The sequence below is a fragment of the Strigops habroptila genome, chromosome 11, assembly GCF_004027225.2.
Source record: "Strigops habroptila isolate Jane chromosome 11, bStrHab1.2.pri, whole genome shotgun sequence".
In the NCBI taxonomy this organism is placed as follows: Eukaryota; Metazoa; Chordata; class Aves; order Psittaciformes; family Psittacidae; genus Strigops; species Strigops habroptila.
This window is the reverse complement of record NC_046360.1, coordinates 30,088,831-30,160,919: the sequence shown is the minus strand read 5'-3', so window position 1 is coordinate 30,160,919 and position 72,089 is coordinate 30,088,831. Positions and strand designations below refer to the sequence as shown.

Here is a 72,089-nt window from a genome sequence, read left to right as displayed (position 1 = left end):
AGTAAATCCCTGCAGAGGATGGTCTAAGCAGAGCTCTCACATGGAATCATTCAGTTTGGAAAAGACCTTTAAGACCATCGAGTCCAATCATAAACCTAATGCTGCCACGTCCACCACTAAACCATGTCCCTAAGCGCCACATCTATTTGCTATGGGCTATTAATGCTCATGCAATCAATTAGAGAGAGCAGGAGAGAAGTGATAACTTCTTTGCTCCTCTAAATCACTCCCAAGCATCTGGCCACCTCCTTGGTCTTCAATGAAAAGTCTAGAGGCTGGCACAGGGCAGCTAACCTGCTCTACATCCACACAGGTAGTAGAGCTTCTGTCAGAAGAACTGGACACTTCATCCCACCTCATGCAGGCAACGTGACATCCCTTGTTTCTGCTTAGATTCAACAAGTAACTACTGCAAGCTAGTTATATCTTTATAAATCCCCCCCAAAAGCATATACTTTTGCCAGTGAAGCCAAATTACGAAAGACCACATGGCATGACCTACAAGACAGCATGAGAGCTTGCTGATTTCTTTCTTTGGGTTCAAAATAAATTAGCTGTTTGCATTGTATTGTTTTAAACTGCAGGTCAAAGACTTGTTTTGCTCTAGAAAGTGTGAGTGACTGCCTGGCCAGCCTAAAACTGGTGACAAGATTAGTCAATGGAGGTGACAAGTGGCTTAACATCCTCAGATACTTGGCAAGGAATGTCCCTGCACCAGATTTTAATCTTTCACTAAGTCAGGTGTGTCAAATGCTGTAGCAGAGTATCTGATATGCCAGTATGAGAGCAGATACACTTCATCTCAGGGTGACACCAGCTCCCATCAGAAACTGTGGAGGGTGGCTGCAAGGGACATTGACCAAGAAGCCCATCAGAGACCTTCCATGGCCCCCATCCCTCACCCATGTGAGTTGCAGGGATTACCTACTGGGATCAACCTGTTGATACAGGAAGTTGAAGATTGCTGGTGGTGAACAAGATTTTCATCATTCAGCGAGATAACGAGAGGCAGAGACAAATACTTCTGTAGGCTGCAAGGCTGGTAGGAGTGGTCTTCCCTCATGGTTCATTAACTTTACAGAAAGCTTCATCTGCTGTCATTAAGTGCTACACTAATGGGACTGGGTGGTTTTCCAGTGACGACTCCAGGAGACATAGCAAAACTTGTATCAAGCACTTCTGTAAGACACAGCCTTAGTGATGACTAAAATAAGAAAAACTGTGAAAAGGAAGAAATGCAGGTCAATAAAAGCCATAAGGGTGGTTCTGTCATCAATTTGCTGCACCACAAAGGACAGACAGCAGTAGGAAGGAAGACAACCTGGTGCAGAAGAGGCAGAGTTGAAAGCTCTGCCTCTAGCATGGGAAAACACATAGCACTGTGTGCACCAGAGAATTAGGATGGAAGACTTGATCATTTTCTGAGCAACACCAGTGTGAACCAGAAGTGCTTATGGAGTTACTACGGTAAAGCCTAAAGTAGCAACTAAGCAACAGAGATACATATCCCAGCAAGTCAGATTGCACTGAACTCATCCCACGTGTGAGGACATCAGCCCCAGGTCCCCTCCCAGGGTGCAGAGAGGACACATTTGCCTCTGCTGGGGGCTTGGGCAGAGCAGGCTGGACTCAGGGGGAGCCTGCTCACGGTGTACCCACACCCATGCAACTGAGCCAGCCATAAATCTCACCCACTTACCTTCACACCCCCAGTACTGCTCCCAGTGCCTTCCAGCGGACCGATCATGTGTAGAGACTGGAGGATCCAGACATCCAACACTCACGTGGGAACTTGCATGCTGTCCCCGAGGAGGACCATGGGCACCAGGCACAGCCTCAGCTCCCCTCGCCCCACAGACTCAGCTGTAGGAACCCAGGGCTGGTGGGGTCCCATCACATTCATCATGGCCTGCACAAGCTGCTGCCACTTTTATGCATGCCTTTCCTTCACATTTAGCAAACACAGTGAGAAGGGTTAAAACCTAAAGCCATTAATAATAATTATTCTGAAGGTTGTCTACCGATAATGTAGAAAATAACACTGGATTTGGAAAAAAAATCTCTTTTAGCTTTAATAAAAGCATTTCAAAGCACTAGAGGGTTATTTATAGGGTGTGTAAATGTAACTGGAGGGGAGGCAGAGTAAAAGGAGTTCAAAGGGTGTCTGTGGAGAGAAAAAACCCACTGTGTTATAGACACCACTTCCTGCTTTCTCACATTCAACAACCTTCTTTAAACAAACTGGAGGAAACAACAACAACAACAAAACAAAAAAAGCTACAGAGAGCTATTTGAGATTAAATAATACTTTTCGACATCTGGTAGGAAAAGGACTGGTCCTGCATTCACGCTTACAATAGGAAGCTGCTCCATACCCTTACTTGCATTGCAGAAGCATTTGAAAGCCCAGAGGGAGCTGCAGGATGGGGACGACAGGGACAGGGATGGTGCCTGTGGGAATTGCTGAGCCCTGACCTGCACATCAACAGGCTGAGGCGACAGTGAGGAACTCCCATGAGGTTCTCCCTTGCACTGCAATCCTCCAGCATCACCTACGGCTCATGCCTGGGGTATTTTTGTAGGACAAGTGGTTCTCATTCCCTTGGATTCCTCCAGTCTCCATCTTGCGAGGACCCCAACTGTTTAGGGATGGAGCTCTGGCATCCCCACCACAGGCACTGGACTTTGGTGGGAGACAGCACTAGCTGCTGGGGGCTGCCCACACAGCCTCTGATCAGGATGTGTGGGAGAAGCTTTCCTGGCAGACACACAGTTTTAGGCAAAAATAAAACGATGTAGTGCCTTCATTTCCTCAGGGCTTCAAGGCATCTGTGGGCCGAACAAGGCAAAGAGGGAGGCTGAGGTCTGCCCTGCAGCTCCCAGCTTCTCCAAGGAGCAACATCATCTTAGAGCTCATGATCCTTGGCCATACCTGGCCCCTCTGCACCTACTGAAAACCCTCAGATTTTCCCTTCATCAGGCTCACCCACAAAATCCATCCATAGCGGTCCCCTTGCGGGTTCTTTCCACACCCAGCACCTCATCCCTTCCTTCTGGCCTGTCTGGGGAATAACCATGTTCTCCTGCACTAGCCCATGAAGATAGTCTTCCCCAATCTTGGGTTTCCCATTCAATCCTCCTTAGCATCCCCACCCCACTGCCGCCTGCACGTATTGGTACCCTGGTCAGATATGCAGTGACACACATGTTCTGACCTACTCATTTCCCCATAAAAGAACAAATTAATCCCTTGAGAACAATAAGAAGCACAGAATTAAAAGCTGCTAAACCAGGTCACACATGGCACCTAACAGAAGATGAACTGCCTGTCCTCCCCTCTCCCCAAAAGGCAATGAAGCAGAAGTTAAGGACGTGCAATTTTGCCATATTAACTCTGAGATTTTGTGCATTACAGAAGCCATCAGCAAGCGAGGAGGAGAGACACCAGCTGGCTGGGCATCTCCTGCAGGAGAAACTACAGCTTCTGCAAGTCTTTGTGCATGCAGAGAAGCTGCTCTGCAGATAGTGCCACAGAATGGGATATGGCACGTCTGCATCAGGACCTCTCCTGTAACTGCAGCTCATTAGCTGTGCTCTCAGTGGTCTTGAGCAGTTCAAGAATGTGATGGAAAAGGAAAAGAAAATCCCTGGCAGGTGGCTTGAAAACTCTTTGAGAGAACATGCACTGAGAAAAGTCTGAAAATGCATGAGCATATTAGAGGTGTGTATTCAGCTGGCAAGAAGCCTGTGTGGGGTTGTAAGAAATGTTCTCCATCCTTGCAGTGAGGAAAAAAAAGTGATGGAGGAGGAAGAGACAGTTAAATTCCTTGCAAGAACCAGGGCAGGGAGAGGGGCACACTAGGATAAGGACACAGAATTACATCCCTCCTGTTCATCCAGCTCCAAGAGGGAAACAGAGGCAGGGGCCCTGCTGTATCCCAAGGTCCCACCTGGAAACCTGCAGCAGCCCTCCAGAGGTGACTTTCCTGCTTCAAACAATTTGCACTGAGTGTTAATGAAGACAAGAGGATTACAGGACATGAAAGCTTCACAAATATATACCCTTTAAAATGTCTTCTGGTCTTCATCTTTTGCTATTCCTTTAAAAAGAAAATCAAAACACATTACACATTAGATTACTAAATGAACAGAAAGCCTGGGGGCCTGGGAGCCCATATTCCAAATGAGGAAATGGCAGCCGCTGAGGCCAGCCAGGACCAGTCCGTCAGCCCCCGGCTTTCCTAATGAGCACTAACAACACAGCCAGGGCATACAACAGCAGCTCAGTTTTGGGGGCTGGATCTCAGCCCCCCATCTTGCGTGGTTTGGGGAAGAGGCACCTTTGAGCAGTGGGGGAGGAGAGTTTGCAATGCACTTCACTGAGCTCGGCGATGAGCGATGCTGGGTGAAAACAACAGCTACAAAGGCACTTTCCTGTTTTAAAAAATCAGCATGCTGCAGGAAAGCCATCGGTTCAGCTGGCTGCTTCCCTTCTGTTCCAGGAGAGCCAGCCAGTGTATCGGATATTCATTCATTTTGGGTTAACTATCTTTTCCATTTCTGAACAGCTTCAATTTTCTTGATGTCTCGGGGAATGGTTTATGAGGAAATAGAGCCTTGAGGGTGGACAGATGGAGAAAAATCTCCCTTCTCACCAAATTGATCACTATAATCTTTCATCTGCTCAGCGCAGATCCAGGCTGTTGGCATTTGGAGGTGCCACAGCTCTACCTGCAGAGCAGCCTGTCTGGTGCCGCTTGCTCCCTGCCCGGACTGAGACCTGGGGGGAGGATGGAGGGCACAAACCCAAACCATTTCACAGGACAGAAGGAAGATGAAAGGAGATGGGCGGTTTCAGATCTGGGGTCCTGCTCCGGCGCTAAGCAGCCTCAGGACTTGCCCACAGACAAGGCTTGCACTGATTTAATTGCTGTCCTTGCCCCCCTCCCTCTGCTAGTGCTATTCTGTGGCATAAAGGAGCTTCACAACACTGCTGCTTAATAACGAGAGGAAGAGAAACCCACCATCCTTGTTATGAAGCACTTGTGTAACAATATATCCATGCCACAGGCTGTAACTGAAACTGTAATGGAGCTGGCAGTGAGACATTGTGGGATCTCCAGTGCTGGCAGAGCTCAAGGATGGGTTAAATAAACAGCTGCTGGGAATGATTTCGACACAGATCAACCTGCCTGAGGGCCGGAAAACGGACCTTGAAAGGTCTGTTCCCTTCCCATTTTCCCTGATTCAATGACTTTATGGGTACAGTTTTCCCACCCCGGTCCTGGTAAGTTCTGGGGATGCTGAATATGAGACCAGCTCAAGCTGGCCACAGATGCACTGGTGGTGGGAACCATCTTCCCTTGAAGGGCAACCTTGGTTGGCCAGCATTGAGCAAAATAAGTACGTAGAAAGGAACATGCAAAGAATAATCGTAAGGCACAAAATTCAACCAGGTCTGTAGAGGAGACACCCCAGCCTACACAGATGTAATTCAAGTGCCTGCACTGGGTACTCAGGGTGGAGCCGTGGTGACTCATTTGACCATCACCTTTCTGGTCCTGAGGCAGTTTTGCAATCTTCCTCCTCCCCTGGGGCTCACTTTTCAGGCTGTCCGAGCCGTTTGGGAAGCAGCCCCAGTACAACCAGCAACCTGCACCCACTCAGCAGCCAGCACCCAGCCTGGCCATGGGAAGGTTTCTGGCCAGGGTGTCCATCAGCAGAAGGTAATACAGACCTGGGGTGAATGCATTCATAGGAGACCTGTCGATAAAGCACACCATGCGGGTGACACAAGCCTCTGAGAAAACACCCATCAGAGCCACCCCACAGCTCACCCCCACCATGCCCTTCTCTCCTTCGGCTCCAGTCACTCCCGTGACTCTCAATTAACATTTAAGATCCCACTGAATAGCTGCTGATTTATTTTATTTCTTGGGCCAGTAATTTATGGAAATATATTCTTAGAAATCAAACAAAATGCACTTTACTAATAAATGGGCCATTCTCTGACATTTCGCAGCGTAAACGAGCATTTGTGCCCAGTGGCATGTTGTACCATGACTGAACCCCTATAAAGGGCTTCAGAAATATCTATTAGCCAAGCTCATTAGTTGAAATATCATTAAAATAAATTATATTTCTCTACACATAGGCCCCAAAGTGAATACCACTCTCAGCGATTACAGGTCAAACACTCATTTACTCTAAGGACTCTTTGCACTGAAAATAGAAAGGGTGTTAAAATTACTTTACACAACTGCAGTGGTACAGAAGAGTCCTACTACAGGAATGGATCTGCCCATGCCTCGTTGCTCAGTTTAAAATCATTAACATTGAAGATGCAGAATTTATGACAGATTTTCTTTCCATAAGAACCAACAGTTTCCTGCTGGTTCTGCAAACATTAAAAAGATCTTTACCTTAATTGTACTGCTGTTTAGATTTATTCATGTATTCATTTAACCTGTTTGGAGACCCACTTTAGGGGAACACTGTAAGTTGGGTTTATATTGGTGTAGCTCAATTTCTCATGTCTCAGATTTCATGTGTGTGTGGGGGGGTGGTTTGATTGTTTTCTCACTATTCAGGCCAAAAAAACCACTAAACAAAAGTAGCACTGTCTCCATACAAACTGCACAAACTCAATTAGGTTGATTTAAACCACTCCCCATTGCCAGGGCTGATTTACTGCCCTCTGCTAAGCCCTTGTGCCACTTCTGCACAGTAACTCCTCGCACGTCCCGCTGTGCTCTGACACTCCTCTGTCTCCAGCATCAGCTTTCACTATGGTCTTGCTGCTTGCCCCAGCCCTTGCCCCAAGCCGGGATGTGGCAATGGGCTCACTGGTGGCCCACAAAGTGCCCTCTTCGCACAGCAAAGGGCAGAAACAAGGCACATGTGTACGGCGGTACCTGGAGATGATACAGCAGCAGGCGATGTGCTTTCAAACCAGAGCCTGCATAACTACACCTCGTATCTGAATGCTTACCCCACAAACCAACTGTTTTTGAACAGCAGAGATACAGCCACTGATTGATGTTTTCATTGTTGGCTTTGCTGAGCCTAGGCTGCCAAAAGGGAGCTTTTCCTCCTATTTCTTGTCATACCTCACCACCAACAAAGTCGTTTCCAGAACTCCAAGTAATTGCATTTGTTTAGAACATAGAAGTTAATAGGATGCAGTGGCATCACTAACAACATAGCTAGGGTGCATGTGGTTGCAGAGAGGTCACACAACCCTTGCTGTGCTCCACTCGACCCCTCTGCTATGGGTGGTAGAAGAGAGAACTCGTCTAGGGTGGCTCCAACGTTCCTGACAGAATTTGCAGAACTAATAGTTACTGATGAATAATATCGTCAAGGCAGAGTGAACACGGCCACCCACAAAGTGATTTTCACAGCCCTGCCACAGCAGACTCCTAACAGTCTGAAGCAATGAGAACCTTTGGCCGGGTGCTTCTATGTCTCGAAAGAAAACCCTCCCAAAACACCACAACAACTGAAGCTATACCTTCTGGTGTATATACCTGGTATATACACCAGACCTGCAGCTGCTGTAACTGCAAACACAAATTAGACAGCAGGCAGCTCCGGAGTCTGGATCTCAGTCATCTCTGGAGTGAAAAGTACATGTTATTACCAAAGTAAGTTGTATGTTGCTATTCTCAAAGCATCACATGAGTTGTATTTTCCTTGTTAGCAGCACCTCGAGAACATTACTGCCAATGTAACAGAAATCCAGCATTAAGGTCCCCCTGTTAGGGCTATGACAGATTGCATGGAGAAACAATGTGGTGATTGAGGACCTGGACTAATCACGCCAATTGATATAAATTACCATGTCAGCTATATCGTTGCCACAGCCTGCAGGTTTACACCTCATTAAGCTTCCAAGTGCCAAATGAATCAACAGGGTTCAGCAGAACCATTCTTAATTAATTGTTGTAGCAACAGGGAAAAAGTAACGGAAAAAGAGAATCAGAACTCGCAGCGAACACGGGCGGGTTTGCACAAACTGAAACTGCTGCTCTGATTTAGCATTTGAGATTAAAGACACCCACGTACTAATCTCAGCCAACAAATAACTGCCAGGGGCTGCTTTTGGACTAGGGTGGAGTGAAAATACAGGCTGGCAACTTGGAGAAGTTTTTCATCGGGTTCTTCAGTTTGTTTTGCATAGCTCAAAAGGCCTCAGCGTTTTGTTGCCTGTGAAGTCTCCAGGTTTGGATTTCCCACCCCACCCGCTGCTGGGCACCTCGGCATCTCCCAGAGCAGATGGAATTTACAATTCAGCAGCTTATTTTTAAGTTTGAGCCGAATGTGTCCATTTTTTCCTGACTACATTCCGCAAAGCAAGATGCAAACTTACCAGTGAGGGAAGAGGCCAGGAAAGCTGTGGTCTCACCTCTGGCAGAGCTCCCAGCCTCTTGCTCTATTGAATCTGCTATGCCAGGCTGCTCTAAGGACACGAGGTTGAGCTCAGGGGACAAAACAGCAGCAGCCACAACCGAGTTGGAAAAACAAAGGGCTCTCCTGTCCCCCACCTGAGCATGATGCCCTTGTCCTCACAGGAGGCTCTCCTCGAGCACACGGCAGTGCCAAAAGTCGCATCAAAGCCTGGCAGACCTGTAGCTCAGGGCTTGTCACAGAAAACACGAGCACAGGCCATGGAACTGCAACATCTCCTGTGGCTGAGCATAGAGCCAGCCCCCACAGACACTGCGCTTTAACACCTTGTTGCATCTTCAGGGTGGATTAAACACAGCCCCCATGCTCCATCCCAGGCTGCAAACCTGCACCGTGCCCGCCTGCAGAGCCCCAGGGCTCAGAGCAGGAGCAATGTCTCTAGACTGGCAGCCCAGGCAGGCACCAGGCAGTGGGCAGCATCCAGCTCACCAGAGCAGAATTACACTATCACACCAGCATGGTCATGGATCAAATCCAGCCAGGACTCCAGTGTGTGCGGCTCATACTCTCCAGGGGAGTTTTGTGTATCTTCTTCTGCCTGACCTCACACATGCATTACACCAGCTTAAAACCTCCCCGGAGTTCACATCTGCTTACCACACAGCTTGTAATTGCTTGTGTAATGCAATGGTCAGTTTAGCACTCAAACCACACTTCCAGCATTGAAAGCCTACAGGTACTTACATTTTCCCCATCGCTGTCAGTCATGCAGCCCACTTTCCCTAATCTATAAGTCCATCTAATATTTGTATCACAGTGGGGCTTTGACAGCTACAGCTTGTAGCTGTCAGTTTTTCTCCAGCTTTCAGGCCCAGTTACACTAGGTCATCCAGTTACGCTGTACCATCGATTAACCTGTAATTTCAGTAAGTAAAATGTAAGTTTAAGACAAAAATAGAATCTGAACACAGATTTCACCTCTTTCATGCCTTTAACTGGGAGCACCATGGCACAGCAAGGAAGTGTTGCTATGTCCATTTTAAGGCAAGTGGGTGCCAGGAGCGTTAGGGAGATGCCTGTGGCCACTCAAGAGAATGGCAGCAGAGTAATGAGCCCAAATTACCTGTCTCCTATCCTGTATCCTCTCCTCCTCAACTCCTTTTTCCTTCTTTTGTACCTGGGCTTGGATCCAGTGGAAATACCTGGCCAATTTCAGGGAACTCAGGGCTGTATTAAAATAACATTAACAGCCAGGAAAACCTGATACTGCAACTCCAGACCTTTTTGCAGGACCTGGTTAGGGAGAGGCCCCTTGTGAAGGCTGATGTCAATCCTTGAACCAAGGCAGCAGGCGATACGCTCGCAGCTTGGGGCTCCCAGCACAATGCCTCCTGCATTTCCATGCACACAAACACATGCAGCAGGGTCTGTATCACATTATCAGTGCAAATATCTTCCCATGACTTGCCAAAATCCAACTGATTCTTTTAAAGGACTGGTCTGGGACTTCACCTGCTTCCTCAGATTAATTTGAATCTTACCTCCTACCAACCTAATACATCATCATTTTCTTGAGTTTCTCTTTTTCCTCATATAAATCTATTCTAAATTAATAAAGCTAATGACTTGTTAAGCAAGAAATTGTCTTAAACCTTATTTCTAAGCCTCATAATTCCTGTTCTAGTAACTATTGGTATTAAAAAAACCAATAATTGCAGTTTGGCTTTGATGAAGTTGGGGCCAAAAATAATTTATAAGTATTTCGTTCTCTTGCATTTGTTACTGCAATTGGTGTGATAACATTTCCATGTTTGTTTTATTTTAAAGGATTTAAGATGCCCATCGGAGAATTCACAATCCAAACAGAATAGCAGTAATAGGAACAGGCTCCCAAGACCATTTATAAACGGCTAATTGCCAAAGAGCCTCCGCTAATGGCATTCTGCAGCGACACAAGCGAGGAGCCCAGCACTGGAAGGCAGGTTCTTATGCAGAAAGTCACTTCACACCTCAATTACAGCTTCTGCCAACCACTCCAGATCTGAAGTAGGATGCTTTCTCTGGTGAGAGGATACCATTAGCGTAAGGAGCAGTTAGCACCAAGGCTGCAAACTGAGCAGCACCCGGGGAAATCACCTCGCAGGGGAACCCCTCAGACTTTTGTTTTTAGCCACTTCGAAAAGCAAATTGATTAACACATGTGCACACACACACACACACACACACACACACACACACGCTTCCTTTGCTGCCTGTGCTACACATTCATTGACACCCGATCAGCTGTGCAGTTAATAAGAATAGCACAATTTAGGACTTTTCATTAGGGTCACTAAGAGCATGGATTAAGGCTGCACAAGCTTACCATTTCTGCAATACAGAATAGATTCAGGAAAGATATATAACTGCGATTATTCATAACTCAAATCTCTGAGGATTTGAAAGCATAATCATGTTAGCATCAGTACCTTCTTGGAATAAAGATTCTTCCCAACTTTTAGAACCGTTCCACTTACTCTCAGAGGCTGTACGTATCCTTTACTACCGTGACCGATGAAGTCTGCTGTTAGACATCTGAAGACAAAAGGGAACTTTCCACCGGCGCCCCACGCCAAATCCTTGCCCAATATTTCAGACCAGGGATGAATGACTGGAGCGGTGCCAGGCACCTCGGTTTAGTTTCACAGCTCTCCTAGATGATCCTCACACAACTCCGACTTTCAGTACAGCCTGGTGTGTCACTGTGGATGGAGCCGTGATCCTTCCCACACGGTGCCACAGCAATCCTTCCAGGCACGCCAATGTTTCTGCTCCTGTGCCTTTGCCTCTGCTGTTTCCCAAAGCAGCTCAGGCATTGCTTTGCAGTCCTGAACAGGGCACACGTATTGCAGAGTTAGGAAGAAAAGCAAAGTGTTATAACTTACACCAGGTCTTGGGGAGAGGCAATTTCAGCTGACTCCTTCATCCCAGCTATAGGGACTAGGCACGAACAGAGCAGTCACGACAAGTATAAATCAGCGTGGGAAAGCGATTGGAAGGATGGACCAAAAAATCTCAACTTTCTATTGTTCTTAGTTACGTGATCATTTCAGACAAATTAATGGCACGGCTAGCAACTCCTAATGTGTGTGTAGTGTGGGTAATGAGCCAGGTACAGCAAAGTTAGGATATATCACACAGCCACAAAACCTGAACAGATGCACACTGCATGTAACTCCTTGCAGCATTGTTCCAAGGTGCAGAAGCACACAAAAAAGTGCTAAGGCAATTTAAAACACAAAAGGATGCACACCACAACTTTAACTTTGATAGTTTTATACCTTCCAAGTGCATTATTTCCAGGATGTCACAGTCCCTGTGCATTAGTTGTTACGATGGCACACAACACATCCTGGCCATTTTTATTCCTCGGGTATTTTCCAGTTGGACTAACAAACAAACTGATCTGATGAGTTACCTGCTCCCAGCCTAGCAGAAATCAGCAGGAGAATGAGCAACACGTTACCCTATTGCCATCATTGATCCATCAGCAATCCTCAGAGTGTGAAAAGGAAGAGCAGCTGTGGAGGCATTAAGCTGCTTGTCCAGGACAGCAAACACTGAACTGCAGTGACAGCTTGTCCCCATGCTCTGCCTGGTATTCCCAGCTCTGGCTCTGATAGTCCTGAGCAACTTCATCCTAAATCCACAGAACAAAGTATTGCACTTTCTTTTTAGCATATCATCACTGAAACCCCGATCCGCAGGCTCAGGTGCTTTGACCTTGTCTGCTTTTACACTTCTACATTCAGACTTTTAAATTAATCACCTTATTCCAGATAACTGCTTTTAAATTCAGCCGAATGGGGCATGAATCTTGCTGAATGAGAAATGCAGGTCTCTATAGTGAAATAGATTAAGCGCTGCTACACTCCCCATTTTGTTTCAAGACTCCAGTTGCAATTGCCTGTTCTAATTCGAGATGGGAAGTCTCGCTACAGGGTAATTAAGCACTCGAGGAGCTCAGGAGAGCTGCCTGCCAGCACCTGGCAGTGGGATTCCCCTTCCAGAGGCACCTGCACTAAATGGTAATTCCTCCCCTCCATTTCCCACTTCACTCTCCGACGCTTCTCCCAGCAGCTCGGAGGAACAGATGGAGCAATCACCCTCCTCCTCTCCACAGTACGGACCCCTGCTGCTACCCAGCGCCTTATGCAGTTGTAATACACATAATTAGGCAAATCAATGGACAATGCAGCATATTAGAGGAGGAGGAGTTACATCAAGGCAAAACACGAATCCCAATTTATTTACTACAGGAAATGGGATATTTTTGCACAGTTGCCAAAAATTGCGGACACAAGATGAAAAGTAATCGCAGCACAGGCAGGTAGGATCCTGCAATCAGGTCACTACCTGGACTACGTGGAGCGCAGCTGAGGGGAGTTTATTCTCATCCTGACATGCAGTTGATTTATGCCTTAAACATCTCATTACCATTTATGAGTTGTACTCCCAAATCTCTCACACGTCCATAATTAGAGAGAACGATGTTTACTGCTGCTCACCCTACCGCTGACTCCAGACCGAAAAGCACAACTGAAGGTTGCAAAACCCTTGTTGCACGCAGCATCCCTCCGTGCCCTTCACGGAGAGCTAAAGCTCGCGTGGCAGAGGCCGAGCACACACAGCTGCTGTCTCCTGACAAACCAGCTGCTGAACTTTCTCCTCCTGTTGCTCCCCAGGCACTGATTTGTTTAAGGTCAATGCTGGCTCCATGCTCCCTGCACAGCAGCTTCTCTTCTCTGCTCCTTCACCCCCTGCAGCTCCCACCCCATGAAAGGCAGGAGATGGTGCAGACTCACCACGTCTGAGTGGTAGAATAGAGGTGTGAGAAGTAAAATAGACTGACATGAAGAGCAGGCATGCTGCAGACACGTGCCCTGTGAACAGGTGAAGCAACAAGGGGAGTGACGTACAGAGATGGGACCTCCAAGAGCAGCTTAAGCACATGAGAAGTGGAGTTCTGCGCTCAAAGTGGGGTTGTGCACAGAGAAAGCAAATCAGTGATGAGAATGAGAGACGCTATAAAATTTCTGTGCTCTTCAAAGAAGGTGCTCTGCCTGCCAGAAGGAAACCCCAGGGATCTGTTTCCAGTGCTGGAAGCAGTCTCATGCACACACACAGTGGGTTTTATCCTCGTTTGTTGACTCGAAGCAAGGCTATGCCTGGGGATCACCCAAGAACAGGGCCTATCCAAAAGACAACCACTGAAGCATCGTTCTGAGGCCTCACAGACCCCTGTCGACAGAGGGCTAAGAGGTCTGTTTTACAGAGGTATCGATACACAGTGGAACAGGGAGCCAAGCCTTCACACACACCCTTTTGTTGTATTTTGTAAGAGGTTTCTGGCTTCTAATTTTAGCTAAGTTTGTCTAATTTTCAGGGATTTAGAGGAGCAGTGACTCCAGCTGATGTGGCTGAGAACCACAGCTCCCAGAGCACTGATGGCCTTCAGTCGCTCTTGTTCTGATACACAGAAAGGTATTCAAGAATACATCAGAAATTGTAGATTTTAGCCTCTTGCCCTTGCTCAGCCCAAGTCAGTAGCAGTCTCCACTACCAGATGTGAGCTTACTCCTTTTTACTGTGCTTCAGTCTTTCCTTTCCAAAGTCTGGACTTTCCTAAACTAGGCCAAATACCTTTGTGAAACCAGGGAAAACGATTTGGAAGTCACTCAGAGCATGAACAGTAGAGAGAGGGACTGGCCACTGAGCTCCTGGGGTCACTGGTTAGTAAGGTTACCACCTCGCTGACCCGAAACGTTCTGTCCTTTTCCATGCAAATCACTAACCAGCACTACCCAAGTAAAAGAAGCTTCTCCCACAGAAATGTTGGACCAGAGCTGTCCTCCCCCATGGAGCTCTGCCAACATCTTAGTCCTCACCTAAAGGACACAGCTTTTGTTCTTGTCCTCAAGCATCCTCGAAATGCCGCCAACTGCGCTCAATTGTACTGCGGCTTTTGAATAGGAGAGAACATTTAATGAAATGCAAACCAACGTTACCAAATGCATTTCAAACATGATCTAAGTCAGATCTCCAACTGCAGTATTTGTGGAAGTGGTACTGTCACTTCTCCAAAACCTAAGAATATAAAAATAGCATGATTTATGGGTACCACAATACTACAAACACAAATTTATTGTGTCAGTGCAAAATCATGCCTCACACATGCCCACATAACCACAGGCTGCAGCCCACTTACCACTAAAAAAAGAGAGAAACAGATCCATGACAGGCTCAGAAAATACTTTAAAATTAGTGACTTGCTAAGACAACTGACACCAATACCATTTGTTTGTATGCTATAAAGGTGTAAATATCAGCCACTGCCAAAGTCTTTAAGAAAAGCCTGCAAGTTCCCATTAGCCATTTCCCTGGGTGCTTCACCCTGCTCACTGCAGAGACACCCGGGGCGCGAAACCAGATTTGCTCCATGTAAACGCCCAAGTCCAACCACAGCAATTCCACATTCATTTTGCTCTCCCAGCTTATCTTCTCACAGTTTTGGAGTGCATTCTTGCTTATCTCAGAGACAAATGGCCTCCAAGGAGAGCTCTAAACAGCAGAGCTATTTATCTGTTTGACATGTGCTTCCCTGTTTGTTTTCTCCAGCCTTGAGACAGGAGGCTCAGGCTTTGACAATATTCAGCTGCGTCAATGGCAGAGGGTTGCCTGGCTCCTTCGCTCCAGTGCTGTGAATCAATTTCTTTGCCATATTTATCATTTACTGTAGTAAATCAAGTCTAATCAATGCTTTCTTCTTTTGATATAGAGCAAAGCCTTTGCAGGCTTTTTGGAAAGCTGTTTGGAATTAGGAGAAGCTGGGGTGTGTGTGTGAATATTTAATCAATTCAGCACTGTTTTTTTCTTTGTGGAACATCCTGTGGGTCACACTGTCCCTGTTGAAAAAAAACAAAAACCAGTTGTGTTTAGCTACTCCTGATTGTTTCCAGTTCTTAAAGCACTATATGAACAAGTGTCTCCCGAACACAAGTGCATCCACACTTTCTGAGCCAACTCCTGGGTGCAAGGGCCTCCCTCCCTCTGCACATGCATCATGTATTATTCCCCTCTGTCCTGCCAAGCAGCAGAGCCAAGGCTTGAGAGCATCGGAATCGCCCTTGTTCTCCTTCACCAGGGCTCTGGACAGCAGGGCTGCCACCGAGAGCACAAACACATCCTGCAGATCCCTCTCTGCCATCCTTGGCAGGAGCAGCACTCCAGGCAGCAGAGAGGATGGAGGACAGACTCCCCTGGGACCTCGGGCACAAATCCAGGCTGCTGCCACTCACTTACCCAGGCAGAGCAGCTCTCTGAAAGGACAGCTCACAAACATCTCTGCAAAGATGTTGGGCTGGGAACAAGACTTGTCTTTTTTGGGGTCTGGGTAAGAATGGAGGCTGGTGCTGTACCGGTGGCAGTCTACTGCAGGGGAGAAGCATCAGGACATTAACTGGAGCCATCTTCCCACAGCCACCTTAGTTGGCTTCAGGGGAGCTCTGCTACAATGTGAGGTTGGGACAAAATGTTCTATTTAGCCTAAATCTCTAATATAAAGGTAACTGATTAATAACAAGACATTCAACAAACTGCATTTCCAACTGTTTTTAATCTCTCCCCTAGAGCACTCCGTCCACCTCAGACAACCCACTTTCCCCTCTCCTCCAGCAAAATGCCACAGCATTTCCCCTCTCAGGCTTAGCTCACATTCCAACTTATTTTCAGTAGGAATTTTGTCCAGACACTGCAGTTCTGTTCCCTTCAGACTGTTTACGATGACAAGCAACAAATGCCTTAAAACAAAGTATTGGCTGTGCTACGAATAAGCTTGGGTGGATAAGGTGGGCAGGGGCACTAGAAACAGGGAGAATTGTAAAACCAACAGAACAGACTACACATGTATCAAGTTCCTCTGTATAAACCAATTTCCAGCCTGGAAAAGCTGCATAAGAACAATTCCTATAGATTCATCCAAATAGCTCCTCTACATAAATTTGACTACGTCTTTCAGAACCCACAGCAGCTTAAAGGGTTGAGGGGTCAGGGGTGGTGAGGCTTGAGGTTCCCCCCCCCCCAAGTGGTTCATGGATTCAGCAAGCCTTGGTTTTAGCTAAACAAGGTTATAGAGCTCCACTTTTCTTTAAGAAGTGTCTCTGTGTGTTCTTTGTGGAGAAGCAAAGCTTCTCTTTCATACAGACACTGCTCATCCTGAGCACTCTGGGTGTGCAGGATAATGCAGCCACACATGAAATTCTTATCACCCAACATGGAAGAACTTCCCACCCCACCACTACAACGGTCACATAAAATTGCTGTCGATCAATATATAACTGTCAACATTCATTATCAGCTCCACAACCAGTAAGCGTGGAGGTCTGCGAAAAGGCAATGCTGAACACCAACACTGGACGACAAGAGGAGGAAAGCTGGGAATGGGCCGCAGGGTACAACACACCACAGCACATTTCCCCAAGTGCAGATGTGCAGAGGAATAGCAGGGCAGCAGCAAAAGGAAAGACAGGACAATGCAGACCTGTGGGAAGCGAGCGGGCATCAGGATGTTTTTGGAGGCAGAAAGGGAGATCAATTATGCAGGGTCTCAAAGGTGAGGACATCAATAACATCAAAGTTAACATCTGTGTGCATGTTCTCATGTGGCATTTATTGTGGCATCACATAGTATGGACACAGAAGGTATTTACACCCAAATGAGATTCACACAGACAGATAGAAAAGGGTCACGAACGGCATACAGAAAGCATGTTTTTAGGCATACAAAGAACAAAAATATTAACTAAAGATGCTCTCCTCACTCCAGAAGAGGCAGCCAGACCTTGCCAAGTAAGGTCTGCTGGAAAGAGTTCTCCTCAACAGTCTGCCACAAAATGGGAGACTGAGGAAGGGAAAGAAGAAATAAAAAGTGCTCCAGACATGGCCTATTACAAATACCTACCAATTTTCACAACATGTATTTCCTAACTCGTACTATATAGTTTCTCCAGCCCATGTTCAGCTGAAGGAAGTTTCAGAGTTCATACCTGTAATCTGGGGACAGTGGGAGGAGGGTTACTTTTTCTTAAGCACATTTCTCCCCCTCTCTCAGGCTTATGCTGCATAATTGCAGCTACAGTGTAGGTTTTATTGCTAGCATTTAGAAGAGTAAGTGCTCACTGACACGCAAGATGGGAAAGGTTCCTCCCCTGGGGAACAGAACAGAGAGACTGATTAAGCGACCGGTGGGTATTTAAGAACATAAAAAATATTGGCAGATCAGGGCTGCAGCTCTCACTGAACAGGAGCCGGTGCAGGAACAGAGCGCGCCTGCTGCTTTCCAGCAGGGTGTACCATTGGTGAAGAATAAGTCTTTAAGCTTAGGATTTTTATACACTTTTTAATAGCAAGAAGGTTGAAAAGTAATTACATTTGCTGCTCCAGAGGCACGAATCAGGGGCTCTTGTTCTGTCAGACCGGTGAAGCAAACCTGGTGGTCCATATTCCATCCTGCCTCCCTCCCAAATCCTTTTGTAGAAACTGGCTAGCAGCATAGAATTTGCAGTAGCCACCTGATTTTAAGAACCCATTTACAGTTAACAGAAATTACCATAAAATATATTGACTGATTGGACTATTTTAACATTTTAAAGACAAAACCGAGCAAATTAGTCAGCCAAGCCTACATGAAACACTAGTAGCAAAGCGAGGTCTAGACAGCACAGGTTTGCTTTCAGTCCTATACTCCAGACCACTGTACCATGTTGTTTCTTCATTTTGGTTAATATTACTGTGGTGATATTAAGAGTATATGCAGAAAGAAATAAACAATTAGGATTTCTGGTTTTTAAAGAGCAATAGTAGTGCCCACACATGGAAACCTTTGAAAACGTTTCAAAACAGCACAAAAGAATAAATACATGACAAAACTATTGAAATAATTTACAAACTACAGAAATATAAGCTATAACCCTTCCTGCACTGATGACAAATTCCTTAATTTGGTACAAAAAAATAGAAAATATATACTTAAAAATATTTTTCAACATATTTAGACTTCTGAAGTTATACCTATTTTTTTTTTTAAGAGCTATGCAGCAAAATGTCATAAACAAGTTCATACTAACATAATGAGGATATTTTTCAAGTAAATGCCAACAGCTAAAGATAACTAAAATGATGCTACAAATCATTTCAGTTGTATTTGATTAGGACATCATTCTACTACCAAATAAGATAATGGAAACTGTTTCTAGAAGTTTACTGAAATTACACATTCCCACATGTAGAGATCAAATCTAAGACTGAAAAATCTAACTGTGAGGGTATCTATCACATAGCCGTATCAATTCTTTTCAAAGTAGTCTTGTCCTCCAAACTGTCAACACAACAAAGAAGAAAAATATCAGTTTCTTTCTGCAGCTCAAGATAGCCTTGGGAACACCTCATTATAGCAATAAGCGGCATTGCTAGTGGGTCACACTGTGTTCTAACACAGTCCTTCAGTCTTCATCTTCATTTGTGCCGCAAAGAAAAAGCAATGGATTTGTCTTTGAAGACACCTCTAAGTAATTTCCCTTCCCACCAGTATCTTCTGAAAGTCTGTCAGGTTCAGATACATGGTTTTCTTCTTGTTCCTGTAAAATGCAGCCTGGAGTAGCCAATCCTTCAGGCTGTTCTGAAAGTCTAATTGCAGTGTGCATTTGCTTTTCTAATTCCTCTATCAATTTTCCAGGAGGAGACGTAGATTGCAAAGAAACCTTTGATTTTTCATCACTAACCTCAAACGTCGAAGTGTTTGTGCCCTGCCTTAATCCATTACAGTCAATAAGTGGAGCTGTCCTCTCCTCTTGAAGCGTGTCTTGTACAGAATTTATTTCCCCATCTTCACTGGTTGAGGACTCTGGCTCATCTGAATCAGAGCCTTCTGTCTCAGATGAAGTACTGCTTGATTCTTCAGACTCACTTGTCTCCAACTCAGAGGAAGGCAGCTGTTGCCTGGAAACTCTGCCAGCAGCTTTTAACATGCTCTCTTCCTCTTGTACCAGCACTGCTGCCACTTCCAGCTCTTCTAGTTCAAATCCTATGTGGGACTTAGTGAGTGTGGTTTTCTGCAAGGATTCAGAGAGTGCAGCCAACTTTTTTGACCTTTAACAAAGAACAAGATACAGAACTTACAAACAGAACTTTCCCATCTGATAACGAGAACACAAATCTTAAACATTCCTACTATTTGTTTGGTTTGCAGACAACTTTCTCCTTCAATTATGATTGTAAAAGTAGATGCTACAGAGGGAGAGGGGAGAGATCAAAAGTATTCATAATTACTATTATTTTGGGTAACCTTTGCCCACAAGGCTAGACAATACCCCACTGAAAGTCTATGGTGACACTTTCAGAAAAGATAGTGCTTCTTTGATGTTTCAGCACTGCACAGTAAGGGAAAACAGACCTTTTCAGGATTACTGCTAGCAGCAAATTCTGCAGTACTTGGCTTGCTGGATTAAGTTTATATGCAGCAAAATCATTTTGATTTACTACCCTTCCAGATACGTCTGTTAAATGCAGATGAACTGATAGAACGTAGCTGATCAGGTCCATCATGGTGATATATCCTCCTCCTTTCAAAGCTAGCTTGGTGTACCCATGATAGCAGGAGATGTTCAGTGCTGTCTGTAGATCTGCTTTACCTTTCACTTATAACTCAGCTGAAATATAATTCAATAGAAATATCAAGAGCATTTAGATAAACACGTCTGATACAAGAGGCACACTACGTCAGCTTCCAACCTTTGGTACAGCCATAACCATTTCCTCAAGTGTTTTGAAGTCAGCACATGCTTTACCAGAAATGTGCATCATGGATTTATAAATAGAGAGAACAAGAAGTAAGAGAGTGCCTTGAAATGGGGGGGAGGGAAGGGTAAAGGGGGAGGGTAAAGGGAAAAAGGGGTATAAAATAACAAACATACATCCTGTTTCTTGTTGTAGAGTTTTGCCTCAGACTATCAATCAACTTTTCACCACTTCCTGCAACAGCAGGTCTACTATAAATCCTGCAGCAACTGACTGGGTTTCATTTCCTCTGCCAAACCTGCTAACCTGCAAGGCATGACACACTGACAGTGGAGCAAGTAGCTGATAATGTAATACATGACTCCTGCGAGGCAAAAGTTAAAGTGCTTGTTCTCTCAGTTGAATGATTTTAAAGATCTTTATATTCTATTTCCCAGGGGGCATAATTACTCAGTATAACATAGACACGTCATTTTTTTTTTCTCCTAAAGGAATTGTATTTAAAAGTGGGGGAAGGGAAAGTCAATGCAGATTTTTTTTTTTTTTTTTTTTTTTTTTTTTACACAGCATAACATACAAAAGCTAAACTTGGAATAAAACATACTAAGCTTCCTTAGTTCAACCCACAGACTTAGAAAACCAAGAAATAAGTGTTTACCAGGAGTAACTGAAGCAACAAAGAAAAACTTCTATTTCTAGGATTTTGAAATCTGAAGCTAAAAATTAAATCACAACATTATATCCCAGCAGCTTCCAATACAAACATGGGTACCAAATCTTAAAAAGCTGCTTACTTAACACTGTTCTAGTTTGTTCTGTTTGATGAGACATTTCCATTTTATTTTTGTCAAGAACTTGAAATTTTTCTTCAAAAGTTACAGAGAATTTGAGAAACTGCCAACCTAATTGGGAACACAGAAAGCATTCTCCCTGTTCCATACGTGAAAAGAAAAAGAAGCCAAGTGATAAACAGAAAGGTTCATGAAGCCCTGCAGTAGGTGGTAACGGAGTAAGAGGCTTGCAGGGAAATTTGCTTCTTGAACGCACTGGTGAGAAGCTGGTTTATACCCTGCGTCACACATGTATATCCCTTTCAGAAAGCATTTTGCTTTGCTTTTAAAACAGTCTCTTTCCTTCCTTCTAATTATACCTATGCATGTTCTCTGGAGGGAAGGGATGCCATCCAGAGGGACGTGGACAGGCTGGAGGGGTGGGCCAGTGTGAACTTCATGAAGTTCAACAAGGCCAAGTTCAAGATCCTGCATGTGGGTCATGGCAATCCCAAGCACAAATACAGGATGGGGGAGAATGGATTGGGAGCAGCCCTGAGGAGAAGGACTTGAGGGTGTTAGTTTAGCTCAACATGAGTAGGCAGTGTGCGCTTGCAGCCCAGAAACCAACCATGTCCTGGGCTGCATCAAAAGGAGCGTGAGCAGCAGGTTGAGGAAGGGGATTCTCCTCCTCCACGCTGCTCTCCTGAGACCCCACCTACAGTCCTGCCTCCATCTCTGGGGCCCCAACACAGGCAAGACATGGACCTGCTGAAGCAAGTTCAGAGAAGGCCATGAAGATAAGGGGGCTGGAGCACCTCTGCTCTGGAGACAGGCTGAGAGAGCCGGGCTTGTTCAGCCTGGAGAAGAGAAGGTTCCTGGGAGAACTTAAAGCAGCTCCCAGTGCCTAAAGGGGCCAACAAGAAAGGTGGAGAGGGACTTTTTACAAGGGCCTGTAGGGACAGGACAAAGGGGAATGACTTTAAACTAGAAGAGGGCAGATTTAGATGAGATCTTAGGCAGTAGTTCTTCCCTGTGAGGGTGGTGAGACACTAGCACAGGCTGCCCAGAGAAGCTGTGGCTGCCCCATCCCTGGCAGTGTTCAAGGCCAGGTTGGACGGCGCTTGGAGCAACCTGGTCTAGTGGAAGGTGTCCCTGCCCATGACAGGGGAGTTGGAACCAGATGATTTCTAAAGTCCCTTGTAACCCAAACCATTCTGTCATTCTACATGTGTGCATGCATCTCCTTCCCCTGTGAGAGTTGTTAATAATAGTAAAGTACAACCCTTTTTACTGTCCTATTGCCTGACTGTTCACAAGTACACAATGAGCTTTAAAAGCTAAATGTGCCTTGTGACAGAGAACACTGGTTTGTACCCATTTTTATATGTAGTTCATTGAGCAACTGTAGGCACAACAATTTCCTCTAGTGATACATCTTTGGCTTCAGCTGAACCTCAGTCTCACCTACCTATTTTACTAATGCCATCATAGGTAGCAAATAAACTTTGAAAGTGCTGTTTGTCCTCTCACCTCTTCTGTCACGTCTGTCACTTTGATTCCAAATCCTCTATGTATTTTTTGAATTTTCCCTATTTCTGCTGTTCTGACTTTTCATTAATACTTTTTCCTGCTAGATATTCTCAGTCCTTGAAATCACACCCTTAAAATCCTCTCCTCCTCTTTTACTGTTCTCTTATAATGCAGTTAACATGTTAGATATAGAAACATGTCACATAACCGAATCAAATATTAAGGAGATGTATAGCATCATGTACTTTCTGGCATTAATAAATACTTCACTGTGCTCCATTTTACTTAATGCCTAGTGTTAAGGAAGAAAACACACAGTGATAGACTGATTTGACTCAACACACATTATGTTACTAAATTAGATGTAGTCCTACTGACAGATAAAAGAATGGCCTCTCTAAAGCAGCAAGTGTTTGATCACTCTATACACAAATGGGTTTTTATCAATGAGTTCAAAGACAAGAAGTGAAAAGGCTGGTGCCTAACAGATACAGACAGACACCAGTCCTACTGGGTAACTGTAAAACTGCAGAAGGAATTCTTAGCCTGAAAACCTTGGGTTAATTCCTTTGGAGTGATCAAAATACACATCAAAACAATGATAATAATAGATTTCATAAACTGTGGCTTCAAGTTTCACGTTTAGTCCTTTTTCCCAAAGGTTTTGATAGAACTACTGAGACAGGACATGCTTTTTATCTTTACAAAGGATTACAGGAAAAAAAAGCCATTGATTAAACAGTCTGCTCTTCCCTTCTAACAATCACAGCACAAATAGATACTCTGCTTGGATAAGTAAATGCCTGCAAAGGCCAACAATTCCATCTGTCCTCTTAACCCGCACAACTGCCTTACTTCAGCTTTCTCATGTAGTGGTCTCATGGAGCAATGTGGCTGCCAAAACCATGCACAAGGATACAGTCCATGAACTACCAGGCAGCATGTTTCAGGACAGGGGAAGGGGGGCAGACCTTCTTTCTCTCTACGCTATCAATGCCCCAAGATCATGTTAGGCCAACCACAATAGGAATCTTCTAATAGGCAATTTCAAAAATAGAATATTTGACTAATTTTCTTAGCTCTTAGCCACATCAGGTATTTGATTTAAATAGCATGAACAAGTCTCCTTTTCAGTTACTTAGATTTCATAGTAGGCTACATGTTTCTTCCCAACTTTCACTCTGGCCATTAAGTCTCTTCCAGAGCTTTCATTGCAATACAAGAAACAAAACTGTCACGCTCTTGATAAATTTATACATAAAAGCAGAAAATCCCGCTCCCCAACTTTCAAATCTTCTATTAAAAGGGGGAAAAAAAGAAAAATAGTACTTGAAGAACAGCTTGCTTCCCCTCCCCTGCTTTCCCCTAACTAACAGAATTAGAATTAGCTATCTGTCCTTCTTGTTTAAGGCAATTACCTAATATCAAGGAAAACTGAGTTTCAGGAATGCATTTCATTTCATTTCAGCCTTAAGAAAAGGTGGCGGCACTTTCTGGACAAAAAACAAGGCAAACAACATAAAAATCAGAACATGGAAATGCTTTCAACACGAGACTGTGGGTCTCTGAGCTAATGATTTCCATAGACAAAAGATAAGCAACAATTGAGAAAACAAAAAATGAGACACCCGAAATGAGATAACATGTATTAAATACTTGCAGTAAACAGGTCCTGCTGTTTCCAAAATCTTTTGAGGAGTGTTTTAGAGATTAGACAGCAAATACTTCAATTTTTCAAGTATGATTAATGGAATCGCATGATTACTTTCAGACATGCTCATTCAGTACGCACGTGTGGTAATGATATTGCATTATTATGGTGCTAGTGTTCTTACATAAACATGCATAATAAGCTTTAAAGGTGCTACATATGATAATTATTAGTCATCACGATATCAGTTGCTTAAGGAAAATGTTTAATTACAGGTTAAACTGAGCAGATGCATGTTTTGTTTAATGTTTAACTTTGAGGAACAGATAACAGCAGCATCTCAGGGCTTGTCCAGGTAGTCTGGAATTTAAATTTCAAAACAGAACTATTGTAGGCCTTGTCTAGGCACAGGAAAGAGTCTCTCCATGTGCTAGAAGAAAAAAATCTTGTTCCACAGATCTCAGATTATAAAAGAGTAAAACTGGGGTGAAAAGAACAAATAATCACATGAGATTTAGCAAATAAAGGGAGATGGATAAAACAAGGGAAAAAATAGGATTATGGCAACAGGAAAGGGAAATCATTAGTTTTACAGCAAAGCCCACCTGTGGCAGCATGAAGGGAAGTGATGGTGGTAGGGACTGACTGCAATGCTGAGACATAAGGAGCAGCCAGTGTGGGAGGAGAGCAGGACACAACTTCAGTTCAAGATTAATGCTCCTAAAAGCTTTGGTTCTACCTTCTGTTCCAAGGAGCACAGAGGGCACTAGGATCTGATGAATCAAGACAGCTCCTATCTCCATAACACAGAGCTGTGAGAAAAAGGTCTCACAGAAGACATACATTAGGGATTTGACTGCTTCCAAGGAATATTTAACATAAACTGGAAGGGAAGGCAAGAAAGTCAACCTAGCCACAGAAAGTAAAAAATAAATGCAGGACTTGGGGGATGCATCCAGCCACAAAATCCACTAATTCTTCCCAAATGTTAAAATAAGTAATTATGCTTCTGTATATGCTATGTCCATCAGTCAGCAATAGCACTACAAAAGGAAAAGGTTTTAAGAAGAAGTGTTAATGGACCAGGCCTTTCCATCTGCCTGGTATTTGCCGTACATCCAATTCTCTTGCTTTAGCAGTTTAGTTATATTGAAAGAAGTAAACAAACAAAACTCAAAGAGGACTTGAAAATACGGAAATATTCTGTATGATGGGTGGCACTGCATACTCCATCATGGCATGGGAGTTACATATCTGAAACACTGCGTAGAGTATTTGCAAACATGGCAGTAGGCAGTCAAATTGGCAGCACAGCCTTTCAAAGCAGGAGTCAGTAATATTTCACCATGGAATGAAAAATGACTTTTCTTGCACAGGCACAAGCTCTAGCTTGCTTTTGTTTTGTAAACAATAAAAGGATTATTTCTACTGCCTCATAAGTTTTCTGAAGTACACAGTGTACACTAGGTGTAAGGCACAGCAAAATACAACAGAACGTTCTTATTATCTCTGCCGGCTCAATCACAATCAAGTCAGTGTACAGCACACAAGTGCTGTCATGGCAGATTGAGCTGTTCTTGCCCAAGCACAACACAAAAGCAAGCATGGGAACCTGTACATCAAAATCACTTCTAACAGCTTTGGTTACCAGTCCGGTGTTTGAATGTGACCTAACTGGTCCTGGAACCAAGCTGAAGCCTAACTAATCTTGGAATCAACTGAAGTCTTGTTATATTATGTTGTTTGAATATGGTTAGGGCTATTCACTATATTATAATGGGAATCAGTCCTCCATGCTAACAGTGCTCTAACCTGGCTCTACAGGGCTGACAAGCCCTGTTTTAAGTGTAAACCACTTTAATTATCTTTACACCTTACAATGAAGATAAACAAGTCTCATAGAAACAGTAGATGCTTCAAGTGCAGACATGCCTTTGCAGTGTCATAGGTTCCACCAAATACGAAAATAGATCCGTCTCATTGTCAAGCAGCCACATCCTGGTAGGCCTACAACTCCTTGAGATACATTCAAATACCAACTAGCAGGATGCTGTGCCAGTCAGCAGGGCTGATAAATACAAGAAGGGCAGCTATTGAACTTAGCTGCATTCAGCAGGAGCTCTGGACACATAGAATCCATCTAATAGTGAAGTTGTTGCATTAAGCAAAAGGCTTTCTGTCCGCAGGATCACAAGGTATTCCCAACTGCCTTGATTTTATGTATTTACTGTATGAGAAGCTACCAAATTTAAGGAGAAAGCACCAGTCTATAATTAAACTACCTTTCCTCAACAAGGCCTGACAAAACTCAGACTTATATGAGAGAACGTTTCATAGACACCCTCTTTCTTAGATAAATCAGATAAGATAACAAGCAATACAACCAGTCAAGAGTATAACCACGTTAAACGTGTTCCAAATGACATACCTGGCAGCATTGCTCACAATTTCCCACGATTATTCTTTTAGCCAGAGGCATCATAAGTATTAAGACAATTCCAGAGTTAATATTATCTCAGACATCACCAGATATTATCCCAAAGTAGAGCCTCAGAAGTTCAGATTCAGAGAACATGTAAATTTAGTATCTGCAAGACACTGAAATGACAGTTAAACTATAAGGGATAATGAAATTTTCTGCCTTGCCACAAGCCTGGTTGAGGACAAGCTGCAATTGGACACAGCTGACATTTCTGCATGGACTGCCACTGGTGAGCAAAAGGGCACCTGCAAAAGGGGAAGACTATCCAGTGCCTTCAGATCATCTTATTTTGCCACTGCCCAGAGTGGTTCCAGCTGGATTCTATCCATCACTGTCTGCCCAGGCACAAGGGGTATGAAGAGACATTGTTCAGTGTTCATTCCCTTGATAATGCCAACATTAACTTCTTACAGGAACTCTGTCATGATCTTGATGAAAATCAATAATCCTATGGCAGTAAGTCTACTACTTCTGCTCTCTCAAAGCCAACCATGATACCAAAAGATAAGGAAGTAAGCTCATACAAGCTCATACACAGCTGACAAAGCATCCAACTATTCTTATATATACTTGAGAGGAAAATAAATTGCTCTTCCATCTACAATCCAGGTGTTCTCTCTAGTCCTGCACAGCTGCTTGAGCAACCAAACTGACGATCTTTGGGGGAAGCCTCCTGAAGTGAGAATTGATGCCTGTTAGGCAACACTGTAAGTCACTGGAACAGCATATTCTGACACTGAGAGGTGGAGATAACGTGAGGGAAGACATGGATACTCTTGAACTGCTGTAACATAATTTAAATGTCTGGGCTTTAGACCAACAGTAGTGTGCTTCCTTCGGAAGGGCACCTAACAAAGCCAAATATCCCTCCACACTTGACATATGGTTTTAAACAGCTAGAAAGAAGAAAATAATGCAATGATTGAATTCTTATGACATAGAATTGAAAGGCAATTTGATTTTAATAACATTTTCAAGACTTGAAAGAGTCTAGGTTTGATCAACCCCAACTCGTAAAACATAGAAGCAATAATGGTGATGGCATTGAATGCAAAAGCAGACTTTATTAATGTAGAAACATCTAAAGTCAACATGAACAAAAAAAAGCATAAATGGTTGAATAATGAAATTGGGTCAGAAAGAATCTTTACAAATGGACATTCAGCTGCAATAATAAGAAACTCGTCACACTAAACACACCATCCGTTTGCCAAAACTACTCTTTAGAAATCATGGGTTACAAAAGAACATGAGCCTCAGAATCTGCCTGGAGATAAGAGCCTAAGACTCAATTATACCTTTTAGCATGTGTTTTATATGAGATGCTATATTTCACCATTTTTATTTCACTTTCAAGGTTACTCCTAAGGAGTGCTTCAAGTTATACGCTAGTCCATGACCTCCAACCATAGTGAAGTAGTTTTGAAAAAGCAAGCTCAGAATCAGTGAACAAAAATACTCCAAAATAAGTTCTGAAAGGAATGCATAGCAGAAAGCCTGTAGTCTTGGTAAATGTTAATGGTGACAATCACTTTGCCTATCTGCACACACTGTGCATTACAGACTATGACAAGGAATGTAACTTCACACTCATTTTGGGTGAAGTACCTCATACATGCCTTTACCCCAATTCCCCACAAGCTTGGGGAAACTTTTATTTCATCCAGCCTCTGGGAACGCAGTTATTCTCTACAGTGAAACATAGCTAAAACTTAACAAAGCGTAACGATACTACCATGAAGTTTAAGGCATGAGGTGGAAAAGAAAATATACATGGCACCTGAACCACAGGGCAACCCTCTCATGGAAAGAAAAGAGCCCTCGTTTCAAAGAGCGCAGATAATATTCTTATACCTGCACCATGCACAGAAAATGCCAGAGATTTGTAATGAACAGAAAAGTCTAAAACCTGTTTTACATCCCTTTTCAAAAACGGCAATTCTAGACACAAAATTCATTATTGCATCAATTAAACAGAAAGATGAACATGCAACATTTACTAAATCCCTTTCCAGCCTTCATTAGCTGGTTAGCTCATCATAACCCTACCTGGCTTATGAGATCTGAAAGAATCACAGAGTAGGTAGTACATTAACAGAGAGAAACACAAGCAGCACCACTCAACAGTTTCACATGCTTGGTTTATTATACATTTTTATAATAAGTGGCAGAACCAGCAACTAACTCCATTAAAATCTCATTAGCTCTGATCAATGAGTATGGAAAATAATATAAGAACAAAGCTGAATTTAATGTGTTAGTGAAGGAGAAACAGGACCATTTTCTTCAGGAGTCAGGTAAAAATTGCCCTAAACTTTAACTAATCTTCTACATTATCTGCAGCAAAAAGAGAGACAGATGAGTGTAAACACAACAGAAATAACACAACATTTGTTCACATGATGTAGTACTAGATTAACCATTGTCTTCACAGGAAAGACACGCACACCACTAAAGTCTGCTTCATTTCTATACTCCCTTATGAAAAGCCAGATGCTAAAATAAAATGTGCTCAGTCTATTCAAGACATTTGATGCAACTGCAGGTACGAACTCATTCTTTCCACTTCTCAAAAGAATGGATTCTTGGTTTTAGCCTGACTAGCTTAGGTTTACAAGTTATACTGTTAATTGTTTCCAACAACTCTTGGAAACCAGGCAACTTCAATCAAATTTAAGAGCAACTAGAGTTTAAAAACAGATCTTTAAATTCCTACATATTTGATGAAAATAAGCAGAGGTATAAGTAATGACCCTCAGAAGAGGAGCAGAACACAGCTATCGTGCATTGGCTTGCTAGGAAGCCATGATGTGCACGTACCAACCACGATCGGTGCTAAAACCAGCTACCGCTTATGCTGCCTCTTGCCTGGTAGAGGTGTCAAACGATGCGGTGAAGAGATTAGGGCACAAGGCTTGGGTTTGTAGAAGTTCACAGCATCTTTTTTTGCTCCCTCCCTTGTAGACATCAGACAAAGTGTGGACTGGAAAAGCATTAACTGCACACAAAATCTTTATCTTAAACATAGGAAAACCACACTATAAAAAAAAGAGAGCACTGGGTTCAGAAAGAAGTCTGGAAAATACATCTCTCTGTAAGCAAGATGCCACCACTTCAAATTGACGGGATTAGAAGAGCAGAAATCCAGTATAAAGAGACTACTTTTGACAAGAGAAACCCACCACTTATCTTCAGGTGACAAAAAGCAGTCCTGCACCACAGAACAATGGCTAATGTGGAAGAATCCGGTAGGTTTAAGGGGAACATAAGATGCTTTCATCTTGAAATTTTGGCTTTTAAAAGGCATTAAACAAATTCTGAAACTAAGAGAATGACATACTTACACTGCAATCCAACTTGCAGCCTTGTAAACATGAACTGCTATCTACATAGCTTAAAGTATTACAGTTTGTTAACCATAAATCAAATATAAACCATAGCACCATCGTTTCAATTTAAGTGACTTCTTTTATGTTAATAAGTCTGAGTATTTCAAGTGACTTTCCCTCTGTATTTATTCTGAAATTCCACAGTACTTCTTTCATACTGATCTAAATACTGCATGAGTTGAACTTCACATTTATAAATATTTAAAAAAAAAATAATATAAAATGAAGCTTTCCAATATAACATCTTACTTTCATTACTTGGTCTTTTTGATAAGTTGAAACCAAACTTTTACAATCATGGATTATAGAAGAAATCAAGTACAGCTTTGTTATGTAGCTGATCCTATGAAAATATTCATAAGAGAAAACAGACTTGGAATTAATATTGGACTATAAAAAGAATCTGAACAGTATTTATATGTTTTAAGAATACTTTAACTGAGCTTAGAAGTAGCTCAGTGTTGCCAAAATAGCTTCAGAAAGTTGCAGCCAGTCCAAACATTTAACAATGGCACAGCTTCCAAAGTTTTATATGATAAATACAAATTATGAAAGATGAATAGATAACTCAACACAGAAGAGACAGCGGGAAAGGAACACATTTTATAATGTGATAGAAAGTACTGGCTACATTACAGGAATGGAACACTGACAATTGTTCTACATTAGCCTTGTCTCCCTCAAATTTCTTAACTGCCATGACCTAGAATTTGGTCTTCACCATCACTGCTGGTGATGTAGAAGACAGCACTCTTAACACTGTAAATTACACAATCTGCATTTACAATATAGGAATGAAAGGTACTTACACAAAGCAGTGCAGAAAATATGAATTTCAGTGTCAGAATAATGCTAGTAAAGTCATGTATTACAAAAATAACAACGATGACAATGGACAGGCTTAAAGACACAAACACTTTACTCCAACATGATTCTACCCCTTTACAATGGAGTTTAACCACCAAACAACAGAAGTCCTAGTCAGGTTGATCATAGTTTTAACTCTGACACTGCTCCATTGCTTCTGACTGAGACCCTTAACACTCGAGAGGAGAACACCACCTGTAGCCTTCCCACTCACAATCCATTTTCAATTCAAACAATCCAAACACAAGACACCAAATCTGAGCATCTTGCAAACTCCTGGCATGAAAGCAGATTTTTTGCAAGGGCATAAACTGAATGGCCTGTTCCCATCCTCTCACCCCACACCCTGCTGTGTTTGTAGGACACCTAGTATCAGATACTCCAGAGCATGATCACACCTCTTATGAACAACAGTAATTAATACTACTAATAATAGCACCACCCCCCACTGAATTGGCTGGAGAGCTGTCTTCCTGGCCGACTTGCAGGCCATGGCCCAGTTCTTGCAAGGAGATGTTCCCAGGAAATAGTGGAGAGCAGGCATTAGGCCACAGGCTAAGTTAGCACCTCATTCCACGCTTGTTTCCTCTCTCATTCTACCACTGTTCTGTCTTGAAATTCATGGGGCAATCACTGCAAGGGGCAGGTGGAAGAGACCATGCTAGCTACTGACAAGGTTGGAAACAAAACAGGAAGACATTATCAGCCTGCAGATCAGTTTCCCACTTTGATCACAGCTGCACACTCCACCTGCTCAGAGAGGCAACAGCCACACAAGCTCATCCTTCCCCTAGTCAAAACAGAAGAGGAGTCAGCTGAGATGTGCTGACTGAAAAGACATGACATCGATCACTGACCCTTCTGCACACAGAGAGGAACTGCCTCCCAACAACTTTGGAAAATCAAAGCAGTAGCCTGAGGGGGGAAAAAAATGGCTTTCTTCTTTGCCTTCTCTACCCACAGCAAGGTGCATTCAGACACAGCCTGAAGGAATATGAGCTATAGAAAAGCGATGGAATAAATAGGAAAAAAACAACAGAGGAAAGGAGAGGAAAAACATCAAAGGAAGCTGCAGCAGCAGCTAGGAGGAGAGATTAAATCCCTTGTTAAAAATCCATGTTTTACAGGGCTTGCTAAAACATATATAAAGGGGAACTTCTGGTATTTTATCCACCTGTCTATCACCTTTTTCAGCCTTCAGGGCTAACAGTGTTTTGCTTTAAGCCTCTTAAGTCAGCATATTACATTACTTGGGTATTGTTATTTACAAAGTGCTCTACATGCACCTACTGCTTTACAGACAATTGAAGTGACAGCTCAAGCCTTAAATAAGATGCAACATTTAATGAGAGGCATGGCAGCTCGGGATGACAGTAAACAAAAAGAAACTGTATTAAAAACATGCATCAAAACAATGAAACAGGAGACATATAACGTGCTTGCAAATTATTAGTTACTATTTTTAAATCAAAGAATGGAGATCTAAGGATTAAGAGCAGATGACTTGGGATGAAAATAAATAAATCTGGGCACCAACAGCCAACGTACTCTTTGATAAATTGGTAAATCCTTATCTAAGTTTTAAGGAAAATGACAGCATTTCCCCTTGTAAGATTAGAAAAGGCTGTTTTAGTAGCATAATAAATTGCACAGAATCTCAAATACTTTCTGCACCAGATCCATAGCTAGTGTTGGAACCATGAGGTCTTTTTTAGCTAGGCTATCTTGATGGAAACAAGTAAGACAGTACACAATTACCCAACATCCTGGGGAGAACGAGCCACCTCGTAATTACTCTTCACTAGGAAAACGTGAAAACTTATTGCTGCCTGAATTTTTCCTGTTTGCTGTTCAACTACATGGATTTTATTTGTAGTTCTTTCTTGTTATACTAAACAATGGCTAAGAACTGAAAACTCTATGCCATCATGTCTGCAGACAATCCAAATCAATCTTTAACTTTCTTATCAATGAACTACTGAGTTTATTGCGCTCTCGCTGTAACACAGGTCATTCAGATAAGTACATTCATGGAACCTTTTTTCCCTTAATTCTCTCATTTTTTCAACACCTTTTTGAATAGACACTAGAATTAGTCTGTGGTTTAGCACAGTCTCACAAATCATCTATTTTAAGGTCATGCTACTTCCTTCTCCCAAATGATACTACTCTGCTTTTTCAGCTGAAGATTGCACTCGCCTTCTTACCTCTTCAGAGATAAATAGGTGCTCGGGTTCAAACCATTCCCAAGCATGGCTCAGCCTATTTTTCTAGAGGTGCTGCCTTCAACTGCCTTATATTCTCCAATGTATAACTAAGATCTACAATCTTTTATTGTGAATATGCCATCTTTCACGTGGCTGTATTAAAATGCACATTGTTCAATTGAGCCCATTGCCTGTGCAATTCATTTTCTACCTTTAACTAAATAACGTCATATCACGATTTTTTATTAAAAAAGACATATACTGTATTTTCTTACAGATTGCTAAAGATACTGGACTGTACTCAAAAAAACTCTGAAAACAATGGATTATCTTAACTTTACACAGCAACAAAAGCCTGTCTTTTCACAGGCTTTTTTCACTACCCCCCCTTCCAATGTTTCCTAGCACACTGACATATTAGTAACTCCTACAGTTGGTGGTATGTAAACTGAAATATGCATAAAATGAACCACGAAGAGACCATTTGAAGTGGCCACTCACATTATTGGTAAAAGCTCAAAAACCAGCTGGGACATCTGAAAGTTAATACAGCACTACAGACCACCAAAGAAGTGAATGAAAAGCAAACCTAACGCAGCATGATTACTCGAGGTAGTAAGCAAACATAGTGCTGCATGCTGAACTAGCTGCCAGCAGTAGTAATGCCAGCTTGCAAAGCCTGCTAAGAAGGAATTACAGTAATTACAGCAAGTCATCACAGGACAGTAAGGGTGAAGCCAGGTAACTAGATAAAACACAGCGTTCTTGCTGTGTTTATGGGAAAAAAAGTGACCACAAGTACCACCAAGAGTTTTTGGTTTATCCCTTATACTTGTACGGCTCTTGTGAAGATGAAACAACAAAGGAAAGAATAGCCTTCAAATTAAAAATCTCCAAACTCCAAAAAGTTGTTTTGCAGGGGATGGGGCAGGGAATTAAGTGGCTTCAGTGTATCCACAATGACAATACTATTGAAGAAGTATAGTGAAAAATATAATCCTCTAACTACAAGATAGACTGAAATAAGGGATTTTGTGATGGTGGCAATGGGGTGGTTACACTATCTGGTAAGTAACAGAACTGGCTATATCAGAACATAATGCTGACAGCAAGGCTGCTTTCAAAGCAGTGACGTGAAAGCAATTCAGCTTTTCTCTGCACCACCTGCTTTGAATACCAGAGTTTTTAATCCAACCTGACATTACCACAGCCTTCACTAAACCAAGGTTAACACAGGCAGCAGTGAAGGCAAAGTAAAACCTAGAGAGTTTTAACAGTACCTAGACAGCAGAGCACAGTTGACCATGAAACTAATACACATGAAATACAGTACTATGAGGTATATTCTTCCTAAGGTCTGAAACGTATGAAGTGCTTTAAACATGCTGTACAATTCAGTTTAAACCCACAGTGCCAAGAAGCAGGATTTTCATCCAGAACATATTACTGCTTATACCTTTGTTCTTCTGAATCTTGGATGCTAAAAATTAGCGTATTCCTCTAGCATTTGACAATGCTTTAAAGCACCGATTAATTTTTCTTATCTGTTAATACATTTCCTCCTCCCCCCATTACAGATTGAAAATTTAATAAACTATCATGTTAGCAGTACATCATTGAAAACCTTTTAGGATAATTTTGTTGCTGCATCCTCCTGTCTGACCGTAATACTTCCATAGCAGAGGTGCACAGTCAACAAGTTACTGTTCACCCCTCATTCAGCAGTACAGTCCCGAGTTTCAAACGTTACATGGCAATGCCACAGAGTGAACAGGACTTAATGAGTATCAACCCTACAAGCAGCAAAAAGACAAAAAAAACTAACCTGAAAGCCTGTTTTTGCTTGATTCAAGTACTGAGCTTTATAAAACCCTAAGCCACTAAAGAAAAACATGCCAAGAAGAAACAGCTGCAAATGGCACAATGAAAATAGTTTCTACATAGGTTGAAACATTTTTCAAAGTCTTCCAGGTCTTAGCAAATAATAACCAGGTCAGATTTCTTCAATTTGCAGATAGATGATCAGTTTCACAAATAATTTTAACATACAATTGGAATATACGTTGAAATTCCATTTGCATTCATCTAAAGATCATAATATTTGACTACAGAAGACTAAAGATGTTATATGCTACAAAATATTTTCCCAAACATAGCAAAAGCGTAAGGTAATTCTTTAAGGAGGGCTATAATGCATGACCTGATCTCAGATGCTTTTTGCCCTACAAGCAAGGACAGCATAGCATATGGGCGAGCTGGTAACAACATACAAGGAAAATAAATAAGATGCTCTATAGAGAAGAGAACCTAATGTAAATTAGTAATAGACCTATATAGCTATGTAAATACTTACATGAACTGAAGAGAGGCTTTTGAAGATTCAGTGTGGCACAGTGCTTTTAAATGTGCACAACCACAGTCAAACTAACAGCACTACTCTGATTATCAAATGCACGCTTTAAAAAATGTTAGCAGGCCTGTCTCATACACTCAAATCCAGTCCCTTTTGCAAATAGAAAGAGATAACTTGTAAAATAAATGTTAAGAGTCAGATAAAGCCAAGAGAGAGGTCAGAATGAACATAAAGAAGTCTTCCCTCTACCAAATTTTAACCAATGCAACAGACTGAAACTACGATGCTGAAGGTTGAGTTCCTTATTCCCTTGCGCACTTTACAATCCATTGTGATGCAGGCAGTAAAAATCCTAGATCTCTAGGATCTTATTTTTTTCTGAAAGACTTGGGCTCCTTAATGCCTTTGCAACATCAGCCCTTAACTCTTCAGGCCCACATTACGCTATATTGATTAAAACAGTAATTCAGAAAACCTGGGGAAAAGGAAAGGGGGGCTGAACAATCACAGTCAATCTCATCACCTCAATGACATGCTGTGAATGTAATTAATCCTACATTTAGAGAACTTCACATCCTACACATAAAGCAGCAACTCCCTGCTGGCTTCAGACTAGGTAATTATGTTGTAACAAGGACTAGGTTTCGATTATAACAAAGAGATGAAAAGGAAAACAGACCTATGAAGCTAGCCTATCTTCTAGGGTATGTCTCACCTGCAAATCAAGAGAAGCAAACATAACATGCTTAGGAATATCTTCACTTTAATTTAGTTAGTTCCAATAAAGACAGCAGCTTCTACAGAGACTGTATAAATGCCACCAGGAATCCCCATTTTTATTTAACACAAATAGCCCATGCTTGAACTGGCATGTTACACCTACACTCACCCAAATTAGCAAGATTACATTTGTCTTAGGTTATGGAGCACGTGTATTTACACGTGTACACAGAACATGCATACACTAAACCGGTCTATATACCAGTATAACAAATCAAGTTGCAGATACCAGTTTGAAAGGGCTCACTGAGGCAGATCATCTCTCTCAACATACAGATCTCCTTTACTGCACAAGTTGAAGCTACTACAATACACAACACAATTTTATAATTTTTTGCAATAGAAAAGATGAATGAAAGGTGAGCTGGTAAGTTAACAAGTAGAAAACCAGTGATAATGAAAAATATAATCAAATTACATGGGATCAAATATCTTACTCTCCTGCATTCCTCATACCCATAAAACTTGGAGAAGTATACAACTGTGCATAAGCAAGTGTACTAACCCTTTGGGAACTGCCAGGAACACTAACAGCTTCACCTCAAATCCAGGAACACAGAAGATATACATTCAGTAAAGTTACGCATTTCAAACTAAACATGTATTTAAATGTCAGGTAAAAATACTTAAAATCGGCATGGGCTTAACTGTTCTCTTATGCGGTGATGCAGGACAGCATGCACTGAACTGCCTGCCTGGAGAAGATCTCTAGGAAGCTGTTCAGCCCTCCACCTAGCCACTCGCACTATGGCCAGCAGGCATCATGCAGCTCGGCTACCAGAAGGCACATATGTACAACAGTGGACAACAAAAAGCAACATGAATAGAGACTGGCACAAAGGGGGATACAAAACACTGGAGAAAGACATCAGGCTGCACAAAGGAACCTCAGCACAGCAAGAGTCAGTGAGTAAATACTTTGACTTCTATAAAGGACACCACTCCTATGGGGTCACAGACACGTAACTCCCCGCTGGCAGAAGGGGAAAAGCTCTCCTGCAGCAAACCCACACCCAGACTCCCCTGGTCTTAGCAGCCCATGCTGCAGCTATGAGACAATGAGGGTTTCCCCAAAACTCCTCCTCTCCCTCAGCTCCTTCTGCTCAAAGTAAGGTGTGAAAGATGGAGAAAAGCTCAGACTTGTAACACAAATTCAGTCAAACTTCTCCTTGGAGAGGCTGCCATATGTATAATAGGGGTTTGTAAAAGCTCTGACCTAAAAGAAAAAGAGGCATGCAAAGCAGACAAATTAAATTTAATTTTATTATGGAAATGAAAGTAATAACAGAAGTGACAGCAGGGTGGATGATAAGCTCACTTAGCAGGGGGATCAAATGAAGTGATGACATGTCATTATGACCTCAGGGGTTAAAGATGCAATTTTCCATCTGGCTGCATCTGGCTTTTCAACACAAATGTTGACACCACCTGCCGAGATTTACTACAAGCTGCCTTTGTCTCGCTTTTGTTACCCAGGTTAACATTTACTTCTCCCTCTTTTCTGGTAAGTTTTGCTGAGCAATATGCTCCCTTTTTTCAAAGCCTAATGAACAGTTAAAAGGATTTACATGCCTCTTTATACAACAGATCAAATTATTAATAGTAACTTCACAAGCAGCTCAAAGAGAGACTTGAGAAACCTAGAAAGCAGGTAAAATTAGCTTTACGATTACAAACAGGAAGATGAAATTTTAGCTATACTTGGCTAATACCCTGCATTTTCTAAGACTTCTAGGAACCTACTTTTCACTTAGGAAGAGGTACCTGAAAGAAATAATTGGGGGGGGGGGGGGGAATAAATAGAAGAACTAGCTTGTACTCACCATACCCGAGTGACTATTAGCCACCTGCATGTGTTTTATTCAGTTTAAGCATTTCCAATTCCAGATACATTGTGCTTAAAATAAATAATCTTTTGCCAGCCCAGTGACACATTCACTTCTTCATCTAATTTAGCCACAGCCAAACTATGATCTCAAACTAAATTTGTAATCAGCTATTGACACGCTGTTGGCTATGAGGTTTGTGTATTTAAAAGCTAGTACCTAACAGTGGTGTTCCTCTTTTGGACACTTGATCTGGAATAGGACTGTAGCTTCCCACCACTTGATACCTTCAATACCTTTTTCCTTCTTCTTTTCTAAACCTACAGCTCCCAGACTTTTCTCTGCCAGCACAGGTGAGCTAAAAAGCTTGCTTCCGGCTGTTTTTAAAGTGACCATATTCTTCACTAAAAAGAACCTACAGTCTGTTTTAACTGTTTAAACAGAGGCCCCAACCTCCACTAGGACTTGGTTACATACAAGGGAAAGAGAAGAATCAAAGGAAAACCCTCCACAGGTTTTGAGAGTGCCCTGGAACTACAGCTATGAAGAAAAAGGAGGAAACTGAGACAAAGAAAGTTAATGAAGCTTGCATGGAGCAAAGAATAGCTGAGACACAAAACAGAGACTGACCGGACATGCAAATAACATCACTAAAGACCACCACAAAAATACCTACAAACACCTCCACCTCCCAGAACTCTTTCTCCACAAAGGCAATTACCAGAGGGATGTTACAGCCACCTTCCCCTGAACAGGGGATGTACCACCCTCCTCTTCAGATGCCTGGGGAGCTGAGAACTGGGGAGCTGAGAACCCTTGTCCTTAACGGACAAGCCACCACCCATTTCTGTATCTGTTAAGGTATTTTCTGAATGACAAGAGAACTTGTTACCTTCAACATAAGGGAAAAAACAAAGTGTTCCTGTTCACTTCACACATGCTTAACTCAAGCACACACTTCACTGCTAAACTGAACAGGAATGACTTAAGCATATGCTTAAATGTTTTCCTGATCCAGACCCTAAAAATAGGAAAGGTTTCTGCAGTTCCTCTTTCTCTTGTTCTCCTAATGACAGACAACTATTGTGCCATGTCATTATGACAATAAGATAGCTTAATTGCCCTCTTTCCAGAAGCTGTCAGTTCTGCTTAACTGGTACATAATGTATGCGTCTGGGAGTAAATGTGTTAATGTATCAGTCACTTATATCTACCATACGTTTTCCCTGCTTTTAAACGCATTTAAAGAAAGCCTTGGTTTTTATAACTGACTTGCTAGACATTATACACACCGATATGGGCAGCAGTAACATTACAGTCTTATGACTCATTTCTTTGTGAAAGATGCACAAAATAGCTTTCTTTTTCTCCATTTACTGTACTTTTTCAACTCCTATGTTTAAGGTGTGGCCAAAAAGGCCTCCCCAAAAATGACAGTGTAAAATGAACCAGCTGTTCCTAACTGTTCCAGTAACTGATCAGGAGAGATGAATGAAAATGCTTGGAAACACCTGTAGTTGCTTTAGAATATTTTGTGTATTGTTATCTATAAGAACGTAGAAATCAAAAGCATACAGAAAAGAATAAAAATCAACAATATCTACAACATGTAATAAGCAGCTATGAACTGAAAGCCTCTAATTCTCTAAGAAGTACTGGTGGAGTCACACCTAAACATAAAGCCTATGCAAGCTGGCTCAATTCTGTTTCATATTCCTCTTTCTGATCATGATTATTACCAAGTTTCCTCTATATTCCCACACTGCTTCTTTTGTCTTGTGCACTTGTTATTTTTCCTCCTACAGTCTCTCATTAAATTGTGAGCTACAATACAAAGACTAAATAAACACTGTTTATGAGTCTGTGTGTTGCTATATTAACAAATACAGCAATGGCATTTTTTGTGTGTATTAGTAATATCTTCCTTTTGAGAGAAACGTTACTTGCAACTCACACATGTGCTTTTGAGAGCCTTCAAAGAAGGCTGTTGACATAAAAAGGGAGGGAGAAAAAACAGTAACTGTATGAAAAATAGAATAAATCTGGCAAATATAAAAAAATATATAAAAAATATAAAGCTTAGTAAGACTTGAACATGCAGCTTCCTTTGTTCATTTAATCCATTTCTCCCTGTTTTCCTACCAATACTTTTGGTTTTAAACCATTAAAGCATGCTGATACTTCTAACCAGTCTGGTTGCAGGTTCCCAAGACTCTGGAAATAAGTAAAGCCATGCTGGCTCCAGCTGAAAGAACACAGGCGAGATGCAGAAGTGCTGAAGTGTAGGCACTTGGTCTGGAAGTGGCAGAGTCACTGTTTCCTCTCAAGTGAAGTGGAAGCCAAAGCATATTGCCAGGGAGAGTGAGCTGGCAGCAAGTACAGGGACAAGAATACACAGTGCACAGATTTGTGACACATTCTGCTGTTAATAATCAATTACTACAACTGCTACAGTCCATAAATCAGCTGTTTCATACAGATGCGAATGGTTTGCACGTGTCTGACCAGAACTACAAGTTGTCATTTCTACGAGAAATTAAGATTTGAATCCCAAACTAGGAGTTGCTTCCAACCTTTCTCCTAATGGTACATAAGTGCCACATAAACATTTTTCTTCCTAAGATCACGATAGAATGAAAATTCTCCAGAAGCTGTTTTTCCCCCAAAACACCCATTAATATATTAATGAAAATTCACATTTTTATTTAAAATGTGATTCCTCCCTCCCCCAATGATGTCACTACATAAAACGCACTAAATGTCTTTGCTTATGCAGTAAGAATAGCTGGATAGCCAAGGTTACTAAATGAAAAGCACTGATCACATTTCCATTTATAGGACATAGCATTTCTTTTGATTTCACTGATACTTGTTCGCAGATGTAGTATGCTGAAAACATTTCCCACATCAATAACTACCTAAGAACTTACTTAGCTTTTTGAATCCAGATGCAATAGTCTGTAATGAAGAGATCATTCAGGATATAGGCAGGGTCGTTCTCCATAAAAATCTTGTGAATGTCCAGCAGACACTTCAAAACTGCAGCTTTTCCTGGAAATAGATTTTTAGTTTTGTAATTCACTAGAAATCATAGATCATCTTTACACCTTCTCACCTTTGAGACTTTAATAACCATACTATCTACAACCATCTTGTTCCTTTAAGTCGATTCACAGTCTCGGAACGGCAGTAATAGGACTATGCCCTTCAGTATCCACATCTATGTGGATGTGAAGCCTCTGAATTCAGCAGGAATCTCTCCTCAAGACCAAAGTCTCAAAACAGAGTCATGTGTGCAATTCCCTACAGCTGAAGCAGCCCCTTCCCCCAGCTTTTCCATTTCTGAAATGTGCTGGCCCCAAACTTCAGCACAGTCATACAGTGCCTCATCATTTGTGAAGAAAGAGAAAACCTATTTCCCTACGTGCCTGCACAAATACCTGCATTGGAAACAGTGAGGGTGGGAACACACAGCCCACATGAGGGTCAAGCATGCAGGCGCCACAGGAATCGTGTAAGCTGACATAAGTAATGCCATTATCTAACATCTCATCATGGCCTTAAAGGAAGCAGAACTTTTCCTGCTTCTGTTAGGTACAGAATAATTTGGCAAATTGAACCCCCAGAAAGAAAAACTCACTTCAGGCTCAAGGTGGTGTCATTTGACCTACAGTTGATAAATACAGTAAAAGATTAAAGACTTGCATGTTTTCTCATTCTACAACTGGAAATTTTTCTGTAGTCTGTTTGATTTTGCTCATATGCAACCACAGTTTATGAAGAAAAGAACTGATTGATGTAACCTCCAATCAGCTGGAATCTCCTCCCTTAGTTTTCTGCTGAAAGTTGCTAAAGGGTTAAGTGCTGGAACACTAAAAAAAAAAAAAAAAAATAAATATTTTCACTGTTTAATGGGAAGAAAAAAAAATCCACCCGTTCAAATGAAAACAGCCACTACTGCAAATGGAATCTAATAACCCTCTCCCAAGAGGCTGGCTCCTCCTAGGCTGCGGAACCTGAACATGGATGAACTTACATTTTACAGTCTTTAAAAACAACAGAACTCCCCCTGCTGTTCAAGCACGAAATCTGTTTGCTTGCTTTTAAGTCTATAGACAGAGAATGAAAGTTAAAGGATGTGAATGGCAATAAGGAGTAAGGATGTGGAGAGTAAAAAGCCACGAACAGAACTGAAAAACACACTGGTTTGGAAGAGACCAATTGAAGAAAAGTCAGGAAAGAAAACAAAATGCGAGATATAACTGATGAACTTTTGATTGTATCACCAGCACTGCCTGTCAAGCCAAGCTTGTCAAACTTAACTATTTTGACTAAAAAGTTAAAAATAAATTACATGTGGAATGAAAATTTTGCTAATTTTTTAAGGTTCTAGCTGTCAAGCTGCCAGCCCAACATCCTCTCCTGTTACTCACCTGCCAAGTAAAAATGTAGATTAGTGACTAACGCGCTAATTCTCAATAAAAAGTAGTCTTTCTTCATAAATTAAAGGTTCGGATTATAGCAGCTTAATGGGCCTCTAATCAGAGAGGCTTCAAATCTAGCCAGACTTAATAAGGGAACTCTCTGTTCAAGGCAAACACACGGAGCGTGGCAAACTACCACACTTCTGCTTTCAGAATATGCATCTTCTACATGCACCATATAAACCAAATGTCCTCAGACAAAACTGCATTTAACTCCTTACCACAGGAATAAAAGAATCAGAGCTGAAGAACACTATTTAAGCCTAATGTAGGATATTCTCTTACACATAGATGATTCTTGGCCTATTTCTGTGACATTCCACACCACAGGTTCTGTCTTTGGCTACCTACTTCAGTCTTCAGTAGACAGTTGGCCTTAACTTTCAGGCTGTGGCTATGTAGTCAGTAGTAGTAGTATTTACACTGGCTTGAGTGCTCTTTGTTGCACTCCTTTGCCTCCCTCTTTCCCACAGCTCTTTGCCATGTGCCACTGCAACTATCTGTGAAACCATACAGTGAATTGGATCAGAGAACGTAAGACAGACTTTAATACCCTCTATCTTTTGGCGTGAAGATCTGTGTTACATGTAATGGAGGATAACAACCAACTCGCAATTGGAATATATTGCAAGATGGGATATCAACTCTAAGAACTAACCCATCATTTTTCTGAGACAAAGGTGGTTTTCTTTACTTGCCACTAAAAATTATTGTGTTGCTGTTGGGGAGAGGATGAGCTGCAACTTCAGAGGAAAAGCAGCAGAGAGGCTGAGCAGACAAGGCAAGAATCATAAAAGTCAGAGCAGATGTGTGCAGATCACAGGATTCTCCTGGAGTTCATTGCTACGACAGCTGGTAGATGACAGCCTACAACTTTAATTCTGCAGTTACAGAAATCCAGTCCTCTTTCCACAGGTTACTGCAGAAAAGGCTGTAATAACAATTTGACCCCAGCTCTGTATCTGCCATTTGATATAAATAACACACTGATTTTACATCATCATGAAATTCTACCAGCTTTCATACTGAATAATGGGAAGCAAAGGAAATTAATAGCCCCATCATTCTATTTTACATTAAGTTATTTCTCCTGGAGACTTCTCTGTGTTCTTCCACGTTTTCAAGAAGGAAGACCATTCATCTAAAAAGAGAAACTGAACTTTACCGTCTCATCAAAAAGAGAACAGCAGCATTCTTAAAAACAAGAGGAAAACCACTTACTATCAAATGAAAACGTCCTGGTAATAACTTACCCCAATTAGGCAACAGTACTATCTGCTTTTAATGGGGAATTATATAATTCAAAATCTATTAATATTAACTTCTGCATGGAAAGAAGCAAAGCAACTTTTATGTCACAGTAAAGAGCGCAAATGAGTTCTCTTCATTACTGGCTCATAGACAGTAACTTCCATATCAGTATTATGCAGTGGTTACGCAGTGTCAGTAAATAGGGACAGAACCAGCCCACACCACTTACGCATTACAGCTCTTTACATAAAGAAAGAGGGCTCCATGTATTTACATAAAGACACACCTGATGAAGTTCTGTTAGTCAGCTGTCAAATGCAGTATGTACATTTTGTTGGAAATAGCACTGTAGCTGGATGTACCACTGCATTTCTTCCCCTTTATTAATCCTATCCAAAGAACAGGTAAGTACAGTAGATAACTATGTTGAATTTTGAACAGTATAGCTGAAGTATTATATATCACTAAAACAGCCTATGAAAATATCTGCTGAAGACCTCACCATTCATCAGCTTAATGCATTCATTTTGCAATTAACACTTTGGCAGGAAGTATTAATTCAAAATAAAAAGTGTTTCAACCACACACAAGGATCCTTAATAGCTTAAAAATGCGGTATCCTGCACCTTGGAAGCGATCCACCAGCACAGCACTAAGATTTTTAAAGCCAAGTCACATAACTCGAGGCATAACAATTCAGTCCCATCAAAATTCTTTACTATTTTGGTCTCTTCATTAGGGACTGTAATGGTAGGACAAGGGGTAATGACTTCAAACTTAAACAGGGGAAGTTTAGATTAGATCTAAGGAAGAAGTTCTTTACAGTGAGGGTGGTGAGGCACTGGAATGGGTTGCCCAAGGAAGTTGTGAATGCTCCATCCCTGGTGGTGTTCAAGGCCAGGTTGGACAGAGCCTTGGGCGACATGGTTTAGTGCAAGGTGTCCCTGCCCATGGCAGGGGGGTTGGAACTAGATGATCTTAAGGTCCTTTCCAACCCTTACTATTCTATGATTCTATGATTTTAAAATAAATTAGTTTACTGTGCATATTATTATTAAAACATTGTATTATACTATGTCCCAGCTTCCGCTACCAATATCCTGAAAGAAACCTCAAGTCAGGATGAGGTTTGAGTCAACTCAAACCAATTCTCCCTTTAAGCTAAACACCATCCTCCTGCATCTACACAAGGAGGAATAGTTTTGTGTTACTATTTAATTGAATTAGTTATCTGTTATTTGACAGTCATTTATACCTATGTTCATCAGAGATATATTACAATACAGTGCCAAACTGGGGAGGCGTCATTTCCAGCAAACAAAGAGGAGTTTGTAAAAGAGGGTTTTGCAAAGGATTTTGTAAAAACAGAAATTCCTCAAAAGCATGGCTCAACCTCCACCGAAGTTTGAAGGAAGAAACATTTTGACTGTTTCCCAGTAAACCAGCACAGCACAGACACAGAACAAAGCCAGACCTGCTGCATTTCTTAACTTCTTCCGCTGCTTCCAAACCATTTGAGCCATCAGCTAAATAAAGCTGAATTTCTTTTAAAGCGTATGGCAGCGATTTTAATGCAAATCACTGAGGTAAAAAAAAAAAAGGCTAGTCTATCTCCTGTCCCAGCAGAGAATGAGTGAGCATAAACAAACTACTCCCGTAGAGAAGACAGGGACTTTGCTGTTGGAGCAAGACCATTGTGAGTGACACGAGGAGACCGTGATGGCAAGCACTACTGGGGCCACTGTGTTTTGGAAGCGGAGGAGAAGGAGGCAACAGCAGCCACACATCCAGTGTAGGAGGATGCATAAGGAAACCTGACACAGTCGTTGTAGATGCCATCTCCCTCACCAAAATACTGCAAATATGTTGTTGGATCATTGAATGTTCACTCATTCATTCACCATTTTCCATCGTAACATTAAAAGAAAAGCAAACAGCTTACCTCTCACGTACTCTCTTCTTCAGAAGAAGATCTAAAAGGCTGACAGCGCTCTATGATTTCAGGTTTCTTATCAGAATTTTATTTCTCCACTTATGAACAGCAGCATAAGCCAGTGGAGATAAGTGAAGAGGGACAGCATATATCTTCCCCTTAGAACTTCACTACCTGACTCTCACAATGTAAGTGGTATTTTGAATCGTCAATAGTTTTTGGCAGTTGTTTTGTTTGGGGTTTTGTTTGTTTAGGTTTTCTGATTTGTTTGTTTTAATCCTGCAACTCACAAGCACTGAAAATAAACCACCAAAGAGCTGCTTCTGAGTGATTCTTCTTTCCAAAAAATAATATATATATATATATATCTCTCTCTAACACAATGCTCTTTTTAAAAGTAGTAACTTGTAATAAATAGAAGAGTTGCAAGGAACCTTAACAACCCAAGATAAAGACATGGCTGTGTACAACTGCACAGCTGAAGCTGGAATAACCATAGGTTTGAAAACCTGTACAGCTACATGAAAGCTGTCTGGGATAAACAGGGAATATATAAATGAATGTCACTGCTGAAAGAACAATTTGCAGTCATTAAGATGACAGCTCCACTCCTGAATGTGAAACAAAACATAGCTACAAATACATAGTGTGTAGTCAGCTTCTTATTCTTCAGTTTTAAATTAAATTTATATTATTATTTTCATTTATTTATTTTGCAACAGAATGGTTTTCATGGTATTCACTGCTTGGGTGTTTTTTTTTTTTTTTTTTTTTATGAATAGCTCTACTCAGCTGTTACTTACAACTATCTTACTTCCCTAGTAACAAGGTGAGAACTAAGATAATATATGTAAGTCAGAGATTTTGGCCCCTGCTCCTAGGAGACAAAAATTATATAGGAAGTGCTAAAAGAACAATGATGCAAAACAAGTTTTGATGCCAATACAAATTCAGGATCTCTGTTCTTCCCAAACTACCACTGGACTTGCCACAGGATCATCTCAACCATTTTGCCTTATTCCTACAAAGAACTATAACATTAAACATGAATTACAAGTCCACCTCTTGCTCTCAAACGTGTGATTCTGTATTGCAATACTGAACTGGCACACACAATGGAAAAGTTTAGGAATTAGGAATGCTAGATGTCAAATAGTTATTTTGAACAGGAAAAAGGAAAATAATTAATGGACTGGCTCAGTTAAACAACAAAAAAAACCCCAAAACCCACAAACCAACAGAAGATCTAGTCCTAGAAAAAGAGACTGGCAAGGAAAGCAGGAAGTCCACATCAGGGTAAGCTTCCTTTCTGTCAAAATCTCAGCATCACTGACAAGGGTTAAATTAAAACAATATTTCTTTCAAACAGTAAGTTATGCAGGGAAGCTGCCCAGATTTGCAACTACAAAACCATGATGAGGAGAACTTAAACAGAACAGTTGAAACAACTGAAGACAATGATGCTTTACAAACTTCCCTTAGGAGACAAACCATGGAAGTTATCAGAAATCCTTCCAACCTTTTTTAACGCTGTTTCAGTCAGGTAATTAAAGAACACAAAGAACAACAGAAAACACCATGATTGCTGCTATACTTGTAAGGGACCTTGCTTTGAAATAAAAACTTAAGACACCTTTAGAATAGGGTCTAAAAAAAAAAAATGTATATTGTCTAACCTACCGTAACAAAAGCTTCATTAAAATGTTCTTGTCCAACAGAAAAATCTCTTTACAGACAAATACAGTGGAGAAAAATACTTTCAAGATCTTTTCCCTAAAGCTTTACAAATCACGGTTGCACTATCTTGATTTATCAAGATACAAGAGTGGATCAAAGATTTTTCTAAACATGTGACATTCATGAAATTTCTTTATTTGTATCTTTCATTCATAATATTTTCTGGCATGAATAATACAGCTGAATTTACACCACAACTGCATGTATTATCTGCTGGCTAATAAATGAGTTGCTTCAGGGGCTTTCCCCTGGTAAGGACACTAATTTTGTTCTCTTCTTCTCCAGCCCCGTTTTCACAAAACCACAAGATGTCTAGAAATTTCAGTATCTATCAAGTGTGGGTGAAACCGGCCAAAGGATTAAAAGAAATCATTAAAAACCCCAGCCATACAAACAATGTGGCTATGTAGCATCACTTCCAATCCCTAAAAAACTTACCTAGTTGCAGTATCATGACTGTATCATTGAAGGCACGTATCACCAATCCAAAATGTCTGTACAGGGGATAGCACAGCACCCTTCTTCCAAAAGATACCAGGACATCATGAATGCTAGTGAAACTCTGTGTATATATCAGTGAAAGATCTGAATTAGTCCATGTGCTTTCCTATACAAAGAATTAGGTCTTTCTTTGTTTTCCTTTAAGGAAAAAAGTCATAGCAGAATTAAAAAAAAAAAAAAAAAAAGGCATATTTTAATATATTATTAAATCTAAAAATCTGTATTTTAATAGATACGGAAATCAACATGTTAAATAGAAACAAGACACTGCACAGTTAGTTTGCATGGCAGGTTAACTGAAGTCCTGTACATTTTAGTGGGTTTGAATTAAAGAAAAAAAATGTAGAGAACATTAGAATAAAACATCTAACTCAAGCCTTTGCCATCCTTTAGATTAAAGCAATATATTACATCTGTCCTACATTATTACATATATTAAGGGGAAACTATAAAAAGCCTTTTAAGAATAAAGAAAAATTAAAACCACATGATATTAACAAAATACATGTGTACACGTAAGATCTTTAAAAATGATACATGACTTCGTCTTTCATGAAAATTACAGATATTTGAGACAGGGATAAATATACCTGCTCAGCAAAAGCAGTTCGTTGTCTTTCTTTACAAGTGAGGAAGACCTCAAATTTACACAGGCCAGAGGCATTAACTTAAGAGAGTGATTTCCTTTCCAGCTTTCACTTTTCAAGAAAAAATATTCCATTTATGAATTCAAATCAAAATACCTATTTCATCTTGAACTCTCAATTTATCCAAATTAATAAAAATGCTTTGCTGACAGCCAGCACTTTTTTTGCATTATAGAACTACCTCAACCCATTTTTTACTTTAATGGAGCACTGGTAAGCATTTAAATAATTTATGTTTTGTTATTTAATATTTAGACTCTAAGGTGTGTACATGTCACACACAGCAAAATGGCAGTCAGTTCAAACAAACCATAGCTGAGGCAATTTTGTTTACAGATTGATGAAAACACCCGCCTCTACATGGTTTGTGGAACAGATATAGTTATTAACAGCTTGGTGCCAGGAGACTGAATTTTCTGGGTGTGAAATACACTGTTGGCACAGACTGCACTAAGAACTTATATATTATAGGATAAGCACATGCAGAAAACTCCTTCACTATGTTAGGACGTGAATCTGAAAAGAATTTGAGATTCAAGACAATCACTGCATTTTAGCTGCACTCCTTTGTGACTTCAGAACATTCAATGGAAAAAAAACAGATCTAAAAAACCACAGAACACAGAACTGAACATAACATTCACCACTACAAGAAACGTTTGAAGGACTGAATCCAAAAATCCTGTCAAATTTCATTTTTCATCCTGCAGACTGAGACTGGACTCAGTAATATTAGGAATGAAGATGGAACAGTCCTTTCTAGCTTGCTGCCATCGTAAGAAACAGCGGATTACAGCCCAGGTTAAGTCCTTTCCACTTCCAGCTCTGTAACAACTTAATGACACAGTAAACAACGTGAAAGTGCAAAGAACAGAATTCAGCAGTCAAAAAAACCAGAAGTGAACAATAAGCTGCTTTATCAAGGCCTGCCATCTTTAAAAGTTATTGAAACATGTATCCGAGGGAGGACATTAAGGACACAAGAACACTAAAATTAGAGTCCCTGCTTTTTATGTCCTTGATATGCCCTTTCTATTTTAAGATGCTTTAGACAATTAAATAGGAAGATATCTATGACTTCCGATCAAGGAGCTAGGCAGCTATATTTTCTTGCCCTAAGCATGGAGTTGCACACACATATGTGAAGATTAATTACAGTTACTTCCTAAATAAAGGTCAGAACTTATTAATCAAGCCCAGGAGCTTGGGACAGTGTGTGGACAAGCAGCTTCTCTGTAGTGCCTATCCTCAGCTTTTCCAGAATGGGCCAGAAGAACCCGGACAGATGAGAAGTCATACACCAGCCTGTGGAGGCTGGTAGTAGTTGGAAGCCCAGAAGTCACAATCAATTTCTCATAACATTTATTAAAAAGAGGACATATACTTAATTCATCTTCATACTGAAAGAGTAAGCTTTCCACAAAAGCAACATCCACTACCAAAACCAAACAAGACAGCAAACAGATAAAGCAAAACTGAAGTTTTAACTTACCTCCAGCCAGCACAACGTTGCACTCAGTTTCCTTATGTTCCAAGATGATTCAACCTGATGTTAAGAGGAGACCTTAAAACAAGTGTTATCTAATTCAACATTCACGACTGCTGGCAAACTATTTAAGATAACATTCTGGCAGCAATTTAAGAACCTTTGTGAATATGAAGAAGCAATTATTTTATGTGCATTGAAATGGCCACAGGACAGCATTAAAAATTATATTGCAATGCAGATTTTAAATAACTGAATTGGTTTCTATTTTGGGAATATCTAGCCTATGCAGAAAGCCTTTAAATACAAGAGCAATCACAGAAAAACAGTATTTTAGTGGAATTCTGTCCCTTTTCACACCAAGAAACAGAAACTTGATCCAACAAAGAAACTCAAACGCCTTGTTTCGTGAAAACAACTCAAGACTCTGGCTTTCAGAGAGGCTCCTAAAGCCAGCAGGACATGTAAAATGTCATTACAGATTCATAGTATTTGTGTGGTAGTGTAGTCTAGTGGGATGATTAGGGCAAAAAGCCAGAAAGCCCTGGCCCTAGTCCTGGCTCTAGTAAAGATCTCTATGGCCTGAGTGTCTTGGAGGGGTGTCTATGTGTGTAAAGAAATATAAGAAGAAAAAAGACTACAGTGTGTTTTCCACATATACCATACAGTTATTGCAAAGGTCACTAAAGGATTGTACAATTGTGTTCCTCACATATTAGTGGTTCTTACACAATACAACCATCCTAGATTATTCTGTTGAATGAAGAGGTCTGGACATTTCTGTCATTCTAAAATCCATGCCTCACACTTGAGTCTGATTAAGACAGAATGGTTTGGATTATATGTTCTAATATTTTGATTAAAAGCATTTGAGAAAACACTGTATTGGTTAATATCAGCAGAGGAGATGCCACGCACAAAGTATATCTGGGAAGCGAGTCCATTTCAAAAAGGCGAGCTGTCCACAGCACAGCATGGAATCCATCCTATACTTCCACTATTCTCTTAATTCTTTATATCCTGTACAAAGCCTGGGATACAGAACATAAAGTAAAGCTGGCTGCTGCTTGTGGAAGAGATGGGCAACCAGCAGAATCCTGAAAATGGAAACATGCCTTCCTACCTCCCTGAGTGTTTGAACACTAGAGAAAAAATACTCTGCATTAGCATTTATTATTATATTTTTCATGTGTGTCAATTTTAAAAGTTTTAAATGCCTCACTCTGGTTTCCAGAATGCCTCACGAAACACCTTCTATGCTCTGTGACAAGCTTACAAAAAAGATACCCACCAAACAAAATAACTCTTGAAAAAAAATCAGTGTTGTTAAAGGCATATAATGGTAGCCTAACACGTAGTTTCAGTCCTACAGACAATGATTTCCCACGCTCTTTCAGCATCCAAATCAGTAGTGGCAGTATTACACATACCTGTTTGTAGTAATGCCTATTATGTTGTAATTCCCTATTATGGAACTGTCCAAACCACAGAAGGAAGAACCATTGATGTAAAAGAGTAATTATTTTGTGAACTTTAAATTTACATAAATCAAGACACATCACAACACAACACAAATCGGAAACAAACAATTGCCTGGAATCTCCTGCAACTGCAGCTCTCTTCTACAGCTAAAATGCTGCTCCAGAAGAAGAGAAGTATTTAGAAATCATATTAATCCCCACACGCATCCCAACAGCTCAATCTAGAGATATAAAGTCTTTCATTTTAACTTAATTACATATTTTTAATGCTTGGAAGTAAATACACTTTAAAAGGTAAGATTCCTAAATGACAGTGAGGGGTCCAGAAGTAGCTTCCTAAAACTCTTTTTGACTTACATTCTTGTCTCCTTCATTGACACAGATTTCATAGCAATAGGCCAGAAGGATATCAATTAAACCAAGATACACATGATGACGGCTTCTTTTATCCAGAAGGTAAGATTTATTTGTGAACTTTCTCAGCTGCTCTCTCTCTTCCTCAGAGAAGACAACTATAAAAAGTCAAAGCATAATTGATTATGAATTTAAAGCTGGCACATTCATTTTAATAGGTGGTAATACTACTTAAACAGTCTCTTTAAAAAGAAGCATGTAACTAATCACAAGTCACTCATCACTCAAGAAAAAGCCTAAATCATTCTTACTTTCATTTTTAACTTTTATTAAACTCTGACATGTTCCTTTCAAAGTCAGCTTCCAGCCCTGCAATGTACTGCATGTACCCACTCCAAAAGTGCCAAGGATTTCTGTGGACGTCTGGGTATCTTATCAGAGATAAATGCACAATTAGGATCTGAGTAAATTTAAGTCTACATTGTATGGGATAAAAATAAGAAAACAGGATAAAAAAATCCAAATATATTTTCTTATTGTGGAAAAGGGTAAGAACTAAAGAAATAGGGAAGGTGAAAAAAGGAAAGGTACTGTTCCGTATTTCCAAGACTCATCAATTTTGACTCATGACCTAAGCATGATTTAGGAGCTTCATTTATGCTGTGTGATAACATCATTTCAGCATCTGAGGAAAACCAAAGAAAGATCAAAATTCTAATCCCACCAATGTTGGTATGAAAGCTGTATCTCCTTCCAAAGACCTATGGTATACTCCATAAGCGATTGTCATATTTTGCTTATCTTCAGTATTTAGAGTGCCTATATTGAGCCAGCCCCAAGAATCTTCTCACCCAGTACTTTCTCTTTGAGATGCATAAGGAAGACAACAGCAACGCAGGAGGCATGCTGTCACAATGCATCAAAGTACTTCTTTAGCAAGAGTGGTATAGGCACAGATAGCTAGGATTGAATATTGCATGGTAACCCTTCTGAAGAGTACTTCAAACACTTCAGAAAGGATGGCAGAAGTGCCTTGAAATAACAGTAGAGATTAAGTAGATAACTGACAAGAAGCCAGCCCTGTACAAACTCAAGTAAATCAAGAAGCCATTTAGTACAATTAAAACAGCCAGAAGCCAGAGGTAAGAGATTTTCAGCCAGGCTGCATGGAGCGCAAGCATTCCATGTCAGCAGGCTCTGATTCACTGAATAGGACAGATGTAGCGAGTGCATTTTGGCCACACCACAGAAGAAAGTTACAGGCACATGGTGACTTGACAAGAGACACATGTTACTAGCTTGACAGCTGATGCTTTGCTGCATTGAGGAAGTCACACTCCACAATTTCTTCAGGCACCAGTAACACTGGAACCAGTCTGAGTTTAAAATACCATGACTGAAGGAGATTTCTCTAAGGACAGGAACAAGCCTAATACAACACTTGTGTCACACTTCTAAAAGAAACCCTAAGTGCCGGGAGTAGGTACATGATGTATCCTTAAGCCATTGAATTTTAATTATTTGTTCGGGGGGGGGGGGGGTGCAAAACCAAAACCTTACAGTTAACACTGAAATATCTCTTCAGTTATACTTCACTACCGCTTGAGTCACTATGTTACAGCACACTCACCTAAGGCCAGAGAAAAGCTGCTGGCAAGATGTACAAACTTTAAAGTGTAAACCAATTAATGGTTAACACGCTAAGCTGAGGATGTGGATACTAAGTATTAACATGGTCAGCACCCTGATAAAGCACCTGAGGAGTCCTTGCTAGACTGGCAGGCAGCTGGGAAGGGTCAGCCTTTGTGGTTCTGAGAGAGATCCTTGAGTCTTGCTGAGCTGCCATCTTCCACTAGCTTCATCAGCATTAACATCTTGACCTAAAAACTCAACAATTCCTGCCCCAACTTGATTCCCTGTTTTGCCGATTTAGGCTTTTATATGTTCCACATTGGTATTTACCCGTGGAATCCTTGAGCTACTAATGATCCTGTCTCAACAACCCTACCTGTAATTGTACTGTTCCTGTTTTCCTGCAGACTTTCTCACAGCTCCTTCCCAGCAGCAGGAGCCAAGGTCACACAGTTGGGTGCAACCCAGAATCCAGAGCCCTGGACCCTGGGACACAGGCAGCTAAAACCCTGGGGGATTGTGGGATGTTACAGTGTGGGTTACAGACAAAAAAAGGGTTACAACTCTTAGTAAACCAAGTTCCTTTTTACAGCCCTTGCCCATTTCTCTATCATAAGGATGATGATTGCATGCATGCTTATAGATACTTCTCCTCAAACATTGCTCATCATTGTTTTACACAATCCACATGCTCAGGGATACAGTCTGCCTTTAAGACATTTGATGTTCTTTATCCCAGGAGCTTTCTACAAGCTTTCTAATTTTATGATGTGTTTTGAAACAAATGTCTGTGATGCCAACGGCACGTACATATGCACACACCTCATCTCAAGACATAAAGTTATGAATTAGGAAAAACATTGTTGAATGTTTCTTCTTTATGAACTTTCAGAATGTTTCTACCAGCTTCATAAACATGAAATACTTGATTTAAATGTCGATGGAAAGTTCTTGTGAGCTAAACATTTCTCTGGAGTCAAGCCAGTCTACATTTATTTATAAGCTCCCACAAAAAGAAATTCCAACTTTTATATCATCTTGAGAAAGCCAATCTCTCCCACTTGCTATAATCTTGTACAAAGTGACAATTTAGCAAGACTACAGCAGTTTTAACTCTGTTTTCCTGGTAATGCAATGCGGTTCAGTATTACCCCTTACATCACAAATACAGATGATTTATCTATGTTCTATCAGCAATTGTTTTAGAAGTCCTTAAATCACACTGATTCTTCTGCAAGTCACCTCTATCATTCACATTAAAATTATTCATAAAACGATACGCGCAATGTTGTAGCACATTTGAAAAACACAACATCAAACTACTTTGTAAGTTGCTACAGTAGGGTGGGTTTAATAAGGTATCACAACAGGACATTTACTGTTAGAAGGTCCAATTGGAAAGAAAAAAGGCATTTCCAATTTCAGCAAGCTTCCACTAGAAAACCCTCTCCTGGAACACAACACAATTTACTACACAAGTACATGCAAAATGGCACTTTCACCCTCAAGAGAAGCACAAAAGAGGAGAGGTGAAACTGAAGCCAAAGATGTGAAAGAAATTATGAGAACCGAACAGCCAAAAGTTTGTTAGCAAAGACCACTACAGCCGATCAGTCATAACACTTAAAATCACTTCTGATGACTACAGTAATGAAGTTTGTTACAAAGATGGAATTTTTAAAGTTTTACTAACAAGTATTTGCTAGATTCCCTAAAATCCACATTGTAAAGGAATATGTACATGTGATCCGTACATTCCTTATAAACAGAAAGCAAAACAACTCCAAGTGAAGTTCACCAAACATAGGAGATGAAGTTTTATTCGTCTAAAATGCAAACTTTCTGAAGCATCATACCATAACTGGACCATAAACACAGAAACTGCACGTCTACTAGAGAGCAGCATCAAGATGTAGACTAGACAACTCCAAAGGTAAATGTTACAAGATGTTCATTAACTCACCGCAATATGGTTGGTATTCTAGATCCAAATCCTCTCTCTGGAGAAAACACTTCAATTTTACAAATAGGTACCTATCCATTCCTTAAAGTTTTTGAATAGTAAATTATCCAGGCCTGAAACTCATTATTAACATGCCAAAACCACCACCTACTTTGTTTTCCCAATTCAAAAATACAAGTACATACTATAAGACTAACAAGTAAAATTGTAAAATTGCATTTTCTGCTATATTAATTAAGCCTGCTCATTTTTGTACACTTGCGTTATCAATGTTTTAACAGTATCTGTACAACAATATCAGACTAGTGCAAAGCAGCATCTGCTGCTACTTATCAAGTACTGAATTTGCAAGTTCTCCCTAAGATTTATTTTTAAATGTTTTGTACATTTGTCAGCGCCAAAATCATGCTCCTTCTAGCCACAGTATAACAGTGTATTAATATACGCATGTCTAAAGGAATCAGACAAATTAATCTCACATCCAAAATTACTGATAGATGATACAACAGAGATTAGCCTTACTTTTTAATCATCTCCTCCACTTACTCTGAACTGGCCATTCCTCATGTTAAACATATTTCAAATTGCCCTTCAGTACCCAACTGTCAATGAAGTACAGTTTAATCTCTAAAAGGGAGAATGAGGTCTGACAGCCAGAGGGTGTTTTGTTATGCTCTTACTGATGTTTTACCCAGCCGATAACAACACTTAAATCAAGCCAGTGTAAGATTCGTGTCTCAAGATTACTATGACATGGTTCTAAATGTGTTAGGGGCACTTAGATAAAATGTGCTATCTGGACAGAGAGCTGACTTAGTGGTCAGACTCAGAAAATTACAGCAAAGGATAGGTCAGGAAGGAGCCAGGATAATCAGCTGGTCCAGCCTTCTGGTGAAAGCAGAGCCTTGGCTTATGGTCCTGTCAAGCCAAGTTGTGAATTCCAGAGCCCCCTCAAATAACTGAGCAGAAATACCCCCTCCTTTTTTTTCTTTTTTTGTAAAATATTATGTCGCAATATTAAGGTTTTTAAATACGTAATTCTATCCCTGCAAGTTAAGGGCTCAGCAACACCAGATAAAGGAGACTAGTCAGCAGGGAACAAATAAAAGTTAGCTATCGCTTTTAATAAGTAGCAAACATGAGTCTGCTCTTTACAAGCTCTTCCTAAGACATTAAAATAGGAAAGGCAGCACTACTCTGCCTAGAAAGACACCCAAAGGCTTTGCTTAGGATCAGCATTTCCCAGTGCTGGATACCGCCTCAAAACCACCTGGTAACAATACTGTGAACTTAAACAAGCAACTGAACTAATGAAGCCAATTTTCTACTGATCTGTGTTTGAATTTGTTGCTAACTGGTAAGGTGTGAAAGGTTATCGACACTTTCCATAGCGCTGACACGCCAATAACATCTTCCTGTATGGACTAAACAACACCTAAAAAGATGGCATTGAAGATCCACTAAAAGCACTTCCCCTTGTACAAGGGCCATTTTTTTGGAACTTGAAGGAAATTGCCATCTTTGAGATCCCCAAAAGCTCTGTCATGTGTGTCAACTGTGATCAGACGAGCCTCAGTTCTTCAGGAATTGAACTGAGAGTCCTAAAAACACAAATCTCTCCTCCTCTGCACACCTATATTAGCTCTAAACTACAACCAGTCAAGTCTGGTGTGTTCATCCCTCCCTTTTCTTTACAATCCTTCCATTCAAATTTTTTCTCCTTCAAATACCTCTTCTTCCTCTAATTCTCAAATCAATATTTACAGCACATTTCCTCCATACCAATTCTGGTGTTCTTTCTGCAGGCATTCTCCATAAAGTCACTGGACTTGAACAGTCTTTCCTGGATCTTGCAAGTTCCTTTATACTAATTTTTGTCATTATTATAGAATCATAGAATGCTTTGGGTTGGAAAGGACCTTAAGATCATCTAGTTCCAACCTCCTGCCATGGGCAGAGACACCTTACACTAGACCATGTTACCCAAGACTCTGTCCATCCTGGCCTTTCTTTAAGAAATCTGCAGTTCCTATAAACCATATCAACACCATACATCATTCTTCCATGTCTTACTGTTCTTGCCTTTTAAAATCTGAGATACTTTACAATAGAGACCTATCATTTGTATGTTAAGAATTTTGCATGAATAAACAGCAATCTTTCCTCACATGAAAATACTTGCTCTGCAGCAGAACAGTGCCAGGAATGCACACATTCCGCAAAGGCCCAGAAAACTGAGTAAAACAGGTAGACGGAACAATTGCAGAAATCTGGTGATTCATCTTAAACTTATGAATCTACAAGTAATGGTTTATCTTTAAGCAGAGCCCTCCTGAAAGGTGGATTTTTAAAAAGAACCTGCTTCCCAGTCTATAAAGAAATCAGAAAGACAGAATGGTCACTAGTAAGCATGATAGGTTACTGTAAATAAAATAAATTATTCTTGGAACATACCAATGTAAAATTAAATACATGTTAGCCTGAGCCTTTGAAAATTATTGTGTTGCCTAAATAGGAGTTTTTACAGTTGTGCAATTTAAAGTAGAATAAAAATGAACTTTTCACTAAGTTGAATGCAACTTAGAAAACACAAAACCTTTCAGCAGGAATCTGTAGAAGCAAGACGGTAACACAGACTTCAGCAGCAGTAGAAAGCAAGGGCTTTCCAACAGTTTTTTTCCCTCATGGGGAAGGCTGTGTAATTAGTTAAGCTTTGTGGAGTATTACTTGCATTAGACATTGTAAGCGTGAACAAAATCTGGGCTTTTCAGCTTTAGAAAATGTCCACTCCAAAAATGGTATTTTGCTACAAACACGATGGTGAAACCTGCTCTCTCATATTTCCTCTGGTTCCTCGGCCACACTGCAAAGGCAATACTCTCAGCTGCCGGGTGGCTAACAAGCCTGGGGGGAATAAACAAACAAAAACCCCCACAAAGGGCAGAAAGAGACAATACACAGCAAAAGGTAAAAAAAGACAAAGAACAAACACATAGGGCAATAAAAGGAATTTTAAAAAGACAAAATACACACACCATACACACAAGCTGGAAAAAAAGGTTAAATAGATTCAAGCCAAGGACAGAAGAGAGCTGAAGACTTTAAATGCTAATGAGAAGAACTGATCCAAAAAGAAAAAGATCTGGTAATGAGACATTCAAAAACCTGATGATGAAAACACAAAAGAGAGAATAACCAGGACTGAAAGAACAGTATCAACCAAACAAAACCTGCAGTTAATTGTAATGCCACAGGAGAAAAAGCAATCTGTATTTCTAATTGCTCTTTGTAGCTGAAGGCATTATAAAGACAAAAGTAATCAAGTTTTTGATTCCAAGGAACCAATGAAGATAAAAACCAAAAGGACATCAATATAAATTAGCTAAAGGAAGAAGCAAAACAAAAAATACTCTTGGTTCAGGGTTTCTGAATAAGAAAACATACTTTTAAAGAACCCACTAATTTGTGTCACTTGCCCACACTAAACTCACATTTCCCCATAGTACCTTGAGAAGTCAGCTCCCAGGGACATGCCTGATTCCACAGACACTGTGTAGGTGGGAACTGTCCGAACGGCAGCAGTAACAAAGCACAGAAAACAGGGACTCTAAAGGTACCAGGTGTCAAATTTTAGTCCCAATAGCCTGTGCTGTAATCTACCATCAATAATGCTTTAATATTGCCATTCCTACCTTTTTGTCTTACCAGTTATCTAACTTCAGTTAACAACCCTCTAAAAAGATACACCATTTCATGTTGGAGAGGAGCAGACTTCCCCAGTACGAGATGCTGCAAATCTGACAGCTGTTTCCATCTCATCAACATCTCAGTTGATAAACTGAGTTGATAAACATCTCCGTTTTCATGTTCTTGTGGACCGGCTTCAGGCAGCACATGTTTGATCAAGAACACGACCTTCCTGCACACAGGACAGACAATATTTCTGCAAGTTGGCCATATTACACCTATCAAGTTGTACATTTTTTAAACACCCCAATATTTGAAATCTCTTTACAAGCTGTATGCTTGGAAGTCCTCATTATGAAAGACAATGGAAATTGCCTTACTTCAGATGCTTTCCTGAACAGAAAACATTAATTTGCAACTCAGGAAGACAAAGAAATCTGGGTACTCTTCATTTTATGCTTCTTTTCCATAAGCAATAAAAAGAAACTGCATGAAGGTTTCAATCGCTCCTCCTTTATGCCCTTAAACTGGTTCAGAAGCAAACAGGGGTACACACATACACAGGCTCAAAGAATCACCACACACCACTTCATAAAACACCGTGAAACATACTGCAATACACAATGTTTGTGTCCCTAGAGCTTCTGTGCTCAAGTACCCTTTGGCTTTTTGTAGTTAAGCACTAGTGTTCAAAGGCTTCTTACTAGAAGCACACTCTAATACCAATGACAGCCTCCTCATTCTTCTAGCTGTAGGGCATTCCTTGCCTTAATGCAGACTTCTCCCCAGTTCTAGTGGAAATAACATTTCTCAAGTAGTAAAGAAGGTCCTCCATTAGCATGGTCCTTGTTGCTTTTATGTGCCTTTTCCTTGTCACTTCCACTTATCAAGCATGCATACTGGAATACATGTTAATGCAGATACACAATCAAATTGCATTCAGTTGGTAAGAATTCCTGAATCTGTAACTCAGATTAGCCAGACCTTATCTGGACTTTATTAGCCAGTAACTCAGATTAGCCAGACTTTACCCATAATTGACTGGACAAAGCATAAAAGCAATACACAACCACAGGTAACTCATCCTATTGATGGTCAGACTCCAGGTCCAAGAACCCAGACCGACTTGCTGCCCTTTTGCATTCCATTCATAAGAGATCTACAAGTAGAACCTGTACTCCCTCTCATGGCGGTTGCTTTCACCACAACTCACTCAGATTTAAGAACCTCCACTAGTTTCAGATTCCCATTCTGCCCCTTGCCATCCCCAGCTGCTGTTGCCATTCAAACACTCTTACCAAAACCAAAGTCTTTTTAAGGGAAAGGGTGGGTTGTTGTCATTAACATAACCCAGATGGCCTCTCATGTTCCTTAAATTTCCTCAAGATCCACTAAACTACATGAGCCTCTTCATTCAGCCACAGGAAGGTCAGACTAAATTCTTTTGATCATTCTTATTAAATGCATCTGTTATAACAACTGGTTTAGAGAAAGATGATCCTTTATGTAGCTCCATTTTCTGCATAACTTTCATTTGCAGGCTTGCCAGGCTTTGAGTAGTTTATCTGTTGTTGTTGTCCCTGAAACCCAGCAACATACATGCGTATTTTTCTTCAGAATTTCAATTTGGAGTAAAAACACTCTTTATCGATAATATCATCCAGCAGCTCTTCCTTTTCATTATATTCCTTAACACATGCAAACATTAGCAGTGTTTCATTTACTGAGGAGTAAACAGAGGAAAACAAACAGAAGAACCCCTCCTTATTGTATTTTCAAGCCTCTTGTACCTTTGTCCAATGCTTTTTAAATCAAATGCTTATGGTGGATATAATTAACAATTTCTGGCTTCAGAGGCTGAAAAGAGACCAGTAATGAAGATCAGATTACATTCACAGTGAAGTACACAACATTTACACAGATTCCATTGTTCTGGAGGAAATGTGAAGGCACAGGTATTATTAGTGCACTAATATTTGCTAAGAACCTCTGGTGAAGGGATTATCATTATCTACTTCAGTAATGTCGGATTTTCCTACTACACAGGAAATGAACAAAGGACAATAAAAGAATATGCATAATAGTAACTTGTAATGCTCTCTGCAATCACCATGTACAGAAAGGTAACCTCAGTCATCTGTTAATAGTACTGCTACAAGGTCATCTACTAAACCTGAAACCATCCCTTTTAGCTTACAAAAGGACAAATATTTTCCTTTGAAAAAAGTCTCCAAGACCCATAAAAATAACAGTAGAGTAATAAATGCCACGAGCTTGTGTGCTACTGTGTCAATAAAACAAAACGCCCTCACAGAAGACATGCTCATCAGCGATAAAGGGCTGATATTAGTACAATCTTCCACAGCCCATTCTTGCAAAATTTGCTGTGAAGTGTCCGCACCTTATTTGGAATTGGGCACAAAACCCAGATTTGGCTATTTTTTCCGTCGAAAATACAACTGGGAAAGGGAGAACAGTTACTCGAAAAAACTGAAAAAAAGAGGAGACAAGCACCAGCAACAAAGGACCCATTTTCTAGCTGTTACAATCACTAAACAAGGATAGGTTTGATTTGATTTCGATTACTACGACTTACTGACACTCACATCTCCTTTGAAATCTTAAAGATTACAGCAAATCCTTAAAAGGGAACTTTTTCTTCGTCGGTACCTGAAATGCTGGAACAGCCTTTTTGAACAGTTAACTCCACAATTTGCTCTGCAGATGAAAGAGAGATCACACACTACACTATGCAACTAACAGATAAATGCTTAAGATGAAATGACCACTTTATAACACACTGCCAACTGCTCCGCACACAAGTGTCTCAAAGATTTCAGAATGAAGCTGTCCCTCAGAGAATCTATTTTTTTTACTTGAGGACAGGAGAAGTATCAGAACACTGTCCTACGAAGAATGGTTAAGACCAAAAATTGTAGGGTTAAAACCATATTTTTTCCCTTAAGAACAATGACCTAGAAGATACCATGACATCGCAGCAATTATCATTCAAGCAACAAGTGTGTATATATGGATGTTCTCACCAACTGTATGAGTGTCCTGATCCTGATGACTTTCCTCCTTCAAGGCTGTCATTTTTTTATGAGCATCAACCCACCATGGTTTGTACTTCAGAACATGCTGAATAGCTTCGTCTTCAAAAAAATCAGCTCTAGGGAAAAGAAAACAAAACACCAAAACCAGTCATGTGCTACTTATTTCAGATTATAGCATATGTGGGTATATTTTAGTGCATGCATAGAATACACCTGACTTGGCTCTAGGCTATTTTCCATACATTGGAAATATTTTCTTCAACATAAAAGCAGAAAATAAGCATTATTAAAAGCACAAACAATATTCTCCTATCTTATGATATCCCTTCCTTATCTTCTCCACCTTTCCTGAGCCACCCAGAAGCCTGGGAAATTGATGAGCTTGCAGCATGACACGAAAGTGAACAAATTTGACTTGTTCTGAGTGTATCTAAAGGAAAACATTCTCTTCCCAAGAGAAGAATTCTCAGACAATGTCACAGGCAGCAAACTGCATTTGGAAGCACTCCCACTTAAAAACTGCATATACTTTGGAGAAGGGTATGCAGCTGAAGGGCAAAGATAAGGGAGGGATGGGGATGGACTTCTAGGTAAACAAGGGCCTGCCTAGTGTAGCAACGTGGAAAAAGAAGAGTTATGAATGAATGAATTCTGGAAGAAAGATTACCTCCACCTCAGCACAAAGCCACTGTGGTAAAAACGTCAATATAGTAATTCTGGGAGGATTTGTACTAAGTGATGCGAGTTCTAAGCCTCCTCTGATTTTAGCTTCTTCTTCACACCAAACAATCACATAAATACTGAGAAGTAAAAAAAATAAAATGCAGGAAAATTCGTAATACCTTCACAGAAAACCTGTCCGGTCTACTGAACACAGACACAATTTGCTTTACTCTCACACTGACAGATTTTTGTGTTGCCTTCCTTCAGTGTCTTTATAAAGTAACTTAAAGATATCAGCCAGTGTGCGTTTTCCTCAGAGGCACGGAACACTTGTTTGCCACTGTTTCTCCCAGATCTGCCCTCATCAGGATACACAGGAAAACAATTTCTGCTGAAGGACTGGTATCATCTGTTCTGAAGCAACCAAACACAGCCATTAAACTAAATGTTTGTAGCTCATCTACCAAGCCAGAACACAGGGTCTAAGATGGAAACTTACAATTACTGTCAGTTGCATCACATTATAGGTTAAGAACTACCTCAGTTCTAATGAAATGTTCTTCCAAGTGATGTTTCAAGAAGGCTTTTCTAATTTCTATGTGCTACAGAAACACATACAGCTGCCTCTCAAACACCTGACAGGAAAAATTCCCAGCTTGCCAAGATACCTTCTGAAACAACTCAAAGGGTGTTTAAGCCTACCTCTCCTCGACAAAACACAAGTACTGATTCTCCCTACCAGGGACTATGCTCTTCTTCCACCAAATCAACTTGCAGGAATCACTCTATATTAATAGAGCTCATGGCTTAACTTTAGTTTACTTATCTGGAAGTTTTTGAACCTAACTTGACCTGAAATACTCAAACTTGAAAGGCATGAAGAATCACTTCCACCTTCACGTTCATGGGATGAAGCAGAAAGAAACACGAAGTCTTGGTTTGGAACTTTTCCTCATCGTGCTGTAAAGCAGGTTTCATGTAAAGCTATTATTTCCCAAAGTGATCTTAAACTCAATCATTTATGAAAAGAAAAAGTGAATCTATTTCAATTGAGGTACTTTTACTTGACCAGGTGAAGTAAATCAATACTCACAGGTAATGATCAGGCTCAAACTTAGCAGCCTCAGCTGCCAGGCGCTTCCTCCTACGTTCATCTACAGGAGTTTGGTCTGGATCCTTAAGGTCAATAACATCGCTGAGTTCATCCTGTAAATGGAACAAAAATTACAGGACCAGGCCACATGTATCACATGCAAGATTTATTCAGTAAGAGTTTAGGAAGGATGCTTATCAGCATTACTACACTGAAATCCCTAGATGCTCTTCAATCTCCCCTTCAGATCTTCTAAATTCATGCTCCATTGTGCAAATAAAACATCAAAATTCCAAAGAAATTCAATTATTTGAAGCTCCTTAGAATTCATGATATTATGAAGTCTATTCAGGCTGGTTTATCATAAAGCAGAGGGTTATTTTGCATTACGATAAAATCTGCAATGTTTAACAAAAGCACACAACCACAGAGACAAGATAAAACTCATGGATACTGTTTTTGTGACTTTAGAGATCACTCCCATAATCCGAAGTGGCCATACATTAATTAATGGACAACTGCAGTATCATTTAAGCATCATTAAGTAGTGGTACACTAATGCTGACGGAAAATGTACTTCTTCATGAATTTCATGGGAACAAACCAGTGTATACATCCTAATAGCACGTAAATACATTCTCCATAAATAACAATCCTTCTGCTCCAAACCCTGATAATACTACAACTCATGTAATAAGTTAGAGTTACCTAATTAAGTTGCTTTAAGGAGCTACAACTTAAATTGCTTAGAGTAAGAACATTACAAAAAATAATCATTTACTATTTTAATAAACACCGGATACTGCAAATATTATTACACTACCTACTATGCTACAGGTTGTAGACTAGCTTCAACCTATTTATGAATCAAAGAAACTGCAGAACACATAAGAGCAAAGTAACTGCATTTTAAAACTTCCATCTTAACAATTAATCTGCAAAAGCAAATTGCAATGCATCAGCATAACCCTCGTAAATCTCACAGATACCAGGTGGACAGACACCCTGAAGAGTGCACACTTCAAAAGTTACTGTCTTGTAAGAAAAGTCTAAAATAAAAAGTACAAAGAGAAAATTACCACCGATTTCACAACGATAAAAAATTTTACTGCAACCACCATATAGATTAGCCAGCTTTCATTTGGTTGTTGGTTTTGGTTTGGTTTTGACTTCTCTTTAACTTAAAAATTAATTAAAATTCATGGTGTCTGAAATACATTGTACATTAATGTCAAACGAGTTTGAAGTCAGAACAGAAGACAGCACCAAATATAATGCAAAAGTGTTAAAGCAGACTGTTAACAGCCTGCAGACTGTTTGCAGCTTGTCAGAACTCTTCACCTGGCACGTGGCCTACTTCATAGAGGCCTTTCCCTGTGCCTTCACAGGCCAGCTGAGCAGTGCTGGTGACGGCAGCACACTTCCAGAGCCCAATTTTACTAAGGACCCCATTGAGCCCTTTTCTCCAGTGCTGAAATTACTGCAGGGACAGAGCAGCCTCTTGACTCTGCTACACAATTAACTCAATCTCGACCACCCCCTACTTCTGCAGTAACAAGGATTTATCTGTACTACTACATGCAAAAGCAGAGTATTCTCAGCAACAGAATGGGATAACAGGGAACAGTTACCTAATGATTCCCTCCTGACTACAGAATAAGCCAGGAAACCTGCCCAACAAGAAAGTTACCCAGTACTTTTATGATAGGAAAAGGCAAAAACACATCCACCTGCAGCCGCTGGAACACCCCTGACCGCAAGTTCCCAAAGCCATAACGGTACTGTAGTGGTAGAGTGGTTTCTGCACCATCTTTGTAAGGCGTCTGCTCTATTTCCCAGTCAAATTCTTCTTCCTCCTCCTCAGACAACTCAGCAGAGGCAGCTGTATATATTGTACGATCAGAGAAGGAAAATTATTACACAGAAAGTACATACGTTTTAACAGAAAGGCAAATACTGATAACATAATAAGCCTTTCTCATTTTACTGCATCTTTTAAGAAATGTTATACAACACTGGGTCACACAGACAGATGCTCACATCAGTAATCCACAGGTTCCACTCCAGATTCTCCAACTTTCAAAAATGAAAACCGGGAACACTCAACTATACATCCTCAAAGACTGAAATAACTGTTCCCCTGACTTCAGCAAGATCAAAACTTGATGCCGAAAGAACACTAACCAGGAGCAAAGCCATGTTATTAACAATTTAAGAAAAGCATTAAAAAATTAACCACAGATAAACATTCTTGACTGTTAAATACTGATGTTAACCAAGTCGTCCACTAGAACCTGTGGTTCTAATTAGCCTCTACCATTTGAGCTACAAGTCCAGTTGTGCTAGTGTGTAGAAAGCAGAAGACTCAACTGTGTGTGGTGGATACAGCCACTAGAGGGGTATAATGATCTACAGAGGATGAGCATAAGCTAAGCACATTTTGGAGAAATGTAAACATAACTAAGATGACACGTGTATCACCTACAATACTTCTATTTCTACACTTACCTATACTTTCAGATTTATTCAGAGTCTTCTCCTTCCTTGGACTAGACACTAACAAAAATACCGTAGTTTTCTACACGTATCACTAAGTAATTCTATAACTATTTCATTACGCATATGCATCACTAGTACAAATAGGATTGTTTTGTCATACCTATCTCTTCTACTAAAGGTTTTGCTGATCTTAATTTCTTTGGTGCTAAAAGAGATGTCAGCATGTCCAGTCCCTCAAAATACTGGCCAGGGACCTCCTTAGGTACCCGAATAGTGAAAGTTCCTTAAAAGAAAGTCAGACAATAGTTATTGCATGAAAATATCCTAAACAAAGAAAAATGTGCATTTTCCTTAGTGAAAGACTCACAGAAACCAGGACACATGCAGGTAATATTTTATTATGCATCAATTTCTGTGCACAATTTTAATCTTAGTTTACGAGTTTCACAAAAAAGCCAAAGATTTTAATGATAAAGTAAGAAAGAGAATGTTTAATGAGTTGACTCACTTTATATAAACACAAAACAACAGAATACAAGCTTCATTTTATTTTTAATCCTTCCATCAATCAAGCAATCAACAGAAGATCATAGGAAACTATATTTAACAATCTACTGTCTTTGTCAAGCATGCAATAAAGACTTTTATTACATGCTTTTATTTTTTTTATAATTCGCAAGCAGCAAATTATAGGTCTTATTGGGGGGTTTCACCAATTTTCACCTAATTACAGAAGGTATGTATTTCATTCCAGAAATACCTTCCACCTTGAAGTGTGGAGAAAGGCTAATGCCTTCTCTCTCAAGACATAGCCAAGGGACTGCCTGAGGATTATCTCATTTCTACTCAGCACTACCAGACTTCTTTGCAGATTTACTAGACTAATGATCTTAGTACAGTAACATGTCTGGCCCCCAAAGGGCTTGAAAAGGACGTGTACATAATTTTTTCATTATTAGGACAGTTCTGGTCACATCCTTTGAGCTTAAGGATGCCCTGAGTACATACAATAAAACCTGAGCAAGATTCTTTTCGTACTAAATAACACAGGAGAAACTTTACGTTTATTTACAGTATTGTATACTTCACTAAAGTTACATGTAATTGCAGTGCAAAGCATAAATTATTGGAGAGTTAGTAGCATTTTTAATGACATATACAGTAATAACATTAATGAATACCTTTGTCTGTGTTATAAGATGCTTTTTCTCTGCCATCTTCTACAATTCTTCCAGGAAGTGTCAACCTACAAGCAAAACATGAGATGCATCACCGAATGCCTGACTAATTCTACAACTTAATGTCCCAGCCTATAAAAACATAAGGCAAACTCCAAAACCATCACAAAGGACTTAACTACATGACTTCTTTCAATAGTAATGGAAGACACGCGGTTAAATCCCCATTTACTTCAAAATCTGTTTCCCTAAATATTGGCACAAGAGATCAGCATCTACGAGATCTGTGACTCCTGGCTCCCGGCCTGGTGAGGTTACAACCACCACAGAGATGACACCCTTTGCATTATATGCAACACTTGGAAGATTCTGTAATTTAAAAACTCTAAGCTAACCCACAGTGACAGGATATGAGAACTCTCAAGAGCTCTTGTACTGCTTATTCAGGATAACTAAGTCACTCATTCTACCAGTCCACTAAAATCCCTTGTGGTCTACTAATGTACATAGCGGAAGCATGTCCAAGAATACAGGAAATAGAAAATAAGAAAGGTTAATAGCTCATCATGCCAAACGTTCTCTTAACACTCTCACACTGAGATTGCCTCTTCTTCCTTTTCTACAGAGTAGTGGGGAGTCTTCCATCTAGAGAAAAGATACAGCTGGAAGCTCACTTCCTACTGCTTCCACTCACATGCCTTTTGTCTTATGTTATTAAGAGTGCATCAAAATCCATTCTTCACCAAATATACCGTGTGTTGCTCTCAACAGGCAAAATGCACATTTGCTCTATACATCTTACATCCAGAATTGTCTTGCCATTTTACAGTTAATCATAGAATCACAGAATGGTTTGGGTTGGAAAGGACCTTAAGATCATCTAGTTCCAACCCTCTGTGATGCGCAGAGACGCCTCACACTAGACCATGTTGCCCAAGGCTTTGTCCAACCTGGCTTTGAACACTGCCAGGGATGGAGCATTTACCACTTCTTTGGGCAACCTGTTCCAGTGCCTCACTGCTCTCACAGTAAAGAATTTCTATTCTTTAATAATAATAATCTATTAATCTTTAATCTATTAATCCTTAACAATAATCCATTTTAAAGTAAATTTATAAAAGTATCTCTTTAAACTCCCTTTAACATGACTTAATGCCTACCAATGAAGTGGCCAGATCCATAAAAACAATTCTTTGCAGGAAATGGGTTATTTGCAGTTGACAGTGTAAAAGCTGCAGATGAGGAATGTTCTGAAGGGACCAAAATGAAGTTCATTCTCTACTGAATTATTTTATGAAGTTCAATTTTTGTTTAAATCCTTCCACTACTTGCCTGAGGAAGTATGGCTTAGCATAAAATTTAAAATCTTCCCCTTCAAAATACACGTCAAACTCCGAAGCTCTGGCATAAGGCACTTTGATTACTATTGTAAGAAAGTCAGGATCCTGGGTCAGTTCAAAAGCTGGAGTTATCATGATGAATCCAGCAGGAGAAGCAATCACCAGCCGAGAGGCCCTATCAAAACAGGATAACAAGAAAATATTACTGTAGTTTCCAACTTATGAGAGCAAATGGTATCTCTTCAAAATTCTGTAAGAGGAACATTTCAGATTCTAACAAAATTATCTTCTATGAGCTGAAGAAGAAAACACAACAGCAGCAACAACAAAACAAAAAAGTTATCAAGAATGTGAAGGTACTACCTCTCTGCTCCTTAATGAAATAACTGAAAGTAAATGAATGCAAACACTTGGAGCATAGGAAAGCACCCATTACACGCCATACGAAACCCACTAAATTCAGTCCTGGAACTTGTCAGCTTTTTGTAACTGCAGTCTATAATTACGTTAAATGCACAGTAAGTTAAAAATGCTCCTTTGCAGCAGGCTCATGACACAAGAGCTTAAACACGAACTGCTGACACACTCAGGATGTCCAGTGTGAACATGCTTACTATTTTGATCAGTTTGCAGGGGTTTCATAAATCCAAACAGCATTATAAAAAACTCACATTCTTTCTGAAGATTCAGTCCAAGAAAACATAACACAGTGGCTGTAACGGAATTAAATTCCCTAGAGGATATCTGCCATCTCCTTCACCAAGTGTTTTTTAAGGACAGTTTATGATGAACATCCATCAGAATCATACATATGTACATACAGGGCTATGTGTATATATTTAGCATGAGAGAAGAAACTTACACAGTACCACTCACCTGACATACAGCTTGTCTGACCCTTCAATAGCTTCTAAATGCAAGACAATTCCTGAGGTTTAACTTAGATTGCAGCTGGGGGGTGGGGGGGGAGAGACAGTTAAAAAGAATCACACACCTTTGAAAACTGCAAAATAACTTTTTAAGACAAAAATATTTCTACCAAAAAAATGCAAACCATAACTATTATCTGGGAAAGAGCTAGTTTTCACTGACCTTCACAGTTATCTTTATTAAACATATCCCCATCCAGACAATTTCATTAAGACTAACTTAACAAATTACACTTTTTTTTCCTATGGCTAATCTATCTCATTCGACAAGTATGAAAAAAATTAAACTCTCATTTCACTGTATCACTTGATCCCATGGGAATATTTCCACCCTTTCCAGGCTGAGAAGCTGCCCTGTGTTTACTGAGTTGTAACTAGATAGGAAATACCTGGCCTGAAAAACACCTGATGCACATTTCTATGGACTTTCTTCTCCTCTATTCCGACACCACACGCTGCCCAACAAGACGGGATAAGAAGTAACAAACCCCCATTTAGACCCTTCAAGGATGATGTGCCAGCCTGATGCTTATTTTCCCACAGCTGTTCCCACTTCCCAGCACTGCCGCACCTTCGGCATCCCGGACACTAATTAATGACCCCAAACTAATCTGGAAGTTCCCACACAAATCCCAAGCATTTCACAGACCTCAGTTTAGGAACCGCTGAGATCCATTCCACAACATCACAACATTCAACATTCAAGCAGCACTTCCCACATCCTAAAATCAGGTATCCCGAAATAATTAAGCTTCTCAACCTTTTACTAGAGAAAAGTAACAGCAAGTAGAACTAAAGTATTTCTGTTGCAGCTAAGGGCTGACAGGAAAAGGGACAAACACACTGCTTTCCCTCAAAGACACCACGGTAAGGCACAATGAGACCCGCTGCCCGGTAAACTGGGTCAAACGCCGGCTTTCCAGCCGCACCGGGGGCACACAAGTAGGAATCCCGTCGGCCGTACCCCAAATAACCCCGGGACGAGCGGAGAAGCCGCTCAAGCCAAGAGGACGCGGTGAGGGAAGGGACGAGCCGGGCTCCCCACCAGCAGACCCGCAGCACGGCTGATGGCCGCCAACTACAGCCACCCCCCGAGGCCTCTGAGGGGGGAAAGAGCTCCGAGAGCGTGGCTGCCGGCGGGGAGAACCCCGCTCCGCTCACGCCATACCCCTGCCGCCACTCACCGCGCGGGCGCCGCCATACCGCTCCCTCCACCGCGCAGGCGCAGGTAGGGCCGGCGGGGCGGGAACCAGCTCGCTCCGCCCTGAGGGGCTGCCCCAGCCCGGCCTCGCCACCTCCTCCCTCACGGACCGCCCCTCTGGCCGCTGCCCGCCTTCGGAGGAGAACAAAAACGGAAGGGACGGGAGAGGGTGGTACCGGCAAGTGAGCGGTCAATGGACCGAGGGGAGGCTGTGGGAGCGTCCCCGCCCCTCGGGCTTGGCCAAGCCTCGAGCTCCCTCACGGTCTGGTCTGTCTCATGGTCCGGTAGTGGCCGGGGAGCGGCCAGCCAGGGAGACACTCTCCTTCCCTTCGGGCTCCCCATCTGGCTTTGTTTTTGAACAAAAGTGACGGTTTCGGGGGTTTGACGTTCTGCTTCAAGCGAAATCCGGTGATCTCAAGAGCGAAAAGTAGTATTTGGTCAGATCCTAACCCTCAACTCCTATCAAAATGCTGCTCAGAGGATGGGGTGCTGCAGTGTGAAGATCGCCTCCATAACCTTAGTGCTTTTCCCCCTTTGTGGTAGCTGCAGTAGGCATCAGACACGGTCAGATACTGCTTCTTAAACATAACAGGCTCAGGAAAGTTGATGGTGTTATCTCACAGCTCAAAGTATAAGAAACACTTGTATATGTGTAAGTAAAGCATCCAGTGAGAGCAAATGCCTCTGGAGAGGAGAGAATGAAGTTAAGAACTGAGTAAATACAAGTAGTTTTGGACCTAATGTGATTTAAATTGATGTGGTAAGGATAAAATGATTTCAAGAACCAAAATACATCAAAGTGGAGGGCTGCAGGAATAGAGGAAACAGAAGAGTGGCCCCAGGAGCACTGTTGGAATAGTAATTCCTGATTATGT

General features: G+C 40.8%; 1 protein-coding gene across 2 annotated transcripts; it reads right to left on the bottom strand.

Annotated features, from left to right (window-relative positions):
- Nucleotides 1–17,825: 17,825 nt before the first annotated feature.
- SHQ1 (SHQ1, H/ACA ribonucleoprotein assembly factor) lies at nucleotides 17,826–71,275 on the bottom strand. 2 transcript variants are annotated; one of them, XM_030501824.1, is made up of 13 exons: nucleotides 71,198–71,275; nucleotides 69,961–70,035; nucleotides 69,077–69,259; nucleotides 67,748–67,812; nucleotides 66,727–66,849; nucleotides 65,798–65,949; nucleotides 64,068–64,180; nucleotides 62,300–62,427; nucleotides 51,977–52,131; nucleotides 50,145–50,198; nucleotides 47,943–48,066; nucleotides 41,030–41,150; nucleotides 17,826–19,593 (listed from the first exon to the last, which is right to left on the bottom strand). In XM_030501824.1, exons 3-13 carry the CDS (start codon nucleotides 69,217–69,219, stop codon nucleotides 18,948–18,950), a joined length of 1,824 nt encoding a protein of 607 aa, XP_030357684.1. In that variant the 5' UTR covers nucleotides 69,220–69,259; nucleotides 69,961–70,035; nucleotides 71,198–71,275; the 3' UTR covers nucleotides 17,826–18,947. The 2 variants fall into 2 exon arrangements, with proteins under 2 accessions (XP_030357684.1, XP_030357685.1); XM_030501825.1 differs by lacking the exon at nucleotides 71,198–71,275 and adding an exon at nucleotides 70,978–70,994.
- Nucleotides 71,276–72,089: the final 814 nt, after the last annotated feature.

Bases quoted from the DNA above. Each gene is read 5' to 3' on its own strand.
- SHQ1 (XM_030501824.1), bottom strand. From the start codon at position 69,219: ATGATAACTCCAGCTTTTGAACTGACCCAGGATCCTGACTTTCTTACA. The intron at 67,813-69,076 runs GCAAGTAGTGGA...TTTTGCTTGTAG, and splicing joins GCTAAGCCATACTTCCTCAG to GTTGACACTTCCTGGAAGAA. The intron at 19,594-41,029 runs GTAAGTTCTTAG...TCTTTGTTAAAG, and splicing joins ATCTGGATTCAAAAAGCTAA to GTCAAAAAAGTTGGCTGCAC.